General features: G+C 35.5%; 5 protein-coding genes across 6 annotated transcripts in view; 3 read left to right on the forward strand and 2 right to left on the reverse strand.

Annotated features, from left to right (window-relative positions):
* Positions 1–12,551, reverse strand: part of LOC130728077 (disease resistance protein RUN1-like) — a 13,312-nt gene extending 761 nt beyond the window's left edge. Inside the window, exons 1-13 of one of the 2 annotated variants that reach the window (XM_057579417.1) lie at positions 12,240–12,551; positions 11,355–11,516; positions 10,588–10,701; positions 7,768–8,812; positions 7,054–7,576; positions 5,716–6,811; positions 5,323–5,604; positions 3,292–4,092; positions 2,066–2,795; positions 1,192–1,317; positions 565–903; positions 292–471; positions 1–118 (exon numbers count right to left, since the gene is read on the reverse strand). The exon at positions 1–118 is cut by the window's left edge and continues 44 nt beyond it. In XM_057579417.1, the coding sequence (XP_057435400.1) occupies positions 2,136–2,795; positions 3,292–4,092; positions 5,323–5,604; positions 5,716–6,811; positions 7,054–7,574 (3,360 nt within the window). In that variant the 5' untranslated portion in view covers positions 7,575–7,576; positions 7,768–8,812; positions 10,588–10,701; positions 11,355–11,516; positions 12,240–12,551 and the 3' untranslated portion in view covers positions 1–118; positions 292–471; positions 565–903; positions 1,192–1,317; positions 2,066–2,135. Of the gene's footprint in view, positions 119–291; positions 472–564; positions 904–1,191; positions 1,318–2,065; positions 2,796–3,291; positions 4,216–5,322; positions 5,605–5,715; positions 6,812–7,053; positions 7,577–7,767; positions 8,813–10,587; positions 10,702–11,354; positions 11,517–12,239 lie in introns of both variants that reach the window. The other variant, XM_057579416.1, reaches the window with a different exon arrangement.
* A 6,570-nt stretch (positions 12,552–19,121) lies between these two features.
* LOC130728078 (probable serine/threonine-protein kinase PBL1) lies at positions 19,122–23,234 on the forward strand. Its single transcript, XM_057579418.1, has 5 exons — positions 19,122–19,378; positions 20,472–21,142; positions 21,658–21,915; positions 22,095–22,214; positions 22,396–23,234. Exons 2-5 carry the CDS (start codon positions 20,513–20,515, stop codon positions 23,026–23,028), a joined length of 1,641 nt encoding a protein of 546 aa, XP_057435401.1. The 5' UTR covers positions 19,122–19,378; positions 20,472–20,512; the 3' UTR covers positions 23,029–23,234.
* Positions 23,235–35,041: 11,807 nt separating this feature from the next.
* LOC130728081 (uncharacterized) lies at positions 35,042–38,389 on the forward strand. Its single transcript, XM_057579420.1, has 7 exons — positions 35,042–35,285; positions 35,369–35,446; positions 35,544–35,650; positions 36,189–36,266; positions 36,522–36,623; positions 37,434–37,515; positions 38,072–38,389. The coding sequence occupies exons 1-7, from the start codon at positions 35,141–35,143 to the stop codon at positions 38,188–38,190; spliced, it is 711 nt and encodes a 236-aa protein (XP_057435403.1). The 5' UTR covers positions 35,042–35,140; the 3' UTR covers positions 38,191–38,389.
* A 748-nt stretch (positions 38,390–39,137) lies between these two features.
* On the reverse strand, positions 39,138–41,368 carry LOC130728080 (pentatricopeptide repeat-containing protein At1g12775, mitochondrial-like). The gene has a single exon (XM_057579419.1). The coding sequence runs from the start codon at positions 41,277–41,279 to the stop codon at positions 39,669–39,671; it is 1,611 nt and encodes a 536-aa protein (XP_057435402.1). The 5' UTR covers positions 41,280–41,368; the 3' UTR covers positions 39,138–39,668.
* Positions 41,369–48,008: 6,640 nt separating this feature from the next.
* On the forward strand, positions 48,009–57,055 carry LOC130728082 (uncharacterized). Its single transcript, XM_057579421.1, has 4 exons — positions 48,009–48,504; positions 48,610–49,027; positions 52,590–52,711; positions 56,305–57,055. Exons 1-4 carry the CDS (start codon positions 48,367–48,369, stop codon positions 56,746–56,748), a joined length of 1,122 nt encoding a protein of 373 aa, XP_057435404.1. The 5' UTR covers positions 48,009–48,366; the 3' UTR covers positions 56,749–57,055.
* Positions 57,056–64,721: the final 7,666 nt, after the last annotated feature.

A 64,721-nucleotide genomic window follows, 5' to 3' on the forward strand; every position in this document is an offset into this window, starting at 1 on the left:
ATGCAATAGTGCCAAATAATTCCCGGCATGATGAATTGACAACCATTGGAGCATTACATGGACAGTACTCATACAAAGACCAGGAAGAACACTAAATTGAGAATACTCCATGAATTCACTAAAACATCAACAAATAATAAAAAAAGAAGGTTCAGGCACGTTGAAGACCCTGATCACTTAAAAGTTAAAAGGCTAAAAGGATCACAAATAAGTAAGCATGAGCTTCATTAATTTTGTTGAACCATGATTTAAATCTGGGAAACAAACACTTATAATCAGAAGCAAACATACAAATACGCCATAACACGATGCCAACGCCTTGACTTTATTTCTATTTACAACAGAAGACACCCCACATAAGATTCTGGCAAAAAAGAATACTCGGTACCCACTTACACCGAGGGCTGCATCATTGTTCCCGAGTTAGGTTAGGTACAAATGGTACCATTTCTCTGTCCACTCATAATAAATCTGCATAAACATTATAAACAAAGCCAATGATGGATGGGATTTTTTTGGAGCTAGAGCAAAATTTTAGAATCAATGCAACAAAACGAGTTATACCTTCTAATTTGTCCTCAAATTGAATTGGAAGTGTTCAGGAACTGCCGAGAATGAAGAACAAGAGGAATGCCTTCACAAGTACAATGAATGCCATCAAAAGCATAATCTTTACCCAAAGAACATGCGAGTTTCATGCACCAAACAACAGTACCAATTAGGGATCTGTATTGCTATTCGAGAATCATCAACTTCTACATTAGGGAAGGAAATAGTAGATCTAAGCCAAAAAAAAAACCGACACGAGAGTGTCAATGGTGAAATTCGTCATCGGAGGGTTGACACTGATGGTAACGTCCTCAACACCGTAGTCCACGGTGAATCCGCCATACTTTCTGTGCACTGACAAAGCATGTCCAATCAACACTAGCTCTTTTATCGGAGTTAAGGAATTAGATGTACGACTTCAAAGTAAAAAAAAAAAGAGCAAGGAGAAAGGATGAAGATGAAGGACAAAACAAAGGCATGGAAACATTTAACAAAAAAGAAAAGGGGTAGTGCGCTCCATCAATGAATCATAAGCAATAATACTAAGAATGAAAAACAACGTAAAAATAGTTTACACAAATGCAACTCAAAACCCCAAAGTGAGAGAGGGGAGGCATTACACCTTGACTATAATATACTTACATCAACATCTGAGGGGACAACTTTCAACATCGTCATCTGCATTTAGATCAGAGTTTGCACGAGAAGATAGCTAAGCTTAAGGTTCAAGACCTTTTCCACTGCATTCAACAGGATCCATTTCTGCCACTAATGGAGAATGCATTAACAGATAAATTAACTACTGAAACACTAGCAAAACACATATAACCACAACAAAGTACTGAATATCATAATGAAATACAGAGAATAAATGTGAGACCTAAATGGAAAAGAAAAGAGATAAAAATGAAAATAATAGTAATAAATCTATTGTCTCTTCGCTAATGCTCTGCCTATTCTCTGGCTCTGACTCCATTTCTCTATAGTTCACCTCACTATTATTTTTTTATTTATTGAATATGATCTATATTCAAGACAAATGGGTTCATGGACTTGGCTAAACAGTCATGAATGTCCTCTGAGGATCGATAAACATCATGAATCCAAATCAAAAGCAAGCCTTGATCAAATCCCCATACTAAAAAATGAAAAAATGGTAAGGAAACCGCATGCTTATCATAAAACCCCATAACAAGATTTTAAATTCCGCAAAGCCAGACACCAGAGTTAAAAATGGATGATCAATGGCATGCGAACATATAGCATGATTAAGAAAAAAGATTCAAAAACCTAGAAATTGAAGGACCAGTTGGCTTCTTAATTGTTGGACATGCTTGAGATGAGATGAATTTTATAAATTCTCTCATAATAGATGGTATTTCAATTCCTCTGCTTTAAGTTTAATAAAACAGTGGATTTAAAGACGGCTAAAATCTAAATTTCTTTTAGAATATTAGATATCCAAACAGGGGTTTTTGTACAAAAGCATTTTGATTCCTTTGGGTAGATACATTACCTCTTTTAAACTCATTTTCCAAACACGGGTCCCCGAGAAGATATTGTATACGTCAAATATTATTTGCCAGTCAAAGGCCAAGATTAGAGAGTTCAATTTCTTTTCCCTTGGTGTTATGAATCTTGACTTCCTCTTCACCAGAAATTAGCCAATTGTAAGGAAGTTGGATTTTGGGCACAAAGCTTCTGTTGCTTTCTTCCACATAATCAATGATAAGTGAAGAAAGATCTGTACTTTGTATCATTCCTGAAGCCTCCATGTGTTCCTTAGTCAGCATGCGTAATCCCCATTCCTCCACAATCAAACCATGGCGCACTTTAAATGTGATTTGAGCTCCCGTTGCCACAAAATGGCAGTGCTGCCGAGAGATATAGATTATCCAAAGATATTTTGAACCATCACTTTTATCCAGATCTAAATCAAGAGGCATATCAAAGCGCTCTTCCGTGTGTTCACTTTCAAAGGAAAGATAAAAAGGATGTGGTAGTCGTGAGGAATTCGACCGATGTGAAGAAGCAAAAATTGTAGAGTGATTATTCACCTGAAATGCTACACAAAAGAGACAGCCGTCCCAGCCAACATCAATATCAGAGAGCTTTGTCCTTATTATTGAACCCCCCTCAACGCGATGATCAAAACATCGTGGAATAATACTCTTTCTTTGATAATCACCATCTTCCCAATGCCAAGGAGAAACAATGTCAAACCCACATCGGAAGTTACGAGGTTCCTAGCAAGCAAAAAAAAACACTTATATTTTCAATAATCACCTAGTACTAAAGACTCAATACACCCACACTCATAATGTGACTGTTACTCTCTTTTTTCCATTTCTATTCTTCAAAAACAATTACCATACATGACATGTGTCTTACATTTATAATGCAGTATGCACTGCAGAAGTTCAAGAGTGTGTGTGTGGAAGGGAAGGCATCAAAGTGCACACCTTAACTGATACATTAGTTCGTATCATTCCGATTAACTGATCAAGATACCATTTCAAAATAAGTTTTTATCAAATGAAGCACTGTCCAAGACGAGATTAGGAAAATATTTAAGCTCATGGCAATGCAACCAGTTCACACATGTTCTAATTGTAAAGTCTCCATGTGGCACAAGATATGTCATATCAGCGTAATAAACACACATACTAATAAGCAAAAGAAAATATGATTGACTAAGAATTTGAAGATAAAGTCATAGAGGGAAAGTATGCAGATACGCACTGTATATAGTCTCGATATCCATCGTAATAGAGTCAGCCACCAAACTGATGGTTCTTCTTGGTTTGATGGAGTGCCATGTAGCAACTCATTATTTAACTTTTTCCCCACAATGGGACAGTTGAAAATATATAATCCGGACCTATGATCACGAGATTCAGATGTTGTTTCATAATATCTTCCCCCTAATGGAGCACATTCTGATGGGAGCAGAGGCAAATCTCCAAGCTTTATGCAATGAGACAGGTTCAAATATGCTAGCCTACGAAGCCTACTAATTGTAGAAGGCAGTTCAACAAAGTTGTTTCCTTGTAGATTTAGTCTTTCTAAACACCATAATCTTCCAATAGCATTAGGTACTTCAAGAATACTGCAAAAGCTTAAGTCCAGAGAAACCAAAGATTCCATAGCTGAAGAATTGATAGTTGATTGCAAGGGCAGATTCATAAATTCCGAGCAGCCGCATAAATCTAGAGTCATAAGAGATGACATAAAATCAATGCTGTCAGGTAATCCAACAAGATTAGTGCAGTCTCGCAAACTTAAGAATCTCAGCTTTTTACGATATCCAATAGATTCATGAACCGTAGATAGCCTTGTACAGCGATCCATATCAAGGTACTCAAGACTCTCTGCTCCTGTGAGATTTGGACTCTTTTCAAGTTTTATGCAACCAGAGAGATGTAGAACTCTCAGAGAACCTAATTTTGATCCATTACTGCCGAATTCGAAGCTAACCAGACTGCAACAGTTTAGAAGACTCAAGAACACAAGTTTGTCAAGAAGTCCAATTGATGGATGGACCTGCAACAAATTTATGCATCCAGTCAAATCTAGCCGCTCAAGTTTTTCGGTTTCTTCAAAATTTGGAGTCATCTTGAGATTTTTGGAGTTGCTTAGATCCATCCTTTTCAAATGGGGTAGAAACTGTGAAGATAGAAATAGTTATTGACATATTACAATTCAATGAAAATCAGTATAAATATGGTTCATTATGTAAAAGAATATGAAAAAAAAAAAAAAAAAACACACACTTAATCATACAACAGTTTTCTCAAGGGGGTTTTATCCTAGTAAGGTTTTAATTAGGCATGTTTTGTAAAGTCTATTTTCAAGGAGGTATTAGCTAGGTGGGTTTGTTTCGGCATTGGTTGGGTCTTTGTTTTTGTACATATTTTTTTTTAGCTTGTCTCTATATCTCTTCATCTTTCTACTTGTATTGGGTTGAAGTACCCCTTTTACTTTTATTCAATATAATTCTTATTGCCTATAAAAAAAAACACACACACTTAATCATATACATCATTGAATAACATTGACTAGAGCATAAGTTACATAAACAGAATTTCTTTTGCATGTAAGTTAGTGACCATATAATAACTAAAAAAATAATTAGAATGAAAGCTAATAGAAATTGAATCTAAAGAAAAATTATTTTCCTTTAGATTCTATATGCAAATTATTTTTGATAATTGGAAGCATAATAAAAATAATTGAAAGGAATGCAGTATATAACGGCCTTCTTTTAATTTTTTCAAACATAAAGTTATTTTTGAAAAAAAATCTACAAATTTAAATTAATTAGGAAAAAACTCATAGCACCACATAATGAAAACTAAATTGCTTTTTTGCATCTACATAAACAGTGCTACCTCTTCATAACTCATAAGGTTATTGATGACACGATTTATTTTGAATCAAATAAAAAAATTCATCGCTTATGCACATTTATAACTCTTAAAGAACTTTCAAATTTGGAATTTTTTTTTATAAAGTTTAATTTTTATGCACTGACGCTGTAAAGTTTTTATACACCATCAACCAATCAGATTTTAAGAATGTGTCACGTCAATTAATGAAATTAAAAAAAAAAAATTCACATCCTTAAAATCTGATTAGTTGAAGGTGTAAAAAAACTTTACACCGTCGGTACATCATTCTTTTTCTCTTACAACTTTTTTTTGAAGAGCTCTTACAACTTTAATTTCTCAACAGTTTATATATAAAAACAAAATAAAGGAACACTATGATTACCACGATGCCTTCCCATAGTTGTTCGAGGCTACTATCGGGCATGTTTAATTCGACAAGGTCACAGGGATGAAAAGTTGGTGGCAAAGAAGTGAAAGGGTAACCATTCCATGAAAAATAACGTAGCAAGTTAGAAAGGGATACAGGCCTTCCTGAAAAATTCTTATGAGATATTATGAGCAGTTTTAGGCACGTCATTTTTGATAAATCTTCAGCTCTCAACTTATTGAATTTGAAGGCATCTTCCTTTTGATCTAAAACTATGGCTTTAACTCCTGTTGCTCCCTGAAATTTTGAGAATAAGCAGATTATGAAAGGAAATAAAGAAATTATTGAAGTGAAAATATTTTTTTATTCAATCATGGAAACCATATAATCTATTTGTAAAGACATTACCGTTTCTGACATCATCACTCGATGGAAATCACTGTAAAGCCATAATCTACTCCAGCATTCTGGCTCATCAAGATGTTTTCCCCGAGCAATTTGCTTACCCAATTCTTGCAACATGTCATGCATATGAATTTCCTGGTTTCTAATGGATATAAACGACTTTTCAATAAGAAGTGGAATTCCAATATCAGGGTATAATCCACAAGCATCAAGAATTCGCTTCACATAATCCTCCCTCTCCCGTTTAAAGAAACATGCAACATGCAAAAATATTTCTTGCACTCTTGGCTGCAGTCCGTCATAACTTTTCTGAAGCACTTCCACAATTCCTCTGTCTGGATTATTATGCAATCCATCCAAGGTAGCTCTCCACTGTGAAGGATCTCGAGTATACAAAAAAGAACCCATTACTCTAATTGCTAATGGAAGACCTTGAGCATAGTTTAGTACCTCAGGAATCAACTTTTCAAAAATGTTCCATGGACCATCTCTTTGGAAGGCCTTTCTACACAGAAGTTTACAAGCATCATCGGCATCCAATTGTTGAACTTCATAAACCTTATCAGCTCCATAAGTTCTAAGAATATGCTCATCTCTTGTGGTTATGATCATTCTACTTCCTGCACAAAGCAACTTGGGATCTATACACAATTTCTCTAGTTGTTCAAATTGATCCACATTGTCAAGAACTATAAGGAGCTTTACATTGTGTAGCCTTTTTCTCACAATTCCAGATATTTCAGAAGGACCATATGTCTCTAGATTTGTTTCGTCCAAAGTTTGACGAAGAATTTGTTTCTGTATGGCAATTGCTCCATCTTTGTAAACATTGCTTACGTCCTCAATAAAACAACAAGCTTCAAACAAATATGAGACTCTGTCATACAACCCGCACGCAAGGGTTGTCTTCCCTATTCCACCCATCCCCCAAATTCCTAAAACTCGAAACTCGTCATTTATTGAGCCTAATTTTAAAAGGCTTTCTAATTCTTGTACACGTGGTTGTATCCCAATGAGGTCATTAGCACCAAGAGAGAATTTATGACCCAACACTTTTATTACTCCTTCAACAATTTTTCCAATCTCTTCATACTCTGGTCTGAAAAAGAGAGGCAAATAAGATCACTAAGTTATAACGTCAAAAAATCAGGAAAAAGCAAACAGACATATATAATAGGATGATAAATATTAACAGATATAAATTTTGTTGAAAATGTACAATTGGCTTAGACAACCTTGATTTGTAAAATAGTTTGCTGCCCACGGAAGGAAAACTAAATTTGACAGCACAAATTCTTATTAAGAATGTAAAGCGACGAAGAGAATAACCTTAATACTTACTTATTTCTGACATCCCAACCAGCTAATCCGGCCAAACTGGTCATAGCTCCCTTCCATCTATCAACTCTGGTTGATCCTTGTTGGGATTGCTCAGCCTCAGCGTGTAAAGCAAAAGCATTCTCATAAGCTCCTTTCTGTTTTCGCACCTCAGATGGATCAACATCATAGAAAACAGGGAAAGCAGTTTGTTTGGACTTCTCATGGCATTCAGCGATGGCAGCCAGTTCATCCAAACACCATGTTGATGAAGGATAATCTTTGGAGAAGACAACAATAGAAACTCGCGAATCTTGAATCCCTTGGAGAAGCTGTGGTGAAATGGATTTTCCTTTTTCGAGCAGTTTGTCATCCTTGAAGACAACAATACCTTTTCTAATGAGCTGTCCATAAAGATGATCCACGAAGGTGTTGCGGGTGTCAGAACCTCTGAAACTAATAAACACATCGTATCTACAGTTTAGTTCAGTGGAAGCTGCAATTCTCTTGCCCAGCCGGTCCGACGGAGAGGAAGACTGGAACATATCTAGAGAAAAATACTATAGTTGTTTAGGAGCATAAAAATAAAAAAGGACGAAGAAAAGGGTCTCACTCTCACCCAAGTTTTACAGATCTGAATTCTGAATTGGTTAGAGTGTGCGTACCCTCACTGTGAAAATATCACTTGATAGAAGAAACGACCTCACTATCACTATTGAGAGAAGTATAAGTTCTCACCTGAGTGAGCGTTTCTTCGAGCGAACCCTATGGAAGTTCACTGCACAGCAACTCGCTAATTGGATGAACTTCGCTTGTGGAAGAGATGAGATAAATTCATATGCTGCGGCCTGGCGGGATTTGGGTTTGGCACCCCACCTATTGGGTTTGGCACCCCATGTATTCAATACGGAAATTTAATTTCCGTTTTCAAAACGGAATTTAAAATTCCGATTTGTTTTTTATATGCAATGAACGGTTGAAAATGTGCCACATATGCTAAAATACATAACGGTTTTTTAATTTCCGTTTTTTTCGTATTAAAATCGGAATTTAAATTCCCGTTTTTAATAAAGTGGGGTGCGAAACCCAATAGGTGGGGTGCCAAACCAAATTCCCCGGCCTGGCTCTAACTAGGAGAAACTAGGAAAGTCAGTCAACACTGTGGGTTCCACACGCAAACGATTGGAAAAATTATCTTCATTCGAAACACTACATCCACAAGTTCGACGCAGAATCCCTGGACTTCATCATAGACGTGGCTTTTGTACGTATAGTTTTTTTTTTTTTTGAAATTACTTTTATTTACCAATCTAGTATAAATCGTCATTGTCAGTGGCGATTCTATTTATTTTTTAAAATTTTTTTAAAGAATCGCCAATAGCATTGGAGTTTTCATTTTTTTTTGTTTTTTATATAAATCGCCAACCATGTTGGCGTTTTCTTATTTTTTGTTTTTTATTTTGTTTTTTTTTTTGACAATCGCCAACTATATGTTGGAGTTTTTTACCTTTTTGTTTTTTTTTTTAAATCACCCACACGTTTTTTAATTTTTTTTTAATTAGTAATTAAAATGATATTTAATCAATTGATACTCACACACAATTTTGTGTCATTACTCACTTTTACAGCACTTTAATCATAAATATTTGAACCGATATTTAAAGATAAACACATCATTACATAGTTTGGTTGGGGATGAAGAGGATTGGTCATCTTACTCAGGTCTCAAATGCATGCTTAGGCGAGAACTTGCCGGTAGACCAAATAATTTATTATCAAAGTGCTGCAAAAGTGAGTAATGACACAAAATTGTGTGTGAGCATCAATTGATTAAATACCATTTTAATTACTAATTTAAAAAAAATTAAAAAACGTGTGGGCAATTTAAAAAAATAAAAAGGTAAAAAATATGTTGGCGATTGTCAGAAAAAACAAAAAGGTTAAGCTCATTGAAACTGCTCCAAAGAATACAAACAATGTTTACAACTAGCTTTGATCCACCAAAATAAACAAGCCATATGTGAATCCCAAACCACGTTGAAACAAATTACTTACCACGTTGTTGTTACTAAACCCCAATCCATTAGAGAGGTAGTTTAAGCTCGGACTCAGAAGATAGAGCTGACAATGAATTTGCAGGTTAGAACTTAGAAGGGTGATGAGCATGCTATATTAGTTGCTTCTCGTTAGATGAGACTAGGCTAGTAGGTGGGGGGGGGGGGGGGATCACTAGTTACAATAACAATGTTTTTAGCGTCGGCCAAAATCCCACGCTAAAAAGTTGTATGCTAAAATTTTGTATCACTCAACTCAAGTCGGCTTGGCCTGCGCTAAATAGACACTACAATAAGCTAGTCGTGATGGCCAACACTCTTAAGTCTTAACTGGTGGTCAAAAATAACATTTACTGGTTAAAACCGCTACAAGTTGCTTGTCTCGCTAGTAAAAAAGACAGTTTCTGGTAGTTGTAGACTGCCCGAAATTGCTTTCTTGATGCCAGATCGTCACAACAGGATAATAAGTGCTTTCTGTAACAGATAATTGCTTTGAAATGACAAGCATAATGAAATTTAGTCATATAGACTATTACGTAACCAATTCCATTTTGTTCAGCAAAAAAAAGTTCACAGTTCTAAAATTAGAGCCTATAGAGCTGAAAAACATAAACAGCCAATCAGCAAGCTAAAGATCCCAATTAACAAACTGCAAGTCTTAGTAAAGGAAATTAGTACATAGCGTTTTTTAAATTTATAGAAGGCAATGATATGACTTCTATTCTGATGAAATCATCTCATAACTCAAAATATAAATACATACTTTTAAAGGAAAAAGTGCAAACCTAATTTCACAAATAGCAAGACACAATGTTCTAGACCTGAAACCTCAATGTCAAATTCTAACACATTTAAAAATGAAATTGCTTATTCCAGCATAAAGCATTATCATGTGTTAGAGATATGATTTATTATGAGGTTGAGCAACTGCAGCAGAAGAAGAAAAGCATGAAAGTGAAATCCTAATATAATAGTTTATGCATCACGTCCACTGACACGGTCTTAGATGGCCTCCTCCCTCTAGGAATAACAACTTAAAGATCAATAAATGACGCCCACTGATATTAACTTACACCTTACAACTCTTCATACTTTCATAGTACTGCTGACCCACTAATCAATAAGCTTATTGGGCTAGAATCAATTTTAGGCTGGTAGAATTGATTCTACTTGGTTGAGATGTGAAATCAAACGTGTACTAAATCTATGAAATTTTAAAATTATGTGTGTGCACTAGCACAAGCATAACTGCTTTCGTCCAGTTATACCAAAAAAAAAAGTGAAGTAAGAAGTTGAAGCCTACTCCACAAAATAGCACAACTGATCTGCTCACTAAGATCATATGGCTAAATGCTAATACATAATAGTTGAGGTACTGATAATCTTTCATGCCCTTTCATGGGCATAAGCTTCACCAAATAGCCATTAAAAGCCAAAATAAAACCTAAAACAAGTATGTAATGTGCCCTTAATTCAACTTATAGATAAAAGAAGCATTACTGACCTGCTCACTGTGATATTGGGGAAAGTAGACTACACCACTTCCAACAGGAGGCAGAGAAACCAGAGGGCCAGCACATGCAGGCCAAAGTTCAGAATTCAAACATTTTGTTCTCCCCTGTATACAAAAAATAGGCTAATATGAGTGAGTATACATGTAGTAAATAATTCCCAGCTTTTTCCATGTAATCAACTAATCATAGAAGATAAGTCAAAAGGACACCATAGTCTAGTACTCCAGTCTGCAATTTGATCAATGTATTAATCAACTATATATTTTATGAGTCGAAATAAAATACTAAAATCCATAGCTCTAAATATTCAAAACAGGCATGCATACTAATTGCATAGCAGATGGTAATATAATCTCATCACTTTAAACTTAAAATCAACAGTTGTGCATAGTTGCACACTTTGCACTAATAATAGAAAGTTGAAAAGATAAAAAATCAGATACGAATTTAAGGTTAAGACGCTACAATGTTTCCCTTGACACAGACTATGATACTATAACCAAACAAAAACAGCAGAACCTTGCTAGTTGCTACACCTCAGTTCACAAACACAACTATCCCCCTATAGCTCCTTGTATGCTATTTACAACCAAGATAAACAGGCTATTTAACACATAAACAAAAGTTTAGAAATATACATATGTTATTTTAATGGTAAATTGTATTAAAACTTAAAGACTCAAATGAACCTACGTATCTAATCATATCATAAATAGTGTCAGAAATATGTAATATATGAAAGGTGCCATGGTCTTACCCTTTTAGATAACGCTTCTCCAGTCGGTGTCTTGGTCTAGATCCTGAAACCCTTTTATTCTAATTTCAGCACATTGTGTATTCTTTTGAACATTTTCTTTATACTACTTCTCAATCTTTTGCAACATCAAGCACGAATTCGGCTCCCTGATCCCACGTGAATCTGGTGATGTCAAAAGAATTTTAAGGCCAGCATAGGAATGGTAGAATAGATAATAATTATACCATTTAAGACAAATGATAAAGATATATTAATCTCTTACAAATACTGACAACTAAAGATATAAAAGAATCACAAATTCAAAAAACATTTCCTTAGCTGGTCACCTAATAAATTCAAAATAAAGAAAAATGAAACTTTGAAATGAGGCTCATAATAAAAGAACTACCATGAAATGCCATTTGCCAAATTTTAAACATTGATGGAAAACCAATAAGAAAACACTAATTCAAAGGAGGAAATTTTTAGAACTTTTGCATTAAGGTACAGTAGCCATGAAATCCCCAAGGTTCAAAAGCATTTCATTCCTAGTAAAAAACAATCTTTGTACTTGAACTCTGCTAAATCAAGCTAAAACACCAAGAATGGGTAAAGATCATTTATTTGTCAACTTATCCAAAATGAAGCATTTGTCTTATCAAGGATTTTCATTTATCAATATCAGAAGCTTTGTAACTGACAAATAAATCTACCACAAACTGATTCCATACTTTAATAAGTTCTTAATTTTTTTTACCCCCCTTTACTCTTTTCTCTTCCCCCATTTGTTCTAATTTCAGTTTGTGAGTCATCTCCAACAAGATTGAAGATTTAGATTAATCATAAACACTTCATATTCAGAAAAATCAAGCAGTGGCAATGGAGTAGTAGTGGAATCAAATGTACCTCGCTAAGCACTAGACTCTGCAGGTGCATCTCCAACAAGATTGAACCCTTTCACCTCCTTGAAGTTCATCCATGGCTCCTCCTAAACTTCAGTTTCACAGACCCTTTTTTTCTTCGAAAATGCAGAAGCGCATTCTGCATAACCAGAATTCTATGGTTTTCTTCATCGGAAGCTTCCGGAGACAAGTTCAAGAGCGCGTAGAGTTCTCTGTTGTCAGGTACCTCGCTCTGTTACTCCACGCGGTTGTGAGTTAGGATTTTGCATAGCATAATGATGAATGGAATTGGAAACTAGGTGTAATGGGAAAGGATTCGGATTTGTTCGGATTTAAGGTGTTTAAATGTCCGAATCAATTAAATATATTCAATTTGAGTTGGTTCGAATTTTTTTATTTTTAATTTTAAATTCAAACCAACTCAATCTCAGTCGGATTGGTTCGTTCAGATAGTCAGATTTGAAATAAACTAAAAATATTATTTATATATATGCATGAAAAATATTTTAAAAACGTGAAACATTATAAAAAATGTAAAAAAAATCCAACATTTTTAAAGAATAAAACAGTCGATAATAACATAATCCAAATAAAACTAACATCTTTAATACAAATATAAATATGCAATGTAATGGGCTAGAGTGTTTGAGCTTAATGTAAAAAAATTCTAAACTTATTGGGTTGGTTTGAATTGATCGGTTTTTCAATCCTCAAATCCGATATCTGAACATATGGTGATCGGATTCAGTAAAAAAAATCTGAACCGAACCAATGATCCCATCCAACCCACTTTAATGTGTTCAGATCGGATTCACGGATCAGACCATACCCGTTTACACCTCTATTAGAAAGTGTTTAAGAAATTTTTTTTAAGATCGGAAAGATAAATTACACTTTCAACTTTGGCTTAAAAGCACTTTTGGTCCCTCACGAATGCGATGTGTGCAAACATGGTCCCTAAACTTTAAAAATAGCATTATGAGTCCTCCACGTTACCCTCCGTCAACAAAATTGGTTCTTCCGTTTAAAAACTAACAGTTTTAGGGACAAATATGTAACTTAACCCAAAAATATAATTGAAAAAAAAAACAGAGGGAGAAACAGCCAGACATCAAGAACAAAATCATGTTCTACAATGTACCCATAATAAGTTAGATGCCCTTCTTCATCATGTTCGTCCCCTTCAGTCACCCAAGTTTAACAAGCTTATCTTATTTCAGCGATTTCCTTTCACCCCAAAAATCTAAATTTTTTTAGGGTTTCTACATCAGGTTTCATTTTCCCCCAATTTTCACCGCGATTCTTCACCAATTCATTTTTTTTCCAGCAACGCCATTGGAGGAAGAAGATGGAGGCTAGGGAGAAAGAAAACGCATCGAAATAACAGAAACAAATTTTGAAATTATCATCATATTCCAAATATTCCATAGCATGGTAAACATCATCGTGAATTGATTTGCTCTTTTTGCAAGCTTTCCCCTGAACTCATAAATAGACAACATGAATTGCTGCAAGTTGATCAACGCCCATCTCATCAATCGATTCATTCCACCATTCTCCCCTGTTAATAGGATTTGCAATAAAAATAACTGATCTGAACCTTGTTGGAGATGGGTCTATGGATTTAGACATTGATGAGTTATATTATTCAAAAAGAGAATTTGAAGGATTTTGATTTTTCTGGGCTTATGATGGAGAAGATGATGAAGATAGTGGAAGAAGGAGATGAAGTTGATGAAGATAGTGGAAGAAGAAGATGAAGCTGATGAAGATTCATCTCATTTATGGGTTTTAGATTTTATTATTATTATTATTAGCTTTTTTTAACCGAAAACGTTAATTTATTGACGGAAGACCAAAAATGCTAACGGAGGGTAACGTGGGGGATTCAGAATGCTATTTTTAAAGTTTAGGGACCAAGTTTGCACACATCGCATTCGTGGGGGACCAAAAGTGCTTTTAAGCCTTCAACTTTCATGAACTGATCTTTAGACATTTCCCTTCGTAACTCATATGTCCATCAATTCTTGCCACTTGAGTTACCCTATAGGAACAAACTGTTTAAGGGGTTGGTTTTTGTTTTGTTTTTTATTTTGTTTTTCAGCCTCTGTAGAGCAAGCAATGGCAAAGGAAATTTATGAGTGTTATATCTTCCCTCCGAGAGGAGACTTTATCTTTTACAACCTTAATTGAATCAAGCTCCTCCTGATATCACTTCTAGCATGATTAGGTATAACCCTCAATAATTTTCCTCTACACATGACTTCAAAGTGTAGTAGAGCCTCCACCAAAATCAGAGGCATTAAAGATAAAGAAGAAATGTAATTTTGGAGTCGGGATGGAAAAGTAATCGATCAAAATTTCATTAGCTCTAACAAGAGTCGATGCATTTGGATGGAGTTGGGAAGGAGTTATGTGTAAATGGTCTAAGACAAAGGATTCAGATAAGGCAAATGGAATCTTAAGCCTACGTTCAAAGAAGATGTACGTATACATAAAGAATCCTTCAGTGCAATCAGAACTGGCTCGGGTGTCTGACTCTGAAATCGACAGAGAGTACTTTTAAGACAAAAATCTGCAAGAACAAGGTCGAAATCGATATGAGAAAAGTCTTAAGGGGAGTTGGCACTCGAATCGCTACTCCAATCCTCTTCCTCGAAATCCCTTATTACTTACAACAACACTCCATCTAAGTAAATGGAAAGTCTCACATATTGTAAGAAGGTCGGAGTGACAACAATTGAGTTCTCCAAGTTCGCATTTTCGTCACTATTCTCCTCACTCATGTCTATCCTTAGTAGGAGGATAATAGCAATTTAAAAAAAGAGGTAAGGGATGAAAAGAGAAATAAGTGTACCAAAGGGATCGGAGACAAACTCTCAAGACTGGAATGAAAATGGCCAAGTACCGAATCATCAACAGACGGGTCCTAGTTCTTGGAACAAAGAGGAAAGAAATTGAATGCAAATGATTGTGTAAAGAAATGACGTTTTCAGCCACAACGTTTATAAGGAGGGGGGAAGTATGGGAAAGCCCTCTAGAATTCCTTTTCCCCTAGTTTGGAAATTCGAAAAATAAAATTAAAAGAGGATGTAACCAGTTGTTAAACCTATAACAAAGCACAAAATTTGGGAAACCAGTTGCATTGGAGGTCGCGACTTTATTACACTAACTCATGATTAGACTCATAACTGCTAGAGTGTAATTATACGCTAGTCACAACGTTTCAAATTTAAATTGGTTGAACAGAATAAAAAAACTTCGGAGGTTGAAATCTGGTTTAAAGATTAGTTGATCGCGTCGAACCAATAAAGAATGGTCTTCTTAAACTTATTTCAGATGGCTTGCATCCTTTTCAAATAATTGCACTCTTTTTTTATTGTTGCATTTGCAATCAAGAATTGATTGACTATTATAACTTTACATTGTATTGTATTACATGCCAAGGTGGGAAGGTTTATGTTCCGGCTGACCCAAATGACTATAAGGCTCAATTGCATCTCAGTCATTCGAAATGTCTTATACAACCAAGTGAGTACTATGTTGGTTGATCAAGATGACTAATGCAAGGAATATCCATCCAAACATTGGTAGAGCGGACACAACCGACATGATAACATCACAAGGTTATCCTAAGATAAGCATGATATCTGAAGTCCCTTACTAAAACTTCCTAAACACCTAGAATCACAAATGCACAATCACCATGTCTATAAATAAAAGTTTGGATGTTCATTAACATAAGCATTACTCATTTTAGTAACTTATGCGTCAGAGTGTTATTGCGTTGCGTGTACCTCCACTTATTATTTTAAAACTTCACTACTATACCATAAGAACTTTTCAAGGTTACGCATAAACATCGAAGTAAGAGAGTCACCGCCAATCTAGATTTAGGAAGAAAACAAATAAAATTGAACAACTTCGCAAACCAACCAATAAGCAGATTTTTTAGACAACAAGATTTACATCTACAATCTACAATAGAATAAAAACATATGAATTTCTTTTTTTATTCATAATTTCATAAATTTTATATGAGGATTTATTATATTCATAAAAAGTAAAATAAATCGCAATGACACGTGTATTCGCACACTAGTTTAAAAAACATGATAAATGCTACTGAAGATCTGATTTTTATTAATGTGATAATAAAGTTATTTTAATCTATTATCTGTTTTAATAATCAAAATATCCCACGAATTTCTAATTTGATAAATGAATAATAAAATAAAAAAATTTGCCACGCATGCTCGAAGCGTGGAAAGACAAATAAGATGATATCAAGGGGTCCCACCTAAATTCTCTAACCGTTGATGATAATACCAAGCTTGAATCCAACGGTATATATTTAGAGTCAAAGACCAATCTTGATGGCTATCTTTGACCAACACATGCACCCTTTTTTTAACTATTGTTAGAAAATCAAATTAAATAATTTCATAACTTTGACCGGGCTGTCACACTCAATCAAGGTGAACTTCGTTGAAAGTAGAGGTGCACATTGAAATTACCAAACGGACCTTGACCCCACACCAATTTTTCAACATTTTTTGTTGTACTTCGAAATTTGAAATGTCCAAGAGGCCCTTATTTAGCGTAGAAAATATGAAACATTTTTCTTTAGCTATCACCAAGGGATAATACAGCCAAATAGAAAATGAATTTCCGTGGAAAATAACGTAGGGTTTGAATTAATTGTTTGAAATTTTTGAAGTAAGTTTGGAAACTAGCACAGATCGACCTACTCATTATACGTAAGCTACGAGATTTCACCTTCATCTAAGATAAGTTAGCCTCCCCTAAGTTAAGTTTCCATAACAATACAAAAGCTAATAATAGAACTTGACCTAAGTTTTAACTTATAAAAACTGCTAATGACATTAATTTTCTAACACAAACTAATTAAATTAATGATTAAAATTCATGTTTGATTCACTAATAATGTGAATTTCACTTTAAATTTAGTGGAACTCACATAAATTTCAATTAATAAATGTGAATTTCACCAGATAGCAAGCCTTTCTGGGTGTTTTTGAAGGATTCGCGAAATCAAGGGGGTGGGCGAGTGTTGCTAATGTTCATGCGAACAGTGGTAGGCAAGGTCCTTGACAAGGGTGTTGGTTTTTAGACAGTTAAATTAGAAGCTTTCAGAGCGTAGCTTTGTTTTCGTTTATTGTTTTCTTATGGTTGTGTGTGGGTTACTTTGCAGCGTGTAGGCTTTGTCGTGCAAATAGGAACTTTTGTATCTTGGCATCTTTCAGACCTTGGTCTGTTAGACCTAGGTCTGTTTGTAATAACATTTGATATTTCAAAAAAAAAATGTGGAAGTATTAAAAAAGAACGTTAAAGTATATGTTTGGTATCACTCCTTTTTTTTCTAGCACTCATCACAAGGCATTGGACAACTTGACTTGATTTCTCCATGACTTCCGTTATTGTTAGTCATGGCTTGTGGAAACTTAAACTTTGTAAGGGATATCTAAAATTGTTTCAGTATTGCACTATAGCTCGAGCCAAAAGCTTAATCGAAGAGATAAGCTATAGGATTCAAGAAGTTTCATTGGAGTATTAGGCAGCATATTAGTGTCTTGGACTTTCAAAGGAACCAAAGATTTATGGAAGTATATAAGGGTCCCTCTTCTTCATCAAAAAGAGCATCTTACAAGCATATTCTTCATAAAGCATCTCAATGACTTTCCAGCACCATTTAAGTTAGTGTATAAGTAGAGAAAAAAAGAATATAGTCTTAGAAAGAACAATGAAATAGTAAAATTATTAAGTAATGTTTATATAAATGAATGATCAAACTTATATTTATAAAAGAATAACCCTAGTGAAGCCTCTAGAAAAGACTAATATTTGGAGGTGATATGTCATAACTAAGAGAAAGTACAGAGTAACGTGGTATGGTTGTGGAGCGAAAATGTAAAAAAAAATTGAAAGAATTTTAGTTGGTCAAAATGATCATAACATTCCAATGCCATAGTTGCTTTGTTGTTCTACAATAGTCTCTTAGGTTGTGTCATCTCAATGCCAGCAGGTTTATCTTGATTCATTTTCACGAACTAAAGAATACGGTGTTATTCCTGTTAGTTTGCTATCATGTATTTATTAAATATTCTACCTTTGATTTTCGAATATAGTTTCACTTTTATGTAAAAAAATATTTTAAAAAATCACGTTATCAATTAGAATAATGTTTTTTATCATAAATTAAAATAATTTCAACATTTTTAAACTCAAATAGACGAAAAGACAAAAATTTAAAGGCCACTGGATGGTCAAGAACACATGACAATCGAGTGATGAAGTACATGTTTGAATATATGATAGAATATCACAATAGTACGGTGAGTCAAAATCACATTAAACCAAAACAATTTTCTTTAACTTTTATAACTATACACCATGAGTATATCCAAACATGCATGAAATTTCATTGTTTAGAAACAAAAAAGAACTTTGCTTAAAAGATATTAAGATATAAATCATGAATATTACTAATATTATAGTAACGGATCTTGAACATTTATTTTATGCCAAGAAAAGCACATACCCATAACGTACCAAATCTTAAAGAATTGACGGTCAAACAAAGAATTCATAAAGAACTGAATCAGTCAATGTTCAAAGCCAACATTCAAAGTTCATCCAATTCTTGTGGTTATTATAGACAAGGGTATCCAAAGTCATTTTCTCATGGAAACCCAAAAATAGAAGCCAAATTAAACAAAACCAAAAACAAGGACACAATTGGAAACACAAAATGAAAAGCACATCTTGTGTTTGGTGTTTAATGAAAAAAAATCAAAAACCATTATTAAAATCACTTAATTAAATCTAAGTTTTTGGGTAGGTTTGACCAATGCTCATTGGGTTGGAATTTCCCTTTTTCTTTCTCTTTCTCTTTCTCTTTCTCTCTGGAATTTTCAATATTCCTCTCCTCTCTCTCTCTCTCTTAACTTCTCTTTCTCTCTCTAAAATCTTCACTTCCCAGCTTTTCCAATCTGCTTTCTTTGACTCGATAAGGGTGTTGTCGTCGACGATTCACCACCACAATAAGTTTCCATTTCTACCCATTTCGTCGCACCGTGATCGCTTCACTCTGTGTTGCATGAGCTGCCATTTCTCACGCAGGTGCGTTTGATTTCTCTGATTCGCGTAATTTGAGCTTTTTCCGATGCAAATTTGGTTTTTAAAATCTGGGTTCTCTTCAAAATCTGGGCTTGGTTTACAGTTTGATTTATTTTGTTGGTTTGCTGTTTTTTTTTTTTCTTTTCATTTTATTTGCAAGTTTTTTTGTTTTTTTTACCTCTGTATTGTGAAGCTAAATGGATTAATGGGGTTCTGTGAAATTTGCTTGATATTATGGATCTGAATGGTTTTTGATGTAGTTGAATAGGTGGAGATTCAGGTGGCTATGTATGTGGAGCTAGTAAGTTTTTAGCAATTGGGTGGTTCTGTTCATATGTAAAAGAAGAAAAGCATTTTGTCCCACTTTTTCTTTTTAATTTGTGGAAATTGTGGAGTGAGATGGGGGAATTGAAGTTGTTTACTTAGACTATTTTTTGGGAATGTGATGGAGTCAAGATTGAAATAAGGTTTAGGATGACTGGTGGTGCTTATGTGATCATGAAGACTTGGGAATAGTTGGGAGCAAGGGATGAAAACAAAAATGGGTGTAGAAATTGAGGAGAAAGGGGGGATTTTGTGTGTTTTATTGTTTATTTAAATTGTGCTCTCTGGGGAAGATAGACTGAAGAAGAATGAAATCAGACTGATTAAAGACTAAACGTTACAGTCCTTGAAAGATTTTCAAAACATCAATTTGGTTCTTGATTTTTTAAACACCAAATTGGTTGAGAGTTCATGTTGACCAAATTCAAATTGATGGCTTGCAGTGATCCAAAATAATCATTTTTGGACCAAATTGATCTTCTGAAAATCTTATGGATCATGATTCAATTCACTTGATTCTTTGCATTCCTCACTCTATCAATATAGATTACATGATCATGGAGTTTCATTTTGTTGCTGGAATCGTACACAACTGGGGGCTGTGGCTTGTCTGATCACATTCTTTCATTTTATTTTGCTTCAAACTATATCTTTGGAAAGTGCATATATTATCAGACTATTTCTTGTGGGTTGTTAAACTGTGGCATGTTGAACTACACTAAGTTTATTTGGGAGATGATTGTTATTTATGTGCCTTTTTTTATTTTTGCAGCGATAAGAAGTTCTCTACTAATATCAAATTCTTTACAAAGGATGGGGTGTTTCACTGTATTGAAGAGCAAGAAGAAAAAGTCTGATCAGATTGCGTATGTAAAACGTGCAAGCCAAAAAGAGCATGTACCTACAGTACTGCCTGAACCTCAAACTCATACTCGCTCACTTCAGTCTGCACCTCCTAGTTTTAGGACCAGAGTGAAACCCATTCAATCCATTAATAAAGTCACTAACAATAGAACACGAGCATTATCTGCTCCATCAACGCTTGATGCAGCAGAACAAGATGCTTTGGCTGCTGTTGAGTATGAAGAACAAGAAGAGCCAAAATACAGAACTGGATCAATGAAGGAGCAGCATTCATCTAGTCCACAGCCTTTACCGCTTCCATCTCCTCAGGGCAGTGGTGCACTGAAGGCTTATGCCAGTTTCAAGTTGGGGACAGCTAGTGGTCCTCTAAATGCTTCTGGTCCTTTGCCACTTCCACCTACTGGGTCACTTCGGAATTTTCCGTATGACGAAATTGCTGCTGCTTGCCACCATTTCACTTCTGATCGATACATGTCAGAATCTCTTTCGTCCACCATATATAAAGCTTCCTTTGGTGATGATCCTTCAAGTTCAAAGAAGTTTGAAGCTACTGTCACGCGCCTTCACCCATCATCTCAGGTACTTATCTCTGCTCTGCATTTCTTTAGTTTCATTCCTTGGTATTCTCATGCATATTGATTGCTGACTTGTGGTTATCAAATATTGAGAAGCAATGTCTTACAATTATCTTTGAATGGCTAGAAGCCTAGAAGTCAGTGTTTTATGTGCTTTGTTTTCTATGTGGTGTGTCATGTGTTATACATAAGCCTTATATTGGGTTCAGTTGAATTCACCAATACATGATGTTGCATAGAACTTATGATAGGCATCTAACTGTTTTTAAGTTTTTTAATTTGTGCTATCCAGCTTACTATTGAGCAATATCTACGCATTGGTCTCCATACATATGAAGATGTTGTCAAAACCTTGCTAATTGAAATGCTGAAAAGTTCTTATGGATTGCTTACCTGCTTATTGAAACATACTTACCTGTTATCGTCACTGTCGAGTTTTATTTATCTATTTATTTTTACATTAAAGAGTATTCTAAATCAGCTGTGGTCTAAACTCTAGAGGTATCTGTCTTCTTTCAGGGCTTGAAGGAATTCATAAATGAGGTTAATACTCTCGCAACTCTGCAGCATCCAAACCTCTGTAAGTTGCTAGGATTTCATGCACGTGATGGTTCAGAACATAGACTGTTGGTTTATGAGAGGCTATACCATGGAAGCTTGGACCGCTTATTATACGGGAGATCTGATGGGCCATCAATTGATTGGAATACAAGAATGAAAATTGCAACGTGTGCTGCACAAGGCCTTACTTTCTTGCATGAAGAAGGGCCTTTTCAGGTAATTATTAAATTATATTGAATATGTTGAACTGAAGTTATTTTGTTTTCATAATATGAACTGGATGATTTCAAGGATGTCATGATTAGATGTTTTATTTTTAATGACCTTCCATTAGTACACTATTCAATCAAGTACACATATTTTTATCTTTGTTGATATGCCTCTTTATTCTGCAGGCAATGTATAATGAATTCTCAACAGCCAACATACAAATTGACAAGGATTTCAGTGCCAAGCTCTCAGGATATGGTTGCGTTGGACATATTCCCGAAGAAGAGATTTCAAGCAGTTCACCTGTAAGTTATTTGACTTAATTATTGTGTTACCCTGCTTTCAAAAAACAAATTATTGTGTTACTCTAAAATATTCAATTAGTGTATATTATATTCAGCTAATATTCTCTACTTTTATCATGAATATTTATTCCATTAGTTTTATATTCCTTTTCATTATATTGATGATTTTATTATTCTTCAGGCTGTTGGAAACCTTTCAATGGAGACTTTGGAGAAAGGAATGCTTACTCCAAAGAGCAATGTTTGGAGCTTTGGAATTATTCTTCTGGAGCTACTCACTGGAAGAAAGAATTTTGATAGCCGGCATCCCAAGGAAGAGAGGAATTTAGTCAAGTGGAGCAAGCCCTTCCTTGCTGATAATTATCGTCTGTCATTGATCATGGATCCTCAACTCAAAGGTCGCTTTCCTTCTAAAGCGGCGAGAACAATAGCTGACATTGCACAGAGATGCCTTCAAAAGGAGCCATCCGACAGACCCACCATGAGAACTGTTGTTGAGCAGCTCAAAACGATACAGGATGTGAAATACTCTTGCAGGTTCCCACTGCAGGAACCTGCACCATTCTCTGGAAAAAATATGTCAAGATCACCAAGTCTTAATGGCATCGTCTGCCCTGCCCCGAAGTTTAGTTACTCCCCTTCGCCACCATCACTCGCCCCGGCATCTGTCTCACCTCCAAGATGGTCTGGAGTGCCCCTCCTCCTTCCGCCCCGTGCTTGTTCTTCTACTCTCGCTTTGGAGGAGCTTGATAGGCAAGAAAGCCGCAAGTCATCATCCTCAGCCTCTAGGAGGGCTAGTGTTGAAGGATTTTGATTGTCTATAATGTTCATTTTTTATTTATTATTATTTTCTCGGTGTGGTTCAACACAAATTTATAGGAGATAAAGTTGTGGTTCTTCCACCTTTTAATCCCCTCAGTGTGATGCTGAGAGGATGTTCTTTTGTAGATAGTGCAAAGGTTGTTCTGACTGGGCACAGTCAGTAACCTCATTTATATGAAAGGTATATGGTCTTTAGCATTTTCCCTCCTTTCTCGGTCTTTAGCATTTCCCTAGTTTTGATACCTCATTTTTTCTTCTATCTTATTTCTACCTATTTTCTTTTCTTATTTTTTTTTTATCTACCATAGCCATGGCCACAAAACTAGGAAATTTTCTTCAAAACTTAAGAAACGTTCTTTCCTATTTTCATGGTTTGAAGTGGCAAGCCACAAAAGCAGCTCAAGTTTATAATGTGTGTGGCCAAGATTGTGTAAGACCTAGAATATCGGAAACTAAGTTAGGAGTATTATATAATTTCCTGTTTTATGCTTTCAATTCGAATCACTATAAAGATGTTGGTAAAAAAGTGTGCGCTTTTTTTTGGTACAAGTGAAATAATATTCATCTGATGAGAGTGAGAGAGAAAACGGTTAAGTGATCACTTGTGGTTTCATCTTTGAACCACAATTCTAAATCTAAATCACACTGAGATGAGAGTGAGTTTCATACTCGTTCGATTGCTATGATGAATGAATGTCTCTATCTTCCCTACATGTGTGAATATGTTTTACATAAATGAAATGCTAATTTGATTTTTATAAGGAATCTGTTTTGAATAAATGAACATGATAATCTTAAGAAGATTTCTTTCTGAAACCTGTAAAATTAAAGCTGTTCCGTTCACAGTGTAGTTTTCAGAACATATTATGATACAAACAATCATCACAGCCCAGCCCTTGAACCAAAGTGAACCTGTATCTGCCACTATTGTTTCTTTGCTACTGGCACCGCCGCAAATCCAGGTCAGACCTCCCTCTTCGCGTCTCGCGAACGGCGCGACCACTCAGATCTCTTCCTCCTCTCCCCCTCTTGTCCCCATCTCTGATGCAGCGGCGCTGCTTTCTTTCCTTGATAGGTTTTCTAATTTTCTTTAAAGTTAGCCATTAATTAGAATAATCAATAATTAAAATAATAACTTCTTTTTGTAACAAAAAATAATTAAAAATAATAACAATGCAAAGACAATAGTTAAAATCGAATAATGGTAACATTCCATAAATACATGAAACACATAAAATTCTAAACATTTTAGTGTCGTCCTGCCGCGACCCTAAATGCGACACAGTTAGGGGTGGAAATAGGTCAGGTAGCTCATCAGGGGCTTATGGCTCGGCTCGTCTGAGGCTCGGCCTGGCCTGACTCGTTCAATAAAAAGGTCAGACTTAAGCTTTTTAAAAGACTTGTTTAACTAAAAAGGTCAGACCCAAACAATTAAAAAAAACATATTTGGCCTGATAGGCCGACCTACTTATCTATTATTTTTATTAATAATATATTATATATAATTTAATTTTTGTTGTGTTTGTTTTAAATAATTGAAGTTTTGTTCTTTGAAATGCAATGATATACTAGTTTATTTATTTGAAAAGAAAATGAAATGATATATAAAAAGGCCTATTAGCCCGCTAGCCTATTAGTCTGCTGGCCTAATGACCTTCTTTTGGTGAAATTTTCTGTTAAATATGTTTTTAAGTAGGCTTATAGGCCAGACCTTATAAAAGGTCAGGCCATGCCTTAAAATTTAGCCTATTGATAGGCCACAGGCCAGACTTAGGCCACAAAAAGAGAATGCAGGCCAGGCTTGGGTCACGCAAAGCCTGGCTCGGCCCGGCCTATTTCCACCCCTAGACACAGTGACATGTCGAATGGTTAATTTTGGAATAATGCCTTTAAATTTGGCTACATTTTGGAATATTTTAGAAAGACCCATCACCGTAAAAACACCGAGTAATTTCTGATTCTTAACTAGAGTGGATATAAGACTTCATTATGGTCTTTATGACAATTTATGTTTGATTTCAAAAAAATTGACTAAAATAATGATAGGTTTTTTTTCGGAGCATAAGGAAGTTTGTCTCTCCCTATACAGAGGTTTTGTAGAGAATTTTCGGGCAATGAGCAAGCATGTTCAAGACCCTTTTTGAAAATTCTGATAGGTACAAAACGATTTCAGTTAATGTGAGGAATTTAGACTCAAAACAATTTTTTTTCGTACCGACGAAAAATTTTGGGCAAAAAACGAGTAAATTTCTGGTAGTTTCGCTTGAGATATTTTTTAGGCTTGCTTAGTGAGCAAGCGAGGGGAGGTTAATGTGGCTCCACCACCTTTTGGATAACTAATCTAGATCGAAGCCTTGACCATTTAACTTAAAGTGATTATGTGTATGTTTTGTGGCTTGTCTTGGTGAATAAGAGAGATAACCGTGAGTGTATGGATCAAATCCATCATTTTTTTTTTCATTTTGTTGTTGGACAATATAGAGATTGAGAGAGTTTTAGAGAGAAAGAAAGCAAAACCTAAGAACCACCAACAACACCACCAAACTGCCACCACCACACAAACCACCATCATTCTTCATCTTGTGTCGTGTTCTTCTTTTCTAAAAGGTAAAGACCACCTTGAGCTTTGAACTGATAAGCTTATGGTGTGATTTGGTTAAGGCTCAAGCCGTTGATCCCTTGCTTGTGATGTTGTTTCCATAAAAAACTAGTCTATGCTTTCATCTCCTTTCTCATGCTTATGGTTTCCAAGTTTTATGAAATTTTGAGAAGTGAAATTGGAAAATGAGTGAGCTTTATCTTGATGCCTTTTTAAAAGATATTTCTAAGGTCTTGATCTACAACTTGATGTGTTTATGTTCTTGGAAAGTTTTGATTTTTGGATTTTGAAATTAATAGGCTTTGAACTTTTGGATAGAACTCTTCATAAATGTTGTTGTGGGTAAGAGCTTTCCGAAAATATATTTTGTTAAACTTGATTTTGAAGCTTTGAAAATAATAATTATGGCATAGGACTTAGTTTTTGATGATTCTTGAACTTCAAGCAATGTGAAAAGAATTTCTAAGTGAAACTTTTTTGAATGAGTAGCTTGTAGTTTTTATGGCACGACTCTCTCTATTATGACCCAAATTGCGTGAAATTGATTTCAAATGAAAGATAACTCGAAAACCTACAATCTCTTGACTATATTTCCAAAAATTATTGAATGTACTTTAAATAATGGTGGGCAATTGAAGGTCCAAATAAGCTAAATGTAAAATTTAAAGGGGAAATCATTCACCATACACGACTAAAAGCGGGAGCATAACATAACATAGAGAATCTTGAAAGTTATGATTCCATACCAAGATTAGATGAGGAAGAAGAAGAGATGACTTATCTTTCAGAACCTTTGAGCAGAACTAAATGGACAAAAGTAGGTTTCTCTCACTCATGTTTATAACTTGTCACCATAGATGAATGCGAATACTGTTTTCTAAACAAATTGAATATGATATTGGGAGTAGTATGAGTCTCTAATCTTATGACTATATTTCCAAAAATCACTGTATGTGCTTTGGGTGATGTTGTGCAGTTGAAGGTCAATATATGATTAGTCATGTGTGATTGGTCATTACGTCCTGGGCTTTGCTCTAACCGAGGCTATTGCCTTGTTCACTCAAATGTTCTGAAAGATAAGTTATTCTTCCTCATCTAATCTTGGTATAGAAATCATAACTTTCAACATCCTCTATGTTATTTTATGCTTCCGCTTTTAGTCTTACTGGGTGAATTATTTCCCCTTTAAATTTTACATTTAGCATATTTTGACCTTCAACTGCACACCATTATTCAAATTTCAAAGTACATTCAATAAATTTTGGAAATATAGTCAGTAGATAGTAGGTTTTCGAGTTATCTTTCATTTGAAATTAATTTCACGCAATTTGGGTCATAATAGAGATAGTTATGTCATAAAAACTACAAGCTACTCATTCAAAAAAGTTTCACTTATAAATTCTTTTCACGTTGCTTAAAGTTCAAAAATCATCAAAAACTAAGTTCAAGACCATAATTACAATTTTCAAAGCTTCTAAATCAAGGGTAACAAAATATTTTTTTGGAAAGCTCTTGTTACCCACAACAACATTTATGAAGAGTTCCATCCCAAAGATCAAAGTCTCTTAATTTCAAAATCCAAAAACCAAAACTTTCCAAGAACATAAACACATCAAGTTGTAAATCAAGATCTTAGAAATATCTTTTTAAAAGGCATCAAGATAAAACTCACACATTTTCCAATTTCACTTCTCAAAAGTTCATAAAACTTGGAAACCATAAGCATGAGAACAGAGATGAAAGCATAGACTAGTTTTTTATGGAAACAACATCACAAGAGGGATTGTCGGCTTGAGCCTTATCCAAAACACACCATAAGCTTATCAACTCAAAGCTCAAGGTGGTCTTTACCTTTTAGAAAAGAAGAACACGATACAAGATGAAGAATGATGGTGGTTTGTGTGGCGGTTGTGGTGGTGGCGGTTTGGTGGTGTTGTTGTTGGTTCTTAGGTTTTGCTTTCTTTCTCTCTCAATCTGTCTCTATTTTTCAACAACAAAATGAGAAAAAAAATGATGGATTTGATCCATACACTCACGGTTCTCTCTCTTATATATCCACCAAGACAAGGCGACGAAACATACACATAACCACTTTCAGTGACATGGTCAAGGCTTAGATCTAGATTAATTAATCAACTTAGGCCAGGTCACTCCATCAAGTGCATGACATGTGTATAAAAGGTGGTGGAGCCACATTACCCTCCTCTTCGCTTGCTCACTAAGCAAGCCTCAAAAATATCTCAGGCGAAACGCCTAGAAATTGACTCATTTTTTGCCCAAAATTTTTTGCCGTTACGAAAAAAAATTGTTTAGAGTCTAGATTCCTCACGTAAACTGAAATCGTTTTGTGTCTCTCTCAGGAGTGGTATTGGGGTTGTTTTGGTTAATTTATGTTTGTAAGGCGTGGTGATAGCTAAGTGTACTTGGATACTTTTAATATGTTTTTGGAGAGTGTGAACTTCTCAATTATGTAATAGGGGGGTCTAAATCTTTTGGCTAGAATGATTCTCGTGGAAGCTCATCTAGCTCAACACCATGTTCTTTCTCCGATCCGGGTATAAGTTGTTGTTGTTGAATTATGTTTGATATATAATTATAACATTTATAAATTGAAATCTAAAAGATATTTAGACACTTCTAAATTAATCTATAAAATCTAAGTATTTTTCCCAACAAACATATATTGCATGTTTATATGCAAACAGTATAATATATGTGTATATAAGAATCATATAATACATGTTTACTACCTATATATATATATGTATATGTATGTATATATGTATATATGTATGTGTGTGTTACCTACATACTAATATAAAATTCACTCAATATTTTATTAAATGCATACTTTTTATACATACATTTAACAATATTAATAATACGAGAAATTAAATCATATTTATCATTTCTAAAAAATAATATTAATGAATTAAATTTCTTTTACGCAATTAACATTTTTTAGTATAAGTAATTAAGTTAATTGTTTAATTTATTGCTAGTTTTATTTTTATTTGATTAAAATCTCGTTTTATTTAGTTTGATGCATATAAGCCAACGATAATGTCAGTAGGAGCCAAAAAAAATAGTAGGTGTACAGATGCTACCAGTCAAATCAAATCAAGAGAAGAAATGGATAAGTAAGTAAAAAAAATAGCATGTAAGAAATTGACAATCAAAATAACTGAGTAGCAAAAAAATAAAATTAACTGATACAAAAAATGAATATATAAATTAATAGAGAACAAACCGTAACCTATGGACGACTCTAGGAGTAACTCTTTAAAGTTACTCATCGTGTTAGCCCTTGATTTCAATTTAATTCCGTGGTTTATTTTTCTCTTAGAACCAAATCTCACATGACCATCTTTCATTTGTTATGTTTTTTCTAATCTTATTTTTCTTTCTCTTTATTCGTAATCGAATGCCTAAAGCACATTGTAGCCGTCTCTTTCCTCTATTCAATCTTTCATAATCCAAGTTTATTTTGTTTCTCATAGTTGTATGTCTAACGCATTATGCATATATCGGGTATTGTTTCAAGTTTTCACACTGTTGTTTGTATAAACATACATAATGTTAGCTTTACCCTATTGTTAAGTGGTTAAAAAAGTCATTTTACTTCTCATGCCAATTACCAACCTTCATTTACTTATTGGTTCATCTAAACTACACTTATATTTTGAGTGTAATCTCAGTTCATAAGTCCTAGCTAGGTTTATATTTTGCAGCAACTTTCATTTCATAATTCCTTCCTCTTAAATTTGGCCTTTCTTTAGGCTCTTTAAGCAAAGCATCATATCATTTTCACGGAGGGCCAGGGTCAGTTCACAAGAGGAAATAGGAACTTTTCTTTCATGAAGAGATGGGGACCTCCTTGAATCTGTTCAAAGTAGAAGGTCACCAAAAGGTTTTGGTAACCATCCAGATTGTAGCCATAGAAGATCACTAGTGAGGTTGATAGTAGGAGATGCCCGGATCGACCTGTTTTCCGTAGGGAGAGAATGGTGTGGTGGTATGACACGTCCTTCAAGAGACATGAGGGACATTCATTATGGAAAGGAACATTGGCATCCAAGGCTTGGATTTCCAATAGAAACCTGTATAGTCGGGTTTTGATAATAAACATGAGATTTCATGTTGTAGACACATGAGGTCGCGCCAATAACGATGATGCCTACTTTTGGGGACCTATGCATTGTAGCGGTAGGATACTTGAAAGAAAATGGTTAGGAGACTAGGAGGTTTGGAGTTAGAGGAGAACTTTGATAAATGCTTTTTTCTTGTTTGTATTGCTTTGAAAATAAACATTTAATTCAATCGTAGTAAGTAACTACGTGCTTTGTGGTCCTCTAAGAGGTGTCATACTTATGTCTTTCAATAGTTTACAAACTTATAATGATGATTTTAATTTTTGGTTGGTACATGAAAATATAAAGGAAGAAAATGAAATGATAGAGAAATAACAGGTATGAGAATTTGCTGGAATTAGACTTCATCGAATGAACTTTGTGCACTATAAGTGATTTAAATACAAACAAAGTCTAAGAATATGATTCATCTACACCTGTTCAACCTTACATCACCGATATCTCACATGAGTGGATATCAATAACTCTATAATCCTAAACATTGATGTCTCACAAGATTATGAAAGAAAATTATCATAAAAGTTTGTGTGTTTAATGACTATCAAACATAACTCTATGTCTAGAAACAAGGATTATTAAGTTATTAACTCTAGTTCGAACTCAAAATATTGTGGCTTCCGCTCACAAGTCAAATCAAGAAAAATATCCTAGGTGTTCAATCTAAGATATAACATGAAGATCAAGAGAAAAATATTAAATCATAAACAAGACACATACTTTTGTATTAAATAAAAACACGTAGAATACATAAGTGTCATTCAACTAGATCTAATCCCAACAAAGAGAGATTTGCTATTCGTTTCCATGGATAACTTTACAAATAGAGAAGAAGAAGAAGACTCTGCGATGTCTCGTCATTGAATCCGACACTCAAGCCTCATCTCCATCCTCCTAAGCTTTCTCTCTTGTTTCTCTCTATTTGGGTGTGCGTATAAATGAAGAAAAATGATCAACTCCCTCAAAAAATATGATTTGTGGCTTAAATAGAAGATTCTACCACTTTTGGGCTTAAACTTGATATCTTCAAACTTAAGCCAAAAGGTTTCTTCAAGGCTAGTTAAATTGTTTGACTTAAGTAAAAATTCCAATAATTAGACATGTGACCCGTGCTTCGACCCTTGCTTCTATGCCAATTTTTGGCTTACGCGAACCAAGCTTGGGCTTAAGCCAAAATTCTTCAAAATTACCTACTTCACTGCCTCTCTTTAGCTTAAGCCAAAAGTTTTCGGCTAAGCTAGATTCTTCAATTTTTGGCCTTGTGATCTTCCTTTGTTTGGATCCTTTTTACTTTTCACTAAGCTTCATGCCTACACCAAAAATTAGGGATTAGAACCAAAATTTACATAGAACTTATACTAAACCAAGATATTTACTAACCTACTCAGTTGAGCGTTATAATGATGTATAATTGAAGCACACAAGTTAGATAAATGCCTAAAAGGATATTGAAAAGGCGTAAAATTAATAGCCCCCCCAACTTAGAACTTTGTTTTTCTTCAAACAGAAGTTTCTAATCATTCGAAAAAGCTGAGATATTTTCATAACCAGCATGTTTCATGAACAATCATTTTCACAAATCCTTCATCTTGCATGATTTCACACTTTTATTCTCAACTTCCAATCAAGATATGTGATGCCCACAATGAATCCTGTGGGGACCCATTGGCTACTCTGCCCGAAATCTCCACATTACTCACACTCCTCACTAACACTCCACTCACTCACTTCACTCCACTCACTTCACTTTACTTCTTATTTTTGAATCTTTATGTTCATAACATTTCTACTTTTACTTATATATTTATTTATTTTTCCATTATATTTCTCTTCGGTCAATCTTTCATTTATCCTCTCTTCTCGAGTTATTTCGTAACCTTCTCTTTTGTTCCCTTCTCTCCATTACTATCTTCTACCTGTACTCACTTAATCACTCTACGCAAACGAAAACTCAATGGTTAACGCTCTCTGCATACTAATTAAACAACAAGCATAACTAACAAACCATACTTACATCATACACACTATGTGCATATGCAGTGAATGCCACCACTACTACGAGCTTGTTTGGTTTTCAGTTGGGTGAGAAGCACATTCACTCAACCCAACAAGTGCATTATGTTGGTTGAATGTGCCTTGGAAATCGTGATCTCGAATTCCAATGGTTCAAACGGACTTCCTAACTGAAAACCAAACATACACTATGTTGTTAGTCTTCTACTTCGAAGTAGTAACATGACACTCATTCATTAACTCATGAGTGCTGAGCTCATTAACTATACACAACCACACAACTTCATAATTCCGCTCGAGAATGTAGGAACCAACTCTGGTGCACTCTCTTTACCGAGTAATGATTACCATATTAGCTTTCAGTTGGTACGATGCAGCACTAGCCGATACACACATATCCCAAATCAATGGCCTAGTGTTGAGCCATACCATTCGTTCCAAGGAAATCCCATCTCTAAAATAAAAGCCTCAAGTATCTCAAGCATTCATGCCGGGTGCACACCGGTTTCCAGGTGCGCTCCTACTCCTTATTCCCCTTTATACCCTCTGCTCTGCTACACCACACGGGGCCTACTTTTCACAAAAACCCAAATTAAACATACTTCGGTTAACCTATGGTAATATGCAAGATACAAATTGCATTTTACAGAATGAACAGGACACGTTTTGCTTTCTACAAAACCATCACATCAAGTCAGACAAATTATTTCTTTTTTTAAAAAAGTGGGAAAACAAGCTAAGGAAAACAAACTCAGACTTAATTTGCAGGGTCCCCCTAATATGCACCACTTTTAAAGTGGTGCAAAATTACACCAGTTAGATTGACTGGCTATACTAGGTTGTTCAGGTCTTTTTATTTATTAATAATAATAATTAATAAAATCAAAAACAAAAAAGATTGAAAGGGGGCATGAGTCTGGTGCTTCAAAGTTCAAACGTCAAAACCCTAAAACTTCCAATCGGCCATCCTATGCTGGAGCATGATATCGTTATTGTCGTTCACTGCTTCTTCTAGAGTCTTGCGCAGCAGCGTGCTAATATTCGTTGCACAGATCGATCGTGGCTGGAACGACGATTTCGCAGGTGAAGCGGTGGTGCCGTGGTGGTAACTGCGACAACAGCAGCGCTGGCCGCGGTGGTTCGAGACACCACCGCGAGGGGTGGCGCGATTCACCCTCTGGTCGCGGTGCGATGGTGACAGGTTAGTGAGGGTGCGGCGGTTTGTGGTTTGGGACAACTATGGTGGTCCGGCTTGGTGGAGAAGGGGACCGGTGATTAAGGCTTTTGGTTCGTCAGATGGTTGAATTTCTGGATTTGGTTTATGGTTTGGCTCAGTTTAGAGAGGAAGAGGCTGCAGAAGAGGGTATGCTTCTGTTGGTGGTGGTCTTCTGATTGGGTTTTTGTTGTTAGTGTTACTGGTGTGGCAGTTTGATTCTGATGTTCATTACAGTAGTATCTGTGATTGATTTTTGAAGCCTGATTTAATCGAAATTGCTATGTTTGAGCAAGGAGAATGAGAAACTGGAGATTTGGGAATGGGGGAATGGTTTGATGAAGGAGATGACTGGGGTACCCGTAAGATTGACTGGGGTAATTTTGCACCACTTTTAAAGTGGTGCATATTAGGGGCACCTAATTTGCAACCTTATTAATTATTAGTGGTAATAAAATTTTAAAATTATAAAAGTATAATAAATGCAAGGAATATACATGAAAAAAAGTAATAAATGTTTCTAAAATCTAGTAAAAGGATCTTATAATTAAGTATTATTTTAATAAAAAAAGACTAAAATATAAAATTTAAAGAATAGTGGATTAAAATTAAAGTTTAGAGTAAAGTACACTCACCCCTCTCAAGGTTTGTTAGAATTACACTCCACCCCATTCTTGTCTAAAATCTACACCCCACCCCATTTTATATAGATGCAAATTTAGTGACGAAAAATATTCTTCATTAATAATTAGTTATTATTTAAATTGTTAATCAATAATTTCAAAAAATATTTTCAATATAATCCAACAAATTTAAAAATGAAAACATCACAGTCCTCCTCATTCTCTCAATCGCGGTCTTCCTCCATAAATTCACAATGCAAATTCTGCAATAGCACACCCGACCGGTTTACAAACCATATCTCGAACATAGGGAAACATGCTTGTGTTTTCATATTTGGTAATAATTCAATTTTAATCAAAATAATCTCTTTATACCTCAAATTTTGAAAATTGAATTGTATACCCAAAAAGCAAGACAAATGGGTGAAGAAAATAGAGAAACAAAATTAAGAAATATGAAGTGGATCGGAGGTTATTAGAACCCAACGATGCGGTGGAGCACCGCTTTTAACAAAATCCAACGACATCTTAAACCAACAGAGCGTTCGCTCGCAACTTAAAGGGGGTGAAGTTCACAAGAAGTAGTTGAACAGGTAGCTTTGGGAATGTGCGATTCACGTTCTGTGGTTCAGGTCGCAACAAAACTTTGATGCATGGTGGTGCCATGGGGTTTCACATTCTGGGACAGTGGCCGTCGTGTTAAAGGGAGCAAAGGCTTGGTGGTGACCGTTTGTGGTGAGAAATATGATTTGGAGACAGATGGGACGTGGACTTAACAGACAGAGTGGATTGTTTTTTTAAATTTAATTCAGTAAAATTATTTTCATAAATTAATGTATGATAGTGTATATGCATTAAACTTATTTAAATTTTAACTAATTAGTAATTATTTTTTATTAGTGACGAATTTGTTTTCGTCACTAAATTTTGCCTTTATAAAAAATGGAGTGGAGTGTAGATTTAAAAAAAGAATGGGGTGGAGTGTCATTCTTACAAACCTTGAGGGGGGTGAGTGTATTTTACTCTAAAGTTTAAAGTTTTAGAAAAAGTAAAAAGAAATTTAGGGAAATTTAGCTCTTAAATATTTTGTTATGAATGGAAAAATAAACGAAAAAACAAACATCTACAAGCCTAACACATTCCTTGCTAAGAAGTATAGAACCCTCTCCAGAGATGTATCTAAGATAGTGATGTCACACTGTAAAGTCAATCCAATTCGAGCAAGACAATCAACGACGACATTAACTTCTCTAAAAACATATCACAAAGCGAATTTCCATGTGCTAATTATTTTACACTCTCACTCTAAAATAATTAGCATCACCAAATTATCCCCTTTAAAAAAAACCAAATCATTCAATTAAAAGAAAAGTTTTGAACATAAACACATAATATTTGAAATACCCCAATTAAGGCAAACTAGCCAAATGCATAGAATGTGAGCAAGAAGCTCTTCCCTTATCTCTTCACCAAGAAGCAAAAGCATTTCCAGTTCCAACACAACAACAATGGTGGCGGGAACTGCAACCATGAGGCTGAGTCTCTCAGCTTCGTCTTCATCTTTGCGTTTTGCTTCCTCCTCCTACTCTTCATTCCCATCAAACCCATCTCTTCTTCCAATGCGAAACCCTTCTTCCAAACCCCGATTTTTCAGTCAGTACTCTTCATTCAATTCCCACTTCTTCTTCTCTAACAAACCCTAATTCCTCACTGATAATCTGTGCTTTTTCTTTCAGAGATTTACGCCTTGACCAGCAATGACATCAAGGTCGGTTCCAACGTTGAAGTCGACGGTGCCCCTTGGCGTGTCCTAGGTGATTTTTCAATTATCACATTCTTGATTTCAATTTCAATTTCACAGATAGTTTAACTTGCATTCAATTGCGTGTTTTTTTTTTTGCCATGAATCAGAGTTTCTTCATGTGAAACCCGGAAAAGGTGCAGCTTTTGTGAGGACCAAGCTCAAGAATTATCTTACAGGGAATACAGTTGATAAAACCTTCAGAGCTGGAAGCTCGGTAGTGCTCCGTAAACTTCAAGCCCTTACTTTAATCACTGCATTTTTTCTTAGAGGAATGCTAAAGAGTGTGTAGATTTGTAGTGAAATCTAGTGAAATGTTTAATTTGTAGTCGTGTTTTTCGTTTCGTAATTTTTAGGATTTCTGTTTGTTTTATTAGTGGATTCAGTAGAAGATGAGTAAACTTGAAGATGAATTTTTGCTTGCTAATTACAAGTTTTCTATGTCTAAAGCCGACTTGATCCACTATTGTCATGTAATTGTATTGTAACGTGGGGTGAAAGGGGTTTTCGGCTGCTTGTCTTACAACATTTGTCTAAAACAAATTATACATTTTTGTGGGTTTCCTTGTGAATCGCTAAGGTAATCAAGTCGGGTATCATAGATGTGAGTAGCAAGAGTATACTATGATGGCATGACACATGAAGTATTCAAAGAGCCATGTCTGTCTATATTTGTTTTGCTTCTGATTTCTTATTTTCGACTAAATTGTATTGGTTTTCATTTCCACTCTATCTGTTATATTTCCTTTTGACAGATTGAACAAGCAGATATTCTCAAGGAAACAAAGCAGTTCACATATAAAGATGGTTCTCAATTTGTCTTCATGGACTTGGTATTATCTAGAACCTATAGTTATATAATCTCATCAGATATATATACTTTTTCTTGGCGCAAAATACAATTACCTCCCAACAGTCGTTGATTATGAGGAAGAGTTACCCCAAATTCCCAATTTGGTTTATATTTTCTTTGGAATAATCCTTTTGTTTTAGTAATTAGTACTAGTAATTATTTGCAAACAATTAATGTACATAGTGCTGTCATAGCTACTCTCTATGTCTGACTTGCTGTATTGTAATTTTATCAGAATTCATACGAGGAGGTTCGTCTGGATGAAAAAGATATTGGAGACAGAACAAAGTGGCTGAAAGAGGGAATGGACTGCAGTATACTGTTATGGAATGGAAAAGTAAATTCATCATCTCATAATTTATTACTGTCTTTCACTATCTCACACTTTTATTATTCTAGTCAGTTTTTGTGATAATTTTTTTTTGTAAACCATGTTCAAGGAAAAATAGCAGCCTAAAAACTCAAATAGATATATAGTTCTGATATTCATTTAAGGTGAAATAACTAATTGCAATTTAATTTGTCCCAAGGGAGGAAAGTGCTGATGCATAGTTACTGATGTATAAAACTAATCTAAGATGTATTCAAATTCCATAACTTTTATTTTATTTGGAAGTCCTTACATTTATATGACTGTATCAGGCTATCAGCTTTAATAGTACTATCACTTTCATACAGGGACTGCATGCTTTTCTAAAGTTTTGAATGGTCTGCAATGGTAAATACGTCTTGTGGGGTTATTTTTTGTGAACAATATTTGCTTTGCAAGTTTTTTCACGTAGATGGCTGTTGAATAGATCCTATGGTTACTTATTATAGTTCTGTCCAAGGTGTGTTCTTGTAATAGTTAATGTTTTCAAGTATGCTTGCACAGTGAATGGGATTCTTGATTTTGCATACATTGGCACTAGACTCTTCTAAACTGAGTAAGGCTGCCTCCATCCTTGATTTTACATGTATATTGTGTTCTTAACCCACTAAAATTGAAGGGTAGGTGCGCCCTTAATTATTAATTTTAGAGACAAATTCACTCTAGATGAGTTTTTTCCAATTGACAGTATGGCATTTATAAATTAATAGCATATGTCAGTGCAGCTCCTCCTCCTCTTGATCTTGTATATCAACTTGTCTCTTGATCTTTTTTCAGGTTATTGATATTGATCTCCCTATCACAGTCAAGCTTACTGTAGTCGATGTTGATCCTGGACTTAAGGGTGACACAGCTCAAGGTGATGCCATGTTGTTTAATGTTTATATCGTAAATTTCTGTCTGATCAAAATCATATTATAAACTAAACATTGTAAATGCCATCCATATGTGGAGCTTAGAAAGTTCAATACACTAAAAATGACTCCTTGACAATAATTGTCATTGTGATCTTTCTAAATCTCTCATGAGATGATATCATGACTAGGATTTCCTGTCATGCATATTTCACAATTTGGCATAAAAAATAAGTGAGCCTGATTGAGTTTCATCTTCATAAATTTGGTCATATAAAACCTTAGGCTATGTTTGGATATCCGTTGACATCATTGCAAACAGACATTAGCACACACTTCGAGACAAAAAGTAAACATAACTCTTTTTATGGATTAACAAAAAGTAAGCACGTATGTATTGAACACCAAAACGGTAGGATTTGTTTGTTTACTAGTGCGGCTTGTGATATCCTATTATGGTTTTTATTGTTTGTTTTCCTCATTTGTCCCGTGTCATCTTTTTTCTTACATTCCTTTGTAGCACTTACTGATCCTCTCTGAAAATGAAATTTTGATTCACAGGTGGATCAAAGCCAGCCACTCTTGACACTGGTGCTGTTGTCAACGTCCCACTCTTTGTAAATGTAGGTGATGAAATACTGGTTGATACAAGAAATGGGGTGTACATGAGTCGGGCTTAGGACTTCACATCCAGTTTTGTAGTCAAAGTCTTAAGAATTGTGAAACCTTTTGTTCCTTTTTGTAAGCATAATTTACTAATGGAGAATTAAATTGATAACTCGTAGCATATTAATATCAAGCTTAGCTAATCGGCTATGTACCTTGCAATATTGAGGTAAAATTGTATTGTAAAGGCTCTTGCAGCATTATTCTTCAGCATGATTTGGTGTATGAAACTTTGTCCTCATAATCCGGAAATTATACGACCTCTATTCTTTAACTTAATCTAAACTAAATTATTCTGCAGCATGATTTGGTGTATTAGTTATATAGTTTTGTTTGAACTCTAGTTATATAGTTGATTCAATTTGAATTAAAAAAGTAAATTAATTACGAAAGTTGATTCGGATTATTAGATGTGATCTGATGAATCCCTTGTTCTAGTGCTCCTTGGGATTAAATTAGAAAACACCAACCAATACAATTTGTGCATAGTAGTTAATGTAAGGATTTTTTGTATTTCAAGAAATCGGCTTACTTATATGGAATCTTGTAATCTCATTTCAGTTTTGCCGAGCAGATTGATACCAGTGGAATTTTACATAAATCTGAGAATACTATTGATAACTCAATACTCATGAATGTTAGGTACAGATAGTCGTCACATCTACTATACAGTTAAAAGATAAGTAAAAGAAATGAGGAGGAAGAGAACCATGAACCAGAGTAAAGGATGAAGAAGGTGCTCATGAGAGAAGGTAAACAAAACAGTCCTCAATGCAGATGGACGGGGCAGGGGGAAAGGGAACCATGACCCTTCCAACTTTAAAATATTTTCTCAGACATACACACTTGCAAAGCTGTATGAGCTATGGGAGAGATGAGAGAGATAAAACGAAAAGAGAGTGTAGATAAAAGATGTGATGAGCGGTGTAACATGAAAAGAAAAAAAAAAGATAGTAACAAGTGGAGAAAATAAAGTGTGGAATTTTCTTAGTTATAGTACATATTATGTTAGTGGCCACCCCTCACCTTTGCATCACCTCACTTCTCTCAAGGCTTCATAACACCCTAGATCATCTTCCCACATTCATCACATATCCATGATCTACACACACTACAAATCGAACTCACCAGAGTATTGTCATTCACAACAAAAGAGAAAGCGGCCACGATAAGTCCATAACTCACATGAATCCTGAATCCATACACAGCACTAATGCTATTTTATTTCCATCTAATTGAACCTCTACTTTACATTTCACTCAAAGCAAAAGTAGCACCTCTTTTCATACACCTCAGGGAAACATATCAACAAACCCATATCATTGCACCTTAAAACAGAAGCACCAAACTCAACTAGTTTCCCCCCTCCTAAAAGATAAACTTCCTAGCTTTGCCGCTGACATGCCTCCGATTACGACTTACCTGCTTCGCTCCCTTAACCTTAACATGAAACTCGTCATCCACTTACAGCTAAATTTCCATATCAGCAACTCTAGGCCAGCTTGAGTTGCTGACTAGTGACTAACTCCTCTGTATCAGTTACAGTTCCTCCCTCCTCAATTTCATAATATTCACATAGCATAGGTACCCTGTTGGGAACAAGACCTTGCTTCAGCGCGGCACCAAACAAATAGGAAGCACAAGACACTCTCCCCCGCGCATTAAGTTCCTTGATCAATACGTCGTAAGAAATTCTATCAGGGATTCCTCCACTTGCATGCAAAAGGATAAAAGTTGACACTCCCTCATCCACTTTCCCCCTAGAACAAAGGCCTTGAATCACATTGTGAAAAGTAAATGCCCCAGCAGAATAACCCAACCTAACCATATCATTCAAATTGGCAAAAGCCTCATCAAATCTCTTTTCCCTACACAATGTCTGAACCATCACCTCAAGTGTCCTATGATCAACCACCAAGCCTCTCTCTTTCATTTTCTCAAACACCTCCTCTGCATCCTGAAGCAGACCTCTTTCCTTCCATGACCTCTTACACAAACGCCTCACAAGTGCCCCCATAATCCTCACATTCACTTCCAACCCAAGTCCCACCATTTCCTTGTAAACCTCAAGGGCTGCTAGAACTTCATTCCATTTCAGCAACCCATGCAACACAGTACTATAGCTAATACAATCAGGAACACACCCATGCTTCTGCATCATCTTCAGAACAGAAACACCTTCCATTGGCCTCCCTTCCCTTGAATACCCTTGTAGCAGTGTGTTAAAAGCCACCACATTAGGTGCTAATCCCATTTCAACAGCTTCATTCAGCAACTCCATTGCTTCATCAGAACGACCCACTTTGCACAACCCATCCATCACAGCAGTGTAAGAATAAACATCAGGCTCCAATGAAGTTCCCTTCATCCCCATCAACATATCAAACGCTTGTTCCACTTTCCCCACATAAGACAACCCCTTCAGCAAACAGTTATATGCCTGAACACCAGGCCTAGAACCCACTTTCCCCATAAGCTCAAAAACCTCCATAGCCTTCTGCACCTTCCCCCTCTTACAAAGTGAATTCACAAGAACAGTAACAGTTGCAGCATCTGGTTGAGACCCATTATCCAGAACACCCTCCAACACTTTCTTAGCTTCATCCACATCGTTTTTCTCACAGTGGCACCTTATCATGATGGAGTAAGTGCAGCAATCTGGTTCAACTTCAAAAGATGGAAGCTCTTTGAAGATGCTGAGACAAACCTCAGGCTCATGTGCAACCACTAGAGCCATGAGAAGGTGGTTGAAATCTGATATGGTTTGAAACTCAGCATCTCTGTTCTCTAGGATTTGAACCATCATCTGGGTTTTGCTGTTTGAGGAAGACAGTGATGTGATTCTGTCGACAAGACCCTTGATTCGGAACCTAGTGGTTCTATCCTCAAAATCAACGAGGTCATTTGTTGTTGTCTGTTTGATGGGTGAAGTGTTTGTTTGTTGGAGTGAAAGATTGGTGGCGGAGAAAGAGAGTTTCTTTGGAACGGGTTGCTTACTGGGTCGGGTTCTGAAGATGCCATTGTTGGTGGTGAAAAGAGGGGTGTGAAGTGGATAAGGTTGGAAAATTTGGAGGTATGTGGGAAGTGAAGGAGCCATAGTCATGGATTGTGGAGGAGGAAGAGATGGTGACTGTGTGTCTTTGAAGATGGATTCTGCATTCGCATGGCATTTGCTGATATTATTACAGGCTATGGAGGAAGATGATGATGATATTGAAAAATTGAAAAATTATTTTTCAATTATTGGTTTTACTTTTAGTCTAATCGTGGGGCGAGAGATTAGTTTCACTGCTAGGGGTGGAAATAGGTCAGGTGGCTCGTCAGGGGCCTATAACTCGGCTCGTTTGAGGCTCGGCCCGGCTTGACTCGTTTACTAAAAAGGCCAGACTTAGGCTTTTTAAAAGGTTTGTTTAACTAAAAAGGTCAGGCCCAAACAATTTAAAAAGTCTATTTGGCCAGATAGGCCGACCTACTTATATATTATATTATTAATAATATAAATATAATATAATTATATATAATTTTTTTTAAACTGATGTATATTTTAGTATAAAAGAAAACCCTAAGTCCATGCCCAAACCTAGACTAGACACGTTCGAGACATATTCAGCATAGCACATCCTCAGCCGCACAGGACGCAGGCTGCAGCCAGTCGCCACTGTTGATCTGCCGCTGCCAAGTCCACCTCTCTTGCAATGTTATAGGTTTAGTTTTTGAAATGCAATGATACAAGTTTTTTTATTTGAAAAGAAAGTGCAATGACATATAAAATGCTTATTAGCCCGCCAGCTTAATGACCTTCTTTTGATAAAATTGTCTGTTAAGTTAGGCTTTTAAGAAGGCTTGTAGGCCAGGTCACAGGCCAAGCCATAAAATTTGGCCTATTGATAGGCCACAGGCCAGGCTTCCAAAAGAGAATGCAGGCCAGGCCTAGGCCAAGCAAAGCTTGGCTCGGCTCGGCCTATTTCCACTCCTACTCACAGCTGTCGCTATGGGGATACCTTGGTCAAGACAAATTTTTTTTTATTTATGTTAAGTCTCTACAAAATACGAAAGTTAAATGGCTTTAGTATTTTATGAGGGATGAAAAATACATAATTTTTTGTATTTTATAAGAATTAAAAATCAATATTTTTCCATTAAAAATGAATATTATAATGACTAATACTAAAATATCTTAATTTTGCAATCAGGAAAAAGATAGTTAAGCCTAAAGTTAATATTAGCACACGCTTTGAAATAAAAAGAGAACATAACTCGTTTTATAGATTGAGATTAAAATTTGATTATTTTAGACTCAGATTAAGATTGTATTATGTGGAAACCTTATAATGTTCTTTCATATTGAAATTTTGTGACTATTTTTATTTTCATATGTATTAAATATTAAATATGTGAGAACCTTTGATCATACACTCTCAAAATGTAGCATGGATATTGTCATAACAAACAACTAGCGTTTTTACCCCGTGCGTTGCACGGCGAATATTGATCTCATTATTTAGACACGTATTAATAAATTAAGATATAAAAAAAAATGAGCATTCAACCAAAAAAAAATCACAATGAGTGTCACACAACTTGCAAAGTTTTGTGTGATTATCAAAATGATTTTTCATAATACTGAAGTATTTTTTTAAAAAACTAAGAGTAAATATAAGTAATGGTATGATAAATTGAAAGTCAAAATATGATTTGAAAACATTATTATATATGTGTGTGTGTGTGTGTCTGTGTGTTTAGATTACATGGTAAAAGACTTCCACAAAGAAAATATTTTACATAAAAATCATTTTTTTTTGTAAGGAAAGGAATGTAGCATTTATTGTAATTTTTTATTGACTAAAAATTAATGTATTAAAGAACTTTTATTATTCTTTTTCTACCATTGACCCCTGATCATGTATTTAAAAACGGTTAAATGCGTTAGCATACCGGTTAATGATATTAATATTTGATTAACATTAATTTTGGAAATAATAATTTTATTGGTTTATCAAAAACATTTTTTAAGGAAATGAATATAACATTTATAGTAATTTTTAATTGAACAAAAATTAAACTTCATCTATAGAATTATTATATAGGTTAATTCAAAAGGTTTTTAAAAAAAATCTCGAATATAGCATTTATTGTATAGCATTTAATGTCTTTCATTAGTTGACTAAAAATTTACGTAATTTAAAACAATTAAATAGGTGTATTAAAACCTTTTTTAGGAAATGAATAAAACATTTATTAATTTTTTTAATTGAGTAAACAATTAATGTATTAAAGAATGATTAAATATGTGTATTAAAAACAGTTTTTTAATGGGGTCAAACAAACCAAATTATAGGAAAATCAGTGCAAGTAATTAATATATGTGAGTAGCTGTGGTTGTAACACTTGTCAGTCAGTGAGCGATCAATTAAATAGGCAAAGAACATGAGATGTACCCATCTTGGTCAAGTTCAATAGTTATTCTTTTCTGTTTAGTACCATCTTTCTTGAACTCTTGTTTTCCTCTTGCTCCAGTGAGAATTCCAATTACATCTGGTGAAAAAAAATAAAAAAAATGTTATGAAGATTAATAAATATTTTTAAAAAACTCGAAAGGCTAAAGAAGGATTAATACCTATAAGGAATGATGTATCAAGGTCCTTATACACTATGTCACCAAGTGGAACGAAAGAGTACGGGGTTAAGTTGATAGCCTTGTTAGGAAGCAATCGCGCAGAAGTCTGAATATCAAAGTTGATCTTGAACGGATGATTTGTTGGGCGAAAATCACCACCACTTTCACCAACACCAAAGAATGAAATCTTGTATACGCGTCCTTCAGTTAGCAAAGACTGAAATCGATAAATTAAAGTCTTCCTAACTGTAGACTGAATCTTACAGCCCTGAAATTTAAATAGAAAATAAACTTAGCGATTTATGAATGCATTCCAAAAATTACATGGAAACCGAGTGATTGAAAAAATAAAGTGTGAACCTTGTCATCCATAAGAATCATGTCCATTGAAAAGGGTAGTTTTGAGCCATATAAGCTCGCACTTAGTCATAAACGATTAACTTTTGCAACAATTGTTCAGGTCTATTTGGAGGCATCGATTTTGGCAAGATCATCGATTCTTGAAGCCATCAGAAGAAAGGTTAATTTCAAATATATAAAGTGCTGGAAAATGGTTGGAATGATGAAGAAGAAATGTAACATAAGGGGGTATTTATAGTTGGAATTAGGGTTAAGGATGTCTAAAGTTGTCAAGAATATTCCATCCCCAAAAGAATGGAATATGTAAATTATATATATTTATTTTGACTTTTTCGAAATCATATAATCAGCTTAATTAGACCGTATACAATTCCACAAATAGTGATAAATATATAAGGAAATTTTGGAAAGATTTCAATATATAAAATTATGAAATCATGCACGGCCCATTAATTGATTATATTTTTATTTGATCCATATTAAGGCCATCAATTCTTTCTATAAAACGTTGATTATAAATAAAAAAGTCAAATATAGTAAAGATATACAGTAGGCTAAAAAAGTGGAACCAATTGGAAAATTAATCGCCTAGCAAAATTAATCGCCGTGCACTATGGAAAATCACATAGTGCACTTATTGTATATCAACATGATATTGATTCTATTTGGTATAAAATATTGATTATAAATAAAAAAAGTCAAACATAGTAAAGATATACATGATGTTTATGATTGACGTAAATTAATCTTTTATTTTCTCCACGAAATTATCACGCCTGGAATTATTGACTTCTTTTGTAAGCAAAATGAAAACCATTTAAATGCTTGCAATAACACCATTCCAATTTAATTAACAATAAATACAAAATCACCATTCAAATCGTTTGAATGATGGGCCTCATAAAAAATCTGAAATCAAAATGGGCTTCCACTATTTTAGTCCAAAACAATAAGAAGAGGACACTTGTCATGCAAAGAGGGGTTGAGGGAAAGTCATTATTGGATTGACACATCATCTAAGTGGGTCTCATAACCTTGCTCTTTTCTAAATATTATAGATTGGAATTACGAGCAAAATGTTGTTAATGAAGAACACATGACAAAGTGGCGATGGCCAAGGTGGATTCGTAACTTCTAGGGGATTCTCGACACATGCACCAAGTTTCATCCACTCGTCGAGGACCGGTTTCAGATCGGTTTTGACCGGTTAGAGTCAATTTTTTGTCTATTTGGGCTGGCTGTGACCGGTTTTCAGATCGTTCTGACATCCAATATTGAATTTTTCAGCTTGTATACATTATATAGTACATTTCACTATTTTACACACCAATATTTACTTTACTCCCACAATTTCTCTCTTGTCTAAAAGATTAAAAAAAAATTCAAAATGAATCCTTATCAATAATACTATGGAGTGTTGGAAAATCAAACACCTCCTACAAGTAAAACGTTGCAACCTCCGCCGGTGTTACAACCTACCCCGATGTTTCAACCACAAAATTGCGCTAACAAGAGGACTTACTTCTGCCAAAACAATGTATTAAATGAAAAATAGTAGGAGTAATAGTTATTTTTCATGAATAAAAAAGGTGATTCAAAGGAGGTTAAACATTGGAATAAAATTACACCTACTTGGGCTAATTGTAACACAAATTGTTTGACACCTTCTTTTTTTACATTTTGATAAACAATTATTTTTTCATATTTTTAGTAAGAAAAACATCAGGTGAGAGGGTAATGCGCCCTGGTCTAAAAAAAATATTTACATTATATTCACATCTAAGGAAATGGGTTGAGACTCAAACCTATAACTTCTCAGATATGATATTTGATCATTTTTTATGTACTTCAACTTGATTCAATAGGCAATTACTAGAGGTACTCCAGGAGACTTTACATATAGTGTAGCATACCAAGATCATAAAGCCCTATGGAAAATAGCTCCATACCTTAAACGGCAGACACTTCATACAAAAATTAAAAAGTGTAGAATAAGTTTCTCACAAATGTGCTTACTAGCACATTTTAGAGATAAATGATCAGATTGAGATTATCAGAACCTCAGTGATCTTCTGAACTCAGTGCAAAACAGTGTAACCTCAACATCTGGGACTTTTTCTCGTCCTCCTCTCTTCTTCATTCCAAGAATAGGTTTGAGCAATTTCTTGAAGACCTTGTGAAATCCAGACCCAAGACCATGACCATGACCAGGATGAGGCCTTTGCATCACCTGAGTCACCAGAGGTATCGGCGGCGGCGCCATGCTAATGAGCCGTGACTGGGGCCTTGATGAAAATGTTGGTTCTGAAAAACTTCGCCCAAGCATGGCTCTGCTCAGCTGAGCTGCGTGTGCCTCAAAGGACATCCTCTCAAACTCATCCAACAGAGTGCTCTGTTCATCACCAAACCTTGTTCCAATCACTGCCATTTATCACTCCACTGGTTTTTGTTTTTCTTTTTAGGTGGTTGTTGCAGCATCATTTTCACTATCTGACATGTTTATAGTTGAGATTTGAGAATGTGACATTGGAGGCTTAAAGGGTTCCATTTTTCCTGTATAGCTATTTAATTTCTCTGTCTTTGTTAACTTTTTAGATTCTCAGACGAGTCCTTAACTAAACAAAGTATCCTATAACATCCGATTCATGTGTTTAAAACAACATTTTCAATGACGTTATAATTCATGTTCGGTTCTGTTTTATATCCATGTTGGCAAATGATGGAATCCTCTATGTATCTAATTTACTATCTTCTTCAAGAGTAAGTACTGATTAACTAGGCATCTAATACAAGAAAAACCCTTCTTCTTTAACTCTGGCCAGCTTAATGGAAAGTTAAAATTACATAGGCAAAATATTATTGCTGGGTTACGCTTGGAAATTTACATTTGTAATCTAGAAGCTATAATATGCTACTACACTTTATTCTGTCTTCCTTGAGAGAAAATATGTTTCCTTGCATGCTTCTTTTTAGGAAGCTTATGCACCAAACAATAGCAAGCATGTATCATGATTTGATTCCAATATCGCAATGAATTTTGAAACCATTTCATTTATTTTTCGATAAATATTAATAACACTCAATCATTACCGATGACAAATGTTAAAAGTGATTATTTAAAACTTTAGGTTCAAGTTTGATCCTTAAAACTCATATTTTTATAGTGACTTTTGACCATGTCACATTTGAGTTGGAATTGCGAAAGATATAAAAAAAGATAAATATTAGTGACACGCTTTTTAAACATTTTCTATGATGATTAATTTTTTTTAAAGATACCACACTTGTTGAAAAGCGAGCAATTTACCAAACAAGTTTACTAATATTTTAAGAAATACTACAATTACATTTTTTTAGTTACACGATCAGTGGCGGAACTAGAAATTTTAGGAAGCCTAGGCAAATTTAAGATTAAGTCCCTAAACTTTGCATTTCCTTATAAATTTGCCTTTTTTATAATTTTTTTTGGGCCAAAAAACCTACCTAGTCTAAAACACATGGTTCCCAAACATAAAATGCATGAAAAGATATGCCTATAATTAGCTTTTCAATTCAATGGATAGAGATGCCTATATTCAATTATTCATGAACCGGGTTTTGATGTTCAGACACCCCTTTTGTGCTGGTTTCAAAGTGAAAAGTTTAAAAAACGCGTCTTGCAATGGCCTAATATCGTCACAAACGCCTGTGTCGCAGTGTCCACATACTGTAGTGTGGTTCACCAAACATTTTAAACATTTTAAAGAGTCCTATTGATGTGTCATGTGAGTAGAAACCAATACAAAGTGGACCAACATCTCTTCAACTATCCTCAAGCCCAAACGTAGGACCATTTCCAACATTAAACCCGGCCCAGAAATGCAACTTCCTCTTTCCTCCTTCATTTCTCTCTCTCTTGAACCTTGTTGAAGCAGACTTGTCGTCAAGTCTTCTTTGATTTCTCTTTCTCGCAATTCCTCACAAATTCTTCCTCACAATCCCAATTCACCTCAAAAGGAAAAATCCCAAGGCTTCTGATTCTTCCTCTTTCTGATTCTATTCTATCAACCTCACTTTTTCACCACCGTCTCAATTCTAAAGACTTCTTTTGCATTTTTACAAAATTTTCATCCATTTTCTCACTTGCAAGCCCCCAGTGATTTTCCCGGAAAAGGGTATCTCTCACTTTCTTGCAAGTGTGTTTTTTTTCATCAAAGGTGTCTGCTTGATCACAATGGAAAGAAGACACGCGTTACTGGCGTTTTTGTTGTTGTCTCTGATCGTGTTTGATGTTTCTGATGCTTCCTTTGTTAAGGACATTAGAAAGTTGGTCTCTTTGGATCCAAAAGATCAAGAAAATCCAACAACAAAGGTGAGTTTGTTTTTCTCCTTTTCTTCATTCTTTTTTTTCTCATTGTTTGGTTCCATTTTTCATTTTCTTTTGCTTACAATGGTTGAATGAAGTTTTCTCCTTTAGGGTTCTCCGCCGCCAGCGTCAAGTGAGAGAAAATCAGATCCAAAAGGTGGTGATGAAACAAAAGTAAAGAAAGACATTCCACCTTCCACTAGTAATAATGATACCACCCCAGTTCCACAACCACAACCTTCACACAAGGTGGAGAGTGAGAATGGTACTAAAAAGGAGACCACTGATGCACCACCACCTCCTGTAAATGCACCACCACCTCCTCCTGCAAGTGCACCACCTCCTCCTCATCCTGGAAGTGCACCACCTCCAGTGCCCAAAAAAACTGATGATGGTGGCAAGGTTCAGGAAAAAGAGAAGGGAAAAAGTGGGGGGATAGGTTTATCACAATCTTCCACCAATGACACTTGTGAAGGGCTTAATTTCTGCACAGACGAGGGGGACATGACTGCTTGCATTTCGATAACTGGTAATCAGCCTTGCTTTTGGTCATTTCATTATGTCCCATTAATGAATTGTTTAGTTGTTTGTGTTTATCTTTACTACTGTAATGCGAGTGTTTTTGGTGGTTCCTTGTGCTGGCTAGTCACTCTTAGTGCATGTTTGGATACACGTGAAACTTCACGATGAAGTTAAAATCATGATGGACAACCCTAAAAGTGAAGGGAAGTTGCTTCTGTCGATCGTGATCTTAGGTCATCGTGGTTTTCCACAAAGTATCCAAACATGCAGTTCGTAGAAGGATATATATCTTAAATGGAAAAAGTGCTGATATAGACATCAAGGAGAAATTGCTTCTATGGAAATGTTGGCTCAGTTCAGAAAGACTATATTTAAATTTTAAATGTTTAGTCTTTGGATGGTCTGGAATTCTAGTTAGATGGTTTTCACCGAATCAACAGTGTTATGGTAACTGAATGTTCCAATTTAGATTATACCCTGAAAATTAAATGTGGTTGGAAAGTGGTTGCTGCTAAATAAGTTACTTACCATATGCATGGTAATCAAAATCGTGATCATAAAGATCGCACGATATTAATGGCCTGGGCGATCCCGATCCTGCTCTAGAATCCGAGCTGGTGAAATCACTTAGGATCGTAGTGTTTACTTCTAAAGTTAATGGGGTCGTGCGATCTCACTGTGCCGGACCAAAAAGGTGATTCAGCTACATAGCCTATGACCTGATTGCTGAAACCTGAAACCATGTTCCCCTCAATCGTAAATGATAGTTTCAACCAATGCTTCTCTCATAGTCATTTGAACTCTATTTTGTGCATTTCTTTCATTTGGAACCCTTCCTTCCATTGTTTCTTTTCCCCGCCTGTGTTTCTTATCTATTCCGTAGCATCAACACAATCTCCGCTGGTGCAAAATGCTATTTTCTTCGCTGGTGCTTAGTTTTCTGGGATTTGGTTTGGAGCTTGGTTTGCTGCTTTCCTCTTCCTCTGTTCTTTGTTTCGTGTTCATCGCACTATTTCATTGATGTTTGGTGCTCTATTTGGTTTTCTGGTTTTCTATTTTGCTGCTGCACTTCAAAGGTCTTCAAAAGATGTTGTTAATTTGCAGCTTACATGTTGTAGATGAGCTTATGAGTTTTGAATTCAAGTTTAATTATTTTTGTGATTTAAAGGTTTTTCTTCTTATTTTTGCTCCTATATATATGCGCGCACACAGAGATTATATACAAGAAATTTTTAAGTTATCACAATTTACGATTTTCACTCCCTTCCCAATCCTAGATAGAATTCCAATTTCGACTACCTTGACCATATGACAAAACTAGAGATGGAAAGATAACTCTTGAGCGCAGTTTTTGGTAGAGACTAGACATTTTGGGATTTTGGTGCGCGCAATGTGAGTGTTGCTGGCAGAGTTGTGGGATTTTGGTGTACGCTATTTTTTATCTTTAACGCATGAAAAAACAAGAAAATGGAAAGTTCAACAGTTGTTTCCTCCCTTTCTAGGTCAATTTTCATAAAAGAACAATCTCATTTAGAAGTGCAGCTGGAGAAAATTCTTGAAAATGACTTTGTTTCAAATTTTTCACTGATTCAGAATTTTATTGTCTTATTATTATGTTTTCATTGGCTTTGACCGGTGTGTGTAGTTGAATAATTTGGATTCTTATGGCTGTGTTTGGCCAGGTTTAAATCTAATTTCTTAAAATGTTAAATTGAATCAGTGAATCAGTTCTAAATAGTTCTTAGTTTGTCTAGAATTTGTTTTTGTATTATTAAGTAAATCCAAATGACCTTTCCCCCCATTGAAACTTTGAAGAAGTAAAAAGATAGAAAGGGAAAGAGAATTAAGGGAGCTTATTATTATATAAATAAAACTGTGCAATATTTCATTTGAACTAGTTTTGACATAGAAGCTAACCATGTATGATTAATAACTGGTTTTTAATTGCTCGAGACAATATTTCAAAACCGGCCCAGTTGTTTATAGATTTTGTTTTTTTAAGGTACCTTTCCCCCAACCTTAGGTAGTCCCAACTCCCAATTGCTTGTATTGCAGTGATTCATCTATTAGTTGTAACATTTCAGATCATGCACTGTGTAATTAAGCTTAAGTAAATTATATTACCCTGGTAAAAGAAATGAAAGAAAGAATGACTTTATTCAAGAAAGAAACAATGTTCAGACCAATATAAGTTCAGACTGAACAAGTTGAATACCGGAAGATGGACTAACTCAGAGCGGTTCGAGAAGCTCTGCTTCTCTCCTGGTCCTTCTGTTAACCCAAAAGTCCCCTTACTCCCCCTCTTCCTTAGTACCAACAGGGACCCTCATAATTCATAACTACCTCTAACAGCCTCTCTAATCACTTGTAGCTGACTCTATTTACAATTCGGCTTGGTTATCCCCAGGCCCAGTCTTTTGCTTTCTACTATATACCCTTCGAATAATGGGCGTGCTACCAAATTACAAGAAAGGAATTCCTAGTATCTCCCCTTTAAGAAATACTCTTGTTTTTTTTCAACCAATAATTCCTTTTAAATAGTGGACCTTGTTCAGGATTAGTGGGTGTTACAACTTAAGAGTGAGAGAGAATGTGAAAGAATCTAAAAGAAAGTGAGAGAAAATGTTCAGATAGATTTTTCGGTGATCTGTAATGGACTAATGGTAAATGCAACCGAATGAGTTGAATTGTTAACATTGTTTATTGATACATTTTCAATCCGTTTGGAAGAGCTTATTGGAGCTTACTTGTAGCATAAAGGCTTATGTAAATAGTTTATGACCTACCTATAAGCTGGTTTGGCTTATTTTCATAATTGTGCAGATTAGGTAATTAATAAGAACTTATGCTTACTATAACCTATTTTAAGTTTATTTCAATAAATTTTTCATATTATCTTATAAGCGCTTATTTACATAAGCGTTTAATTAAGTTGTTTACCCAAACTCACCTTTTATAGCCAGAGATCTAACCTGAGCAATTAACTAATTTGTGGCTATAACAACAGCTGAACGGAAAAGTAACTAGCACATGCTTAGTTACTCTAATAGAGAATTACTATGATCCTTTTCCCCTTGGCTTAAGAAATAATTGCTTATGAGATGAAGACTGAACTACTGCATGGGCTTGCTTCTAGTTCAAGCTGCTGAACTAGTCAATGTGATCTAGCTTTCATTTAAAACTATGACAGTTTGGGGGTGTGGATTTATGGGTTTTGGTCCTTGACCAACATGTGAAGAAACAAAGCAAACAATGTGTGTACCCTTTAAGAGATTCCTGTGGTACCCTTTATTTATGAGGTTACTGTTACTTTAGCTAAATTGACACATAAATCCAAAATGTTACTGCATTTATACTTCAAGGAAGTGGGACATTTGGAGAAAGATTAACCACTAGTTGTTGGTGTGTGTACCAGTTACCCTACCAACAGGAAGGGTACCAGAAAACCTCGTTATTTATTTTTAAAAAGTTTATAGCTGGAAGTTTTTTAGTTATGTAGTATTACTTGTATTCACAAAAGTCAAGAATATGAATTCATCTCTATTTTTATTCCTTGCAAAAACCACCAGATCCCAAATACTTGGTTGTTCTTCTTCAAAATAGAGGAGATGGTACCATCAAAGTGCAGCTTCGAAGTGATTTTGAAAGTAACCTTGGAGGTGTAGAAGTTGACAAACATAAAACAGAAAAGGTATGTTATTTTTTCCTAAGCTGACATTTTTTATTTTAATTGATAGATTTTATTTATAGTTTATGTATCTTGGTACTCTTTTCTTCTTCATACCCCTTGCCCTTCAAACTGAAGCAAAAGCCTCGAACATGTACTGCTTCACAGGGTAATCAGGGTTAGTAGCTAGTTAGTTAAGAAGTGTTATAGTTTGTTAGTTAGAGGGAGTTTAGCTAGTTATGAAAGGGAGTATTATAAATAAGAGATAGTTAGTGAAGTCTATCATTTCTTTTGATCATTTTGGATTGGGGTTTAGGGAGAGGTGCTGAGCTGAGACTCTTGGTTTACTCAACAACTTCGTAATTCGGTTCTTGAATAATATTAGTATTTCTTCTTATTCTTGGCTGTGTTTTATCATTGGTATCAACAATGATAATTCTGTGTTTTATCATTGGTATCAACAATAACTCTTGGTTTACTCAACAACTTCGTATTTCTTATAATAATTTAAAGATGGATTTCGGGAGTCCCTCTCTTGATGAGACATTGTGTCTTCAAAGGTGAATTTGTTGCCAGAGAAGAGTGATGCCCTTAAGTTGCAGAAAACTTGTGGGTAATTCAATGGCGGTGATATGGAGGAAGAAGAGTTTGTCCATGAAGAGGAAGAAGTCTTCAAATACAAGTACAACAGAGCATTGGGTCAGGGGCAAGTGGCCTCCGCTGAAGCCGCCATATTCCAGAGCAAGTTCTATGGCCGTAATCGTGAAGTCATCCAGCAAGGTAGTCAAACGACTCCCTACAGAAGCGCCAGATCGAGCAGCTTGTGTGGTAAATAATACAGTACAGACAGAGCCAAGAACAATGATGGTCATTGTGAATCGGGCGACCATGGCGAAAAGAAAGGAGGAAGAAGCAGAGATGAGTCTTCTTCTGAGTTGTAGGGGGGTGTGGCGAGCCCACTTCCACTGCCACAACCGCGGGACCAAGGCATGTCTGCAAAGGGCCAGACCCGCTGGGGGCAAGTTTACGCCGACTGCATAGACCAAGATCTTCAGAGTTGAATCTTAGAGTAACAAATTGGTTTTCTGAATTCTGGAGGCATTGAAGCTTTTACACGCTTAGAGCCTTTCACGTGAGAGGGAGGCTATAGTCAAAGTGCACCGTGGTCAGAGACTCAGTAGGTTTCAAAGCCGTTGTCATATCACACAGCTATTTAAATTTTAGCGAGTTTTTCTCGAGCGGTGTTGGGTATCGATGGAATGGATGTATGAAATCCGAACCCACCTGAAATAATCCGCTTCTAACTCATTCTCCTCGCTCGAAAAATCTGAGTACCCGATTTAATCCCCCAATTACCATTTTAACACTGCGGGGTTTGAGTGGGTCACGAAATATTGATCACCCCTAGTTGAACCACTGGAATTAGGGGTGTGCATGGTCATCAGCACATCTACGGTGGTGAGGTCTAGAGAGGAGATGGTTGCAATGTCGAAATTCTACATCAGCAATGTTTATGAGAATTGGGATTTTAAAGGTACTCTACTGCTGTTCCTAATGAGTTGGAATTCAGAATCTGGGATTTTAAAATTACTGAGATCAACTGGCTGAGGTGGGGACATGATTAGATTTGGAGGCTTTCCCTTGTCAGTTTCACATGTTGGGAGATTTTTCAGTTGTAATAACCTTATGAATCAATGTCATTTGAGAAGACGTCCAATTAGCATTTTACTCCTCATTTTTATGGCCTTATTAAGGTGATAAAAAGCTTGGGTTGGGGGGGAGTTTGAAACTGGTTCTGGTTATGAAAATGGTTTGGGGAATATTAGCTTGGGGGGTCTTACTTACGAAGATTCTACTAGCTTGCTACTTCAAAGTTTAAGGGACCTTGGAAAAATTTATCCCAGATGTTCAGGGGATTGGCCCAACACATCATACATAGCTTAACTTCACAATAAAAACTGAGTATAGCTTGGAATTGTACCCAGTTCCAGAACTTCGAACCCATTGGCAATCAAGTGCTATGTCATTTCAACTTAATGTTTCTGCTGAATTAGATGCTGGGGTTCTCAAGGTGCTGAGTTCAATGGTTTGACTTGGAGGTAAGAACTGAATTCGAGGCATCAGCATGTTTGTGACAGTTGGATCTTCCACCAACTTGGGTTGGGTCACATGGAAGAGGATTGATTTTTAGTTATGACTCAACTACTGGTCGACTTGAGAACTTGGGGGCTCATTATAAGTTTGGTGCGAGGGAATACTACAGCCTTCTATTCAAATCATGATTAGAAGATGAACTAATACATGAATTGACAATTCCCAAATATATGGGGTTGAGGGTTGGCTAAAGAAACTCAGTTGGCAGACAAATTGATGTATTTCTCCAACAAAGGGACCTTGGCAGAATGTATTTTAGAAGCTCAGGGGAGATGCCTACCAATTCATTCATAGCTTGGTTTTTATTCTTTAAGCAGTGGGATCCAGGTGGAAGCTGTGATTATCACCTTTGGGTCTTTGGAATAGCTGTTCAATTCTGTAGCTTGTATTCAATCCTTCACCTTGAGGACAAGGTGAATGTTTAGGGGGGGGGGGGGGGGAGTTTTTGATAGTCTGGTATAAAGCTAAACACAAAACACACCCTATTCAATGATGGAAAGGGTCTTTAGCAAGCAAATTGTGTTGAAGTATCACATAAATCTCGTCGTCCAATCCCATATAAAATTGATGGAGTTTTTCTTCTTCCAGGTGCTTCTCTAGTTACGTAGCAACACCACACTTGCAACCTCTACATAGGATGCCACCATGGTCATACCATCCTGCATGTACTCTGCTAACTCTGATTGCAGTTTCTGTATACGATGCCTTTGTGGGCAAGGTAGGCTCAACGGTGCTCAAAATCCATGATATCTACATGGATTGTACAGTCTACAAATCCTATGTTTCAACACAAAAACCTATGTTTCAATTGAAAAACAGCCATTTTTTGTTTCCCATCTGGCCCACTTGCTTGCCGGCACTGTTTCCGGCCAACCCTGGCATTTTTTGACACCCACTGCTCGCCAACATCTAGCTCTAGTGTTGACACTGTTTTCTACCCTCCTTTGTTCTCTCTGTTCACTGTCTATTTTTTCGTGTTGTTTTCTTCCTTCACAGTTCACAGCCACCTAACTTTGATCTAACACGGTGCTTACTTCTTTCCCTTATGCGCCTTGACTTTAGTTGTTATTGACTGTATATTATAATTATGCCTAATTATGTCTTAGACTGATGGGGTGATTGTGTTTAAGAATTAAGACTGAGTTTTGATACTAATTACGAATGTTTATTCAAATTTGGCATTTTTAAGCATCTATATTTGTTTAGTATAATTATTTAATTTATATCAATGATCTTCAGTATAGCTGCCATCCTGCTATAGCTTTTTGGGTAGTGCAAGGGCCGATATTTGTGTAAAAAGCAATTTTCTCCTATTGTTCAAGTTTTTGTAGTGTATCGTGTGCTAGAGACTTGATTTACTAGCTTCATGAGAAATACATTGATGACTTTAAGTTCTTTGCTGGAGTCTTGATTGTATGTTGGATTTGCAATTGGCTCACTGCTTTTGCACTCTCGTTTTCCAGGTCAATATCACTCGAAGTAGCAGCCAAAGTACCCAACTGACTTTAAATGCTGGGAAAGGGGATTGCGTGCTTCACATGGCTACTCATGTACCTGAAGGAAGTTTCGTTCTGCGTCTTCCTTCTTACGACAAGATCTTAACACCAGTAAACGGCGCCTATTTCCTCATATTCACAGTACTGGTCTTTGGAGGGATATGGGCATGTTGCATGTTCAGGAAGAAGCGACCCGATGAGATCCCGTATCAAGAGCTTGAAATGGCACTGCCGGTGTCTGCTTCAGCTACCAATGTGGAATCTGCTGAAGGTTGGGATCAGGGATGGGATGATGATTGGGATGACAACGTGGCGGTGAAGTCACCGGGAGCAGTGCGTGGCATCTCGGCAAATGGCCTTACTTCTAGATCTGCAAACAAAGATGGATGGGATAATAACTGGGATGAATAGTTAATCAGCAGGCAATATAAATTATAAAGGAAGAAGGATTTTAACCTCAAAGGTTAGGGGAACAATTTAGAAGGGATGTGACAAATGTGCTGTGGTGAGCAAGGGACAACAAAAAACGATGAGACTAGTGTAATAGTTTTAGCACATTGGATTGTTTATTTTGGCCTTGTAATAGTGAATGCCCTGGCTCAAAAGGGAAACTGTAAATGAAATATAGGAAGTAAAAGTAAAGTTTTGGGCTTTATCAAATCAATATACATACTATTCGTGCTACCAAAAAAAATGAAAACCATTTTGAATTTTGATATTTTGAGGCTGTTCTATCTTTGTACCTTGTGAGATATGTTGAAGTCCACATTTTTATTGTTGAAGTCCATATTGTATGGGAAACAGATCAACAAAGAGATCCGAGATATAGCTGGTTTTGCTATTACTACCTCTGCAATAATAATAGGAGGCTTTTAGGATCTTTTTTTTGTGTTCTACCACCTGATCATCCCTGGTAACAAATACTTTCTCAGAAATCGAACTTGTGTTCTACCTTTACATGGTCTTGTGCTTACACTTGAATAGCATAACATCTTATTAGTTTTAGGATCATTTGATACTGTTTATGGTATGAGTAATGTTCAAAGAAATTTTTAATAGGCTTAATTGCATTTTTAATTTCTGTCATGGTTGATGTGGGATTTTGGCTCCCCAGTAATTTTTTTAGCAAATTCAGCCCCTCAAGTTTAATAACAATTAAGTCACCTATTCACTTTTATTTTACTTAAAAATATCAAGTTGTTATTCTCAAAGTGAAATTTTATAAACTGATTTCATTGAATCATTATAAACCTTTATTTCACTAAAACTCACTAGCAATTTTATTAAATTTCACATAATTTTTTTTTTAAAAAAAGTTTCTATTCTCTAAACCCTTATTTCATTATTTTCCACCTGTAACAAAAAAAAACCCTTATTTCATATATTATAAAATCCTTTTAATTTTATGCAATTTTCAATATTTTTTACTTTTGGACTTTCAAATTTATGGTATATCCCAAATTTTTCATAAACCCTAAATATTTGTATAGGAAATGAAGATTCGAAGTTTTTTTGGTATATAAAAGTTGACAGAGAGAACAAATTTGTTTTTTTTTTAAGTATGGGGACTTAGTAAGCTAAAAAACTAGGGGGACTAAATCACACAAAGTCTAAATTAGAAGACCAAAATTCAATTAAGTCTACTTAATACTAGGTCTAGAAAATTGAAAGATGGTGAAACCAATGAAAAAAAACAGAAAAAGAAAAGAAAAACTATATGATATAAAATTTCCCACCTCAAGTGATTGCGTTTCAATGATGATAAAAGAACTTAAAATTCAATGAGAATCCTAGTTTTGGACTAATAAAATTACTTCAAATTAAATTACACTTATAGTAGGAAACACCAAAACAAGAAATTTACGAAAGGGAATTTGTTTACGTGTACTAAACTGAAGAGACTGAGATAGACCTAGCATGACTTAAACGCTAATTCCTCATAATACCAAAGTGAGCATACGCTCTACATTTACTACGTTGCCTTAGACAGAGGCGTTCATTACATACTAAAGTCACATTAATCCCTTCCGAATATTTTACCTCAATCACGACATGGTGTGATCTTCAAAAGCTCTCGAATGGACCTTTCTCGAAAAGGGACTAATATATAGATAGTCTTTTGATCCGACTTCACGCGAGCTGATCCAAGCTATCAGCTAGGTCGGGCAGCTAGGAATACAATATATTTTTCAAATAGTTTATCTTAAATTAAAGTCCATGGCCATGTTCCAATGCTCGAGATTTTGCTGATCCATGAGTGGTTTTTTTTAATAGACAGCAGGGTATCATATACTATTTGAATATTTTTGGTCAATAACCTATTTGAAATTTAAAAGCCTATGCATGTGTGTCACTAATGGGCTCTTTTTCCTCTCACCTACGCGTGCGGAAGGCAAAAGTCATAGACACTCAATAAATTATTATTGTGGTTCCTCCCATACAGTAATATACTCTTCTTCCAGGCCAAGAGTGGCATTGTTCAAATTTTGGTGCACAAGGTTCCACTTTCCATCATCTCGCCCTCTACATGCTCATTGAGGCTACAGGTTTAGTGTCATTGTGTCTCCACAAAGTAAATCAAAAGGTTGTAGTGCTTGGATGGGAATGTGGGATCAAACATTATTTTATATTTTTATTGGACCCATTTCAATTGATTACCTTCAGAGATAGCAATCTTCTGTATCAAACTTCAGGTTAATCATTTTTCTTGTCTTGATGAGTTAATATTACTCCTCCTGTCTCATAATAAATATCATTTGAAGGTTAAACTAATGCACACATCTTTAAGGATTAGCTATACTAATTTTTAAGAAAAAATAAATTCTTCTAACTAAATTAAAATACCTTATACTAAAAATGTTTGTAGAGTTTAGTTGAGTTGACTATCAATAACCCTACCACCGGCACTTAAATTGCTATTACAGTAGTAGTTGAGTGAGAGATATTAATTTGAGGGTATTATTAGGGAAAAAAATTAATACTTTAGTTTTCTAAAATCTATATATATATATATATGTAAAGCACACTTGAGTTTTGCATTAAATACATAAGCAAAACACAAGTGTTGCATTGTATTAAAAGCATCTATATATATATGTAAAGCACACTTGAGTTTTGCATTAAATACATAAGCAAAACACAAGTGTTGCATTGTATTAAAAGCATAGTATTAAATAATAAAATTTTCTTTATAATAAATATATTAAACAATAAAATAAAAAACTGAAAAAATCATATTATCAAAAACTATTCAGCTACTTACATTAAATAATAACATTCAAAAACTTCAAATTTGCTTGAGTTTTACATTTCTAAAATATTAAAAACAAAATTATAATATAAAATACTTTCAACAAAAAAGTTAATGATAAAATAATATTTATTAAAAAATAATTTAGGTAAAATAGTTTTAAAATTAAAATATTTCTATTTATATGTAAATGAGTCTTCAGTATACATTAAATCCATGAGACCATAAAACTCTCATACATTTGTATTAAAATACATTAAGAAACAATAATTTTTCTTTGTAAAAAATATATTAAAAATTGAAGAAAAAAAATTATTGTCAAAAACTATTCAACTTCTTACATTAATAACAACATTCATCAACTTAAAATTGACTTAAAAAAAACTGAAATTGTCTTAAGTTTTTCATTTGACAAATATTAAAAGTTAAAATGAGTTAATAATCAAATAATATTTTTAAATAAATAATTTTAGATAAAGTTTTACAAAATTAAAAAATGCCACTAAAAGCTATTTAATATTAAATATAACATATATGTGAATTATCGAAAAAAATATTAAAATATATCATGAGTAAAAATTACTCGAGGAAGCATAATAGAGAAAAATAATAATGTTCAAAGTTGTGTAAATTTTTGTTGTGGAAGAGCTATCCACTTAATGTGATCGTAGAGCCTCGAATGATGACTCTCATAGCTATCATTTGTGAGGAAACATTTAGAAACCAAATAAGTTGAATAAATTCAAATTCACTAGATAATATTTTACGTTATTTAAGTTATAAATTATAATAATTCAAAAAGTTTAAATTAATTTTTATTCTTGGTCTTGACAGGTCCCAACAAATATTGACTTTTCCGGTGAAAAGTATAAAAAATAATATTAAAACTTATTTCCTGATTTTTTAGAAAGTAGAAATATATTCATTATAAGTGAGGGAATTAACAAGATACACAACTCTCCTCAAAGGGATAAAAAAAATGGCAAAGCGAGATAGTAACCATCCCCAAAGCCTAAGATTACTAACCCAAAGAACAACGAAAAAAACTTATTTTATGATATTTTTTTGTTACAATTTTATGATATTAAACACTTATTACTTAACCTTTTTTCCTAAATTTAAATATTTCAAATTAATTTAAATAATTTTTCATATTATAAATTTATAAATTGTTTTTATACTAATAATAAAATATCAATAATTAGATTTGAGTATTATTAATTATTTTCACACAAAAAAACTCTAATTATATTTATTGAAATTTCTTAACACAAATTTACTATATTTTTAATGAAAAACAATTTTAATTTAATTTAATTACAATAATTTATATATAATTTTAAAAAATATTGTAAGTAAGCACGTGCAACGCACGGGTGTAATATCTAGTAACAAGTAATATGAGATAAAAAAAAATGATAAAACTTAAATACAGAGTACTCCAGATAGTACGGTTTACACTTTGCCCACTGTTGATATGATGAGTGTATTACACATTGAGCAAGCAAAGTTATTTATATAGCATCAAGCAAATAAAGAGATAATACATTCATCATATTAACGCATCATATCAACCAATATAACTTGTAAAAAACATCAAATAGTTGTACTACAAGAATGTGAAATTTGTGATGAAGAGCTTACCAAAATGGTCAAAATGACCAAAAGTGCAATTGCAACAAGGTTTGTGTTTACTGCAAATGGATTTAAGACTATTTTTACGGATGTTTTGTTTATTATTGGTAAGGTTTTTTTTGTTAGGAAATAACACAGCTGAAGAAGTAAAATAAAACAGGAGCGCAATTAATAACACAAGAATATAACGTGGAAACTTCAAAACCGGAGAAAAAACCACGGCCGTTGTGTTACAACACATAGGCTTCACTCTCAACCACCCCATAATCCCAGTACACCCACACTCTCCAAAGTAAATATTTGAACTACATCTCACAATGCTCTAAAACAAGAGCATAAGAGAAAAAGAAAACACAAAATAAACTTAAAGTGTTTTCAGGTGCTACATCTTGGTGTTTTGGTGTGTTGAAACAAGGAGCTTGAGATCCCTATATATGGTCTTGGTCTCTCCCACCCTCACTAATCTAAGCGATGTGGGACTTCTCCAAGATGCATAACTTGATCTTTTTTCTCCTTCATTAGCAATGTGGGACTTACATTGCAATCAACCCCAACAATCTCCACCTTGATTGTAATGGTCTTCAGTCTTCATTGTATACACCGACAATCATTGTCTTCAAGGACAAACATAATTCTTATTGTCTATATACCGACAAATTAAATTATCATACTCCACCATAAAGAGTACACTACACTTGGAACTAAACCATCCCAAGAATTTTCTTCACTTGGAACTAAATCATTCCAAGAATTCCACATGCCGAAACCTTGCTGAAAATTTATGGTGCAACTTCCATGTTTGGCTTATGAAGCCAGGGGCGATCCCCGGGACTGCAAATCCAGATCCTGAGTTTGGCGTTAAACTCATCGTCATTGGACAAGCCACCCAGGGAGTTCACGAATTGCACAATGAGATCGCTATCTTGGAAGATGGAAGGTTGGTCTATAGGCTCGTGTTTGGGGGCTACTTGGACTGGAAGGGGCAGAGTGGCGTAGGTTTTTAGTCAGTAAGCTGGGATCTCCGGAACCTCTAAACGGAGGCCGCCGGCGGCGGTGGAATCAGGGTCGCTTTCGGAGGAGGAAGAGGAGTGATTAGGGGAGGTAGGGTTTGAAGCCATTTTTAGAAGGCAGCGAAGTGAAAGAAAGGAAAAGATGAGTATGTGTATGATGCAGAGATAAGGACAGTGGGACTCACTGGAGTAAGATGTGAAGAGTGGGTAGCGGAAGGGGTGATAAGCGATGGCTCCGGAACGGAAGTTGGCAGAAGGAGTCTGGTAAGCGATTAGGGAGGTGAAGAGGGGTTTCGGAAAGGGATGATTGTAGGGAAGAAGGGTTTTTATAGGAAAAGGGGGAAAGCTGGAAGGGTGACGCGTGTTGGACGCGTGTGGAAGGTCGGAAGTCATGATGGTTTTGGGAAAGTGGGTCGCGTGTAATGGGGAGTTACTGCGCACGATGGGACGGTTATGAAAAGTGAAGTGACGGTTCCGGAGAAAGAGGGAAATTGATGTAACTGACACATCACGTGGGGCAGTCACGTGGGGCAGTTAGGGATTTGAAAGGATTTTGAAATAAGGGAAAGCGCGAAAAGCCTCGCCACTGAAGAAACCAAACGCCATCGCCTGACAGGTGATACCAGCAACAAAGTTTAGTCGCTCGACCGGGAATACTGCCAGTCCATGGTTGGATGATCAGCACGTGACCAATGCCTGCCACCTTTCCCGCCGGCGAACAATCATGTACCTGCTCTAGTTAATCGCCAGAACGGAGCGATCGCCCTCGCCGCTTGTGGACTTGTGGACTTGTGGACTTGTGGACTTGCCAGCTCGGGTTGCTCGCCAAGTCAGTGGACTAGGTGGCTAAAGATGTTAATTTCCTTTTACTCACGCCATGTTGGCGACGTAGTTTGTCACACTTTTCTCAAGTCACGATTGGCAGCTTAGATCCCAGTATACAAGGGCACATGTAAAGGCATTTAAAAGACACACTTAGCTCTCATGCTTCGAGCTCGGTGTCTTGTGGACTAGTGGACTGGGCGAACCCCTAGAGGGGCAACGCCCAGCATGCAGCCCGCCCTGAGGCGGGGCCCCGGCCTTAAAATTGGGCCTTGATCTCGGAGGCCCAATGGGCCCAATGGGTAGTACCCAAGCTCTATAAATAGGAGGTGGTTACCAATTGTGAGGGACTTTTACTCATTTGATGAAATAACACTTGAAATTCAGCATTCTCTTTGATTCTCATTCTCTCTTAGCACAATTCCTTTACCTCTAGGTACTATACCTCTCTTCAATGTTCATGGCAAGAACAATCAGTCATCGACATAACCACGTACCTTGCATCAACGCCAACCAATGCCCGCACGCTATCACCACACACCTTGCATCTATATCAACCAATGCCCGTGTGCCACCTGGACAATCTCATGCCCAGAACGCCTTGTGTAATCATGATTGCATCAACTCCTCCATCACAACATAATCGTAGTTGCAGACCACTTCTTCAGCACCTTCGCAATATCACACCAAGTGATATCCATCGAACCGGAAGCTCTGATACCACTGTTAGGAAATAACACAGCTGAAGAAGTAAAATAAAACAGGAGCGCAATCAACAACACAAGAATATAACGTGGAAACTCCAAAACCGGAGAAAAAACCACGGCCGTTGTCAAAACCGACAACCAGAGAATAAACACTAGACTTCACTCTCAACCACCCCATAATCCCAGTACACCAACACTCTCCAAAGTAAATATTTGAACTACATCTCACAATGCTCTAAAACAAGAGCATAAGAGAAAAAGAAAACACAAAATAAACTTAAAGTGTTTTCAGGTGCTACATGTTGGTGTTTTGGTGTGTTGAAACAAGGAGCTTGAGATCCTTATATATAGTCTTGGACCCTCCCACCCCTCACTAATCTAAGCGATGTGGGACTTCTCCAAGATGCATAACTTGATCTTTTTTCTCCTTCATTAGCAATGTGAGACTTACATTGCAATCAGTAGACGATGTGCGGTTGGCCAAAACAGCCTGGTCCAGGAACAGACCATCCCGACACGACTAGCAAAGTGTCAACCGGCCCGACAAAGGGCCAAAACTAACACATAAGCACGATGACATCAAAACCAATCGTGTGGTCGGAAGCTCCACTTAAAGGACTTTATACTTACTTGCAGAGGCAGCGAACATACACTCAGACCTATAAATACAAATTATATCGTTCATTTAGTTAACATGTTATTCATTCTTATAATTTCTGAGTTCTTCTTAGACTCGTAGATTTTCTCCTTACTATCCACTAAATTGAGCGTCAAAGTATCTTCTGTGGGTACTCACCCCTCCGCTCAAGGTCAACATCACCACTATCTCAGGTCAAGCCACGACGAAGCACTGCCACGACGAAGCACTGCCACCGAGCACAGCAAGAGCAACAGTCCAGAACTTCCGAAAGAACAATATTTACATACATATTTCCCCCACAACATAAAGTTTTTGGATAG

Source organism: Lotus japonicus, chromosome 1, assembly GCF_012489685.1.
Source record: "Lotus japonicus ecotype B-129 chromosome 1, LjGifu_v1.2".
Taxonomy (NCBI): Eukaryota; Viridiplantae; Streptophyta; class Magnoliopsida; order Fabales; family Fabaceae; genus Lotus; species Lotus japonicus.

Bases quoted from the DNA above. Each gene is read 5' to 3' on its own strand.
- LOC130728080 (XM_057579419.1), bottom strand. From the start codon at position 41,279: ATGACTATGGCTCCTTCACTTCCCACATACCTCCAAATTTTCCAACCT.
- LOC130728081 (XM_057579420.1), top strand. From the start codon at position 35,141: ATGGTGGCGGGAACTGCAACCATGAGGCTGAGTCTCTCAGCTTCGTCT. The intron at 35,286-35,368 runs GTCAGTACTCTT...TTTTTCTTTCAG, and splicing joins TTCCAAACCCCGATTTTTCA to AGATTTACGCCTTGACCAGC. The intron at 35,651-36,188 runs GTAGTGCTCCGT...TCCTTTTGACAG, and splicing joins CCTTCAGAGCTGGAAGCTCG to ATTGAACAAGCAGATATTCT.
- LOC130728082 (XM_057579421.1), top strand. From the start codon at position 48,367: ATGGAAAGAAGACACGCGTTACTGGCGTTTTTGTTGTTGTCTCTGATC. The intron at 48,505-48,609 runs GTGAGTTTGTTT...TTTCTCCTTTAG, and splicing joins AAGAAAATCCAACAACAAAG to GGTTCTCCGCCGCCAGCGTC. The intron at 52,712-56,304 runs GTATGTTATTTT...CTCGTTTTCCAG, and splicing joins ACAAACATAAAACAGAAAAG to GTCAATATCACTCGAAGTAG.
- LOC130728078 (XM_057579418.1), top strand. From the start codon at position 20,513: ATGGGGTGTTTCACTGTATTGAAGAGCAAGAAGAAAAAGTCTGATCAG. The intron at 21,143-21,657 runs GTACTTATCTCT...GTCTTCTTTCAG, and splicing joins GCCTTCACCCATCATCTCAG to GGCTTGAAGGAATTCATAAA. The intron at 21,916-22,094 runs GTAATTATTAAA...TTTATTCTGCAG, and splicing joins ATGAAGAAGGGCCTTTTCAG to GCAATGTATAATGAATTCTC.